At 33.5% G+C, this 69237-nt stretch overlaps 9 protein-coding genes, 1 long non-coding RNA gene and 1 pseudogene across 23 annotated transcripts in view; 5 read left to right on the top strand and 6 right to left on the bottom strand.

Moving 5' to 3' along the window:
* The window catches only part of LOC102631197 (uncharacterized), a 9142-nt gene extending 6681 nt beyond the window's left edge, over positions 1–2461 (bottom strand). For 4 of the 5 annotated variants that reach the window (XM_052431821.1, XM_052431824.1, XM_052431823.1 and 1 more), the window contains exons 1-5: positions 2292–2461; positions 1509–1608; positions 508–635; positions 236–392; positions 16–125 (exon numbers count right to left, since the gene is read on the bottom strand). In XM_052431821.1, coding sequence (XP_052287781.1) covers positions 16–125; positions 236–392; positions 508–635; positions 1509–1601 — 488 coding nt within the window. In that variant the 5' untranslated portion in view covers positions 1602–1608; positions 2292–2461. Of the gene's footprint in view, positions 1–15; positions 126–235; positions 393–507; positions 636–1508; positions 1609–2160 lie in introns of all 5 variants that reach the window. The other variant, XM_052431822.1, reaches the window with a different exon arrangement.
* A 4596-nt stretch (positions 2462–7057) lies between these two features.
* Positions 7058–15079, top strand: LOC107178354 (uncharacterized). Of its 5 annotated transcripts, XR_008051130.1 has the most exons (5): positions 7103–7219; positions 8709–8983; positions 9315–9377; positions 10073–12980; positions 14121–15079. It is a non-coding gene; the product is annotated as an uncharacterized LOC107178354 (long non-coding RNA). The 5 variants fall into 5 exon arrangements; XR_001509113.3 differs by lacking the exons at positions 8709–8983; positions 9315–9377 and having other exon boundaries at positions 7058–7219; positions 10073–11018; positions 12739–12980; XR_008051131.1 differs by lacking the exon at positions 9315–9377 and having other exon boundaries at positions 7104–7219; positions 8751–8983.
* A 4271-nt stretch (positions 15080–19350) lies between these two features.
* On the top strand, positions 19351–22214 carry LOC102629716 (L-ascorbate peroxidase, cytosolic). Of its 5 annotated transcripts, none has more exons than XM_006488135.4 (10): positions 19351–19517; positions 19651–19777; positions 19854–20028; positions 20139–20204; positions 21018–21066; positions 21151–21236; positions 21360–21379; positions 21583–21685; positions 21807–21865; positions 21985–22214. In XM_006488135.4, exons 2-10 carry the CDS (start codon positions 19659–19661, stop codon positions 21998–22000), a joined length of 693 nt encoding a protein of 230 aa, XP_006488198.1. In that variant the 5' UTR covers positions 19351–19517; positions 19651–19658; the 3' UTR covers positions 22001–22214. The 5 variants fall into 5 exon arrangements, with proteins under 5 accessions (XP_006488198.1, XP_015388867.1, XP_052288340.1 ...); XM_015533381.3 differs by having other exon boundaries at positions 21360–21469; XM_006488132.4 differs by having other exon boundaries at positions 19352–19517; positions 21360–21439.
* A 4544-nt stretch (positions 22215–26758) lies between these two features.
* On the top strand, positions 26759–29680 carry MAPK1 (mitogen-activated protein kinase 1). The gene is made up of 6 exons (NM_001288893.1): positions 26759–26976; positions 27090–27219; positions 27671–27808; positions 27915–28247; positions 28750–28933; positions 29320–29680. The coding sequence occupies exons 1-6, from the start codon at positions 26804–26806 to the stop codon at positions 29487–29489; spliced, it is 1128 nt and encodes a 375-aa protein (NP_001275822.1). The 5' UTR covers positions 26759–26803; the 3' UTR covers positions 29490–29680.
* A 2621-nt stretch (positions 29681–32301) lies between these two features.
* Positions 32302–34887, bottom strand: LOC102629131 (laccase-17-like). Its single transcript, XM_052432451.1, has 6 exons — positions 34717–34887; positions 34490–34641; positions 34168–34412; positions 33941–34069; positions 32873–33844; positions 32302–32785 (listed from the first exon to the last, which is right to left on the bottom strand). Exons 1-6 carry the CDS (start codon positions 34828–34830, stop codon positions 32655–32657), a joined length of 1743 nt encoding a protein of 580 aa, XP_052288411.1. The 5' UTR covers positions 34831–34887; the 3' UTR covers positions 32302–32654.
* A 2336-nt stretch (positions 34888–37223) lies between these two features.
* LOC102609913 (protein NRT1/ PTR FAMILY 2.6-like) lies at positions 37224–38874 on the top strand (annotated as a pseudogene).
* Positions 38875–40325: 1451 nt separating this feature from the next.
* Positions 40326–41542, bottom strand: LOC107178336 (uncharacterized). The gene is made up of 2 exons (XM_052432920.1): positions 40776–41542; positions 40326–40657 (listed from the first exon to the last, which is right to left on the bottom strand). The coding sequence occupies exons 1-2, from the start codon at positions 41444–41446 to the stop codon at positions 40441–40443; spliced, it is 888 nt and encodes a 295-aa protein (XP_052288880.1). The 5' UTR covers positions 41447–41542; the 3' UTR covers positions 40326–40440.
* A 594-nt stretch (positions 41543–42136) lies between these two features.
* On the top strand, positions 42137–43000 carry LOC102609609 (uncharacterized). The gene has a single exon (XM_006488587.1). It carries the CDS (start codon positions 42137–42139, stop codon positions 42998–43000), a length of 864 nt encoding a protein of 287 aa, XP_006488650.1.
* A 919-nt stretch (positions 43001–43919) lies between these two features.
* LOC102609341 (uncharacterized) lies at positions 43920–50431 on the bottom strand. Of its 2 annotated transcripts, none has more exons than XM_052431720.1 (11): positions 50080–50431; positions 49453–49653; positions 49127–49356; positions 48918–49002; positions 48629–48793; positions 48344–48480; positions 47963–48217; positions 45187–47846; positions 44944–45052; positions 44481–44561; positions 43920–44330 (listed from the first exon to the last, which is right to left on the bottom strand). In XM_052431720.1, exons 1-11 carry the CDS (start codon positions 50258–50260, stop codon positions 44241–44243), a joined length of 4194 nt encoding a protein of 1397 aa, XP_052287680.1. In that variant the 5' UTR covers positions 50261–50431; the 3' UTR covers positions 43920–44240. The 2 variants fall into 2 exon arrangements, with proteins under 2 accessions (XP_052287680.1, XP_052287681.1); XM_052431721.1 differs by having other exon boundaries at positions 48344–48477.
* Positions 50432–52148: 1717 nt separating this feature from the next.
* LOC102628870 (uncharacterized) lies at positions 52149–55114 on the bottom strand. Its single transcript, XM_006488129.4, has 5 exons — positions 54845–55114; positions 54012–54263; positions 53377–53520; positions 52601–53290; positions 52149–52517 (listed from the first exon to the last, which is right to left on the bottom strand). Exons 1-5 carry the CDS (start codon positions 54950–54952, stop codon positions 52278–52280), a joined length of 1434 nt encoding a protein of 477 aa, XP_006488192.1. The 5' UTR covers positions 54953–55114; the 3' UTR covers positions 52149–52277.
* Positions 55115–57282: 2168 nt separating this feature from the next.
* On the bottom strand, positions 57283–66984 carry LOC102628578 (V-type proton ATPase subunit a1). Its single transcript, XM_006488128.4, has 18 exons — positions 66528–66984; positions 65039–65083; positions 64448–64570; positions 64172–64279; positions 63375–63488; positions 63108–63281; positions 62807–62944; positions 62416–62523; positions 62169–62276; positions 61899–62047; positions 60978–61131; positions 60477–60637; positions 59641–59847; positions 59349–59532; positions 59172–59255; positions 58475–58668; positions 58332–58391; positions 57283–58072 (listed from the first exon to the last, which is right to left on the bottom strand). Exons 1-18 carry the CDS (start codon positions 66669–66671, stop codon positions 57868–57870), a joined length of 2460 nt encoding a protein of 819 aa, XP_006488191.1. The 5' UTR covers positions 66672–66984; the 3' UTR covers positions 57283–57867.
* Positions 66985–69237: the final 2253 nt, after the last annotated feature.

The following is a 69237-nucleotide window of genomic DNA, read 5'->3' as shown; positions in this document are numbered from 1 at the left end:
AACATTTGAGCTTACACACTACAAGTATTGTTTGGAAATTGCTGAATAACACCAGCCGCCGTACGAGACATAGACACTTTCAAAACCTTTCCATACTGGCCAAAATATTCTCTCCGCTGAAGAAGCTGCAAAACATTGTCATCACCGTATTCAGAACATGTACGGTAGAAGTGGGAAAAAACATACGGAGAGAGAGAGAGAGAGAGATGGAGAGAGAGAGAGAGAGAGAGAGTACATCTTCATCTCCCAAATTTAGAGGCAGCCCAACAATGTAGACAAGATTCCGTTGAATCACTCGAACACTACTAAGCTGTTGCTTCTTTCCTTCGGATGATTTAGTCTTCGACTTCTGTGATTTCATTTTTCTCTCCATACTGATTTCAGCCACCAATCTGAGGAGTTTAGAAACAAAAAGTATAATAAATGCGACAATTAACTTTGAATACAGTTGGAAAGATCATTTGTTGTGATCTCATATGCTGACAAACAATCTGAAGAAAAAACTACCTCTCACACTTTGCGGCCATCCCTACAATCTTTTCCTTGTCATAAGGAGAACGACATGCTGGACACCGACCCTCCGTCTCTTCCTTTTCAGCCATGTCCATTATGTGATGCCAACACCAAACACAAATCTACAACGAAGTTGAAAAGGTATTTATGAAATTGAAATGAAAAATATAATTTGGAGAAAATTTCTGTAAGGAATCAACAGTAACACAGGATCAAAAATAAGACATCTAGCATTCATAGTACATATATTTTTCCCCTATAGGTATTGGTCTGGATACATTAGAATATAAAGAAAAACAAGACAAATTATTAATAATATGCCATATAACATTGCAAATAATTATAGTTTTCTTATTAAGGCTTAATAAAAGTGCAGGATAAATAAAGATGACACCAGGCAACAGACCCAGGATTTTGCGAATGAAAGATTTTAGAGATCAAAGGTCAAATAAAAAACGATTTAACCTAAGAGAATGGTCAGTTTGTGTTTGACCATACAACTGGCACCAAACATTTGTTAAGCAGACTGGTAATACCAAGCACATTCTCAGTAAAGACACAAATAAAATATATTACAGTTGACTACGTAAAATCTAAATGAAAAGAAGCAAAGAAACCTTTTGTATAGCAATGATGCTATAGACAGACCAAAAAGAAAAAGGTGATCAGCAATTAGGCTGTAACGTGTTCAGGGAATAAATCATAGAGCTTAGCCGCTTAGCCAGAAAAATAACAGACAAATAGGACTATTGCCCTGACTGCAGCAAGGCAAAATATGGAAAAAAAAAAAATGGAAACAAGTCAAATAGGACATCCAAGTTAAGAACTACTTTTTCATCAAATGCCAGAGCACACTTTTTTCATAATACGACACATCCATTATCATATCATAATTATTAGATGACTACACAACATCTCCAGCCAACATATTCAAATTTCAATTAAGCAGAAACCTTATCGTTATCTAAAAGGTAATAAAGATAACTGAGGCAAACCTCATAGCCACATTTGCAAGGCTTCAATTGTTGATCTGTCAAATCCATCTCTTCAGCACAGAGAGGACAAGTCTTTTCTCCTTCATCACTCATGGTTGCCCTACCAAGATTTAAAAGCCTGGTTACTTTCAAGGGCACAAACAGAAACAAAGATACTAGAATTTGCAAATTAAAACACCACCTCAAGCAAATTCAAGGAAAAAAAAAAACACCTCCATCCAAGTAAACCACACACAATTCCACTTGCATAGAAAATGAGAACTTGCTAGGAGAATGCAGAAAGTAAAAGAAAGCAAACGAATTTGAATAATCTGATTAAAACATGAAAACTGAACGAAATATAATATCACTTCTACGAAAAATAAAGGTAACAATAGCCCATTACACGTTCACATTACTGTTAATTGGAACTGGACAACCATTTTAGCCTCAACTAAACACCCAGACAATGATAAAACCCTAGATAAGTCTCAATCAAATCAATACGCAGCTGCAATCACAGCTGACATGTGTACCAACAATCATAAATCAAACCCTAGCATTACCACTTCACTTTCATCATATCAAGGACACCAGTGACAAAAAGACTAAAAAAATTACTAAATCGCAGATCAAAACAACTAACTCATCAAACAAATCGCACGAAACTCACAATTGCGAAGCTAACCAATCAAAATCACTCGCATGCAACACAAGAACAAACACGAGAAATTAGGGATCTATATTGAAAATAGATAAAAGATCGAGGGGCATAATCGGAATATTAGGGTTAGATAGACATACAGTTGGGGGATCGATAAGAGGACGCGAATCTGAGAAGATGATGAGCGAGATAAAACGAAACGCACGATTCAGGAGAGAGAGAGAGAATACAAGGGCAGAGGCAGGGGCTTTGTTTGGATGGGATGAATGGCTTTATTGGCTGCTGCTGGCTTTAGCTTTCTCTTCTTCTGTCTGCGTCGTTGTCATTTAAATATTGTGGAAGGGTTTAACTGCCCTTGAATTGTCCATTTTATTACGGGATGTGCCATTTCCTCTTTGCTTTTCCGGTTTTGTCGAGATTTGGAACTGGGTTCTGTGGGTTTATTGGGGTATCTCTTGTGGTTGCTTCGATGAGTGCCACTTCATTGAGTTGCTCATCCGACGACTGATATTTGTCTTATCGTGGACCAGTGTTTTATAATTTTATATTATTCATAATAATTATGAAAATGTGTTTTTATTTAATTATTTTTTAAAATTAAAGAATTTTGAACTTATTTTCTCGAGTTTTTAATAAATTTAAATTATCTATAATTACTAAAAAGTAATGTTAGTAAAATGGTCCTATTTCTTTAGACTCAATGCCTGAAGTCAATGTGTTTGGTCCACTATAGAGAAAGTCGAGCATTTATTATTTAAGTTTATGTGACATTGTCTTGGGGAAAAAAAGAAAAAAAGAAAAATCCCACATTAATTAAAAGATTAATACGCCTGCGACACATATTATTTATTATTATATGTTCAAGCAACGGTTATGAAAGTCATTATTTCCTGTTAGAAAATAAGTTTGAGAAAGTTTGGCATAATCAAGAATTAAAAAGTTTTCTATTAAAACTCGAAGACTGATTAGATATTAGATAAATGTCTAAATAATAATAAGTCCAGTTAAGTTATTCATGTCAGTTTTAGAAATATAAATTTAGTATTTTTAAGAGTAATGTTGAGCATAATAATAGTGAAACAATTTAATGATTGAGATCCACAATGAAAAAAAAAAAGAATATTAACAATCGGCATGCTATAAATATTTAAAAGTTAGTTTAATATTAATAAACTTGTCTCGATTTACAGAAAAGCCATGGTTAATTATCTTACGTCAAATTAAATTTCACTTAATAAAATAACTTGTCATTTTCAAAGAAAACTTCAAACGATCAACGAATTAACATTTTACCATAAACCAATGCGTATTTGCACAAAATTAAATATAATAAATTAACTAGTTAATTACTTAATTATTGATTGAACTCGTATTATTGTAATATAAAAATGAAATGCAAAAATGTTAACCATGTTTCCAAGGTTTGATTATTAATCTACAAATTTATGTGCAATAGGATTTTTTTTTACCATCAATTATCATAAATCGACCTAAATTATTAAGAGTAAATTTAAATTAACAATATTTGGAAGGATATTAGATGATCAAAGTGTGACTAAAATATTTAGAGGGAAAAAAAAAAGAAAAAAAAAAAAGAGCCGTGTCAAAATCTGTAGATCTATGAATTAACATTTGATCAAGCTGCTCGTGTTGGATGCAAATAATCATGGATGAGGGGCATCCGTGCATGTATGATGTATGTATTTCTCATGTGATGGAACGTGGGCCCTCTTTGCTTTTTTTGTGAAAGGGTGGGCCCTCTATGTTAATTTCTCATGGAACGGATCATGGATGTGTCCGATGGATTGAGAGTTTATTTAATCACACACAATTTCGTTAATCAAGAGCAAAGAATCTATGATTTTATTTTTTTTCAAACATATACTATTATGCAAATTTATGCAAATGAAATATTGCTTTTCTGTTGGATCGATTCTCATGATCTTCAAAATTTGGAAACAAAATATTTTACCATTATATCTACTTTTTTCAACAGCCAAGCATCCTATTGTCCCAAAAAAATAACGAAGAAAAATATAACGCCTTCAATATGAAGTCTTTTTCTATGATCAAATATAATTTAATTTCGACATAAAATTACTAGTTGGTTACATAGGAGTTTTATAAAATAAATAATACGTAGAAATTATAATAGTTTAACATTAATATTTTAAGGGAAATTTACAACCGTCCACCTGTTTGTTTTGTCTTTTTCAAAAATACACAAACACTTTTTTTTTTTCAGCGCGCCACCTGAAGTTCACTTTTGGTTGCATTCTTCCACTTCCGTCTAATTTCCGTTAGCAAATTTAACGGAATGACCTTTTTACCCCTCAAAATTACAATTTAACCCAAAATAAATAGAAATTGGAGATAAATTGGATGGATTTAATTTTTTTTCAAAGGTGGATGCTAGAAATTGGAGGAAAATAATGTTTGTTGCTTGCTAAATTTAGAAAATTTGTATTTATTTTTTTGGAGGAAAATAGTGTTTATTACTTGCTAGATTTAGAAAATTTGTATTTATTTTTTCTCTTTCAAAAAAATAAATACAAATTTTCTAAATTTAGCAAGCAACAAACACTATTTTCCTCCAATTTCTAGCATCCACCTTTGAAAAAATTTAAATACATCCAATTTATCTCCAATTTCCATTTATTTTGAGTTAAATTGTAATTTTGAGGGGTAAAAAGGTCATTTCGTTAACATTCCGTTAAATCTACTAACGGAAATTAGACGGAAGTGGAAAAATGCAACAAAAAGCAAACTTCAGGTGGCGCACTGAAAAAAAAAAGTGTTTGTGTATTTTTGAAAAAGGCAAAACAAACAGGTGGACGAGTGTAAATTTCCCATATTTTAAAGAAAAAAAATTAAATATGTCTTTTTGTGTGATAAATTGATCCATAATGAAAATGAAATTTAACCAACCAAAGGACACTGACCTCTGTTTTAATTGTGTATCAACATGAATGAGAATGTCCATAGATTTACTCAAAAACAAGTACACAACGTTGTCCACCTGAGATTAACTTGCCAAACACGCCCTCGATTTTTGCCTTCCGATGCGTCAAAAATACTAAAATAGCGTCGGCAGAATTTTGTAATGACCATTGGCGAGAGTTGGGTGTTTGGTGGCACCTAGCAAAACAATATGGTCAAATTTGTTGAAAAGTGTCCCTTTGAGATATAAAGAATGACTTCATCTTGTACTCCTCCTCGTATCATGTGATTGGGTGCATAAGCTACAATGTTTGACCATATGCACACAGAGCTGTACCCGATTGATGGGTCCTAACTGCAAACACTCCACAGCTGATAACACCTCAAGGTACAAATTATGAATGCAAAAAGTGGGTATAAATTTTGTCTTTTAGTAACCTTGAGTGTAAAATATGAAATTGAAAATAGAAAATAGAAAATTAATTGTTGTTTGAAATTTCCAACGAATGTGATATAACTGTGCAATATGACTTTTTGCTCTTTTGTAAGAAAATTATTATAGAAGAGAATTTGGAAAGAGTTTTGAATGAGTTGGAAAATTTTAAGCTTCGTTACACATATACACTATTAGGCGGGGAATAATATTTAAGATTATTTTCTCCTATATTATATTTTTCCAACAACTAGTAAAAAATAAAAAATATATATATATTTAAAGTCTTGTAAAATCTCTTTTTGACACTTACAAAAAGATAAATTTCAATTTATCTCCTAAAATTATAGTTGTTAATTTACTTGGTAGGGTGTGAAAACATCAATTTACTCTCATTTAATGAATAAAAAAATTTTTCACCAATGCACCTTCTATTTGACCTAATCTTCTAAACCAAAATGAGGAAAAATTAAAGTTGTCATACTTTTTTGATAAATTGGAAATTATCATTTCTCTTGGAGATGAATTGAAGTTTACAAAACAGCAACATTTGTTAATTATTACCTAATAAGACAAATTCCCACCAAACAAAATGCATCCCGATCATTTTACTTTGTACACCAATTTATAGTGGTGGATCAAAAAAAGAAAATTACTATGACTAAGTGATATAATATATATATATATATATATATATATATATATATATAAATTAGAATCTTATGAATTTATGAGTTTACAAGAACTATTTTTTATAGACTTAACGGGTTAATTCAATAGATTTAACAGATTTAGTTAAAAATTCAAGTAATTTTATCTTTAGTTTTTAAAAAATATATTCTCTCCAACATAAGTTTAATCCTCTAATATTCATAAATAGGATCTTCCCCAACTGTTTGAGCCCCATATTTTTTTTATTTTTACTTTTCAAGAAAATAAGAACTAATAGTAGATTTCTTTACAATATTATTAATGTAAGTATATTTTTTAGCTACTCCCAATAAAATTTCTAATTGTACTGTAAATGAAGTTATAGTCCAATGGATTAGATGCAAGTCTTAATGTGGAAAAGGAAGGTTAGATCCAAATAAAATAAGGTTTCAAATAAAGTATCCAAGATGTAAAAGAGAAAATGGATTTATCATTGGAGAAATTATTAAAATATTAAAAGCAAACGCGTGAGTATGAGGTATAGAGTGTAGACCGTGTACGTGTGGGTAGGACTCCGTCTTTGTTTTCACGAGCAACTTTCAAAAGCATAAAATTCTCAGTAGTGATATTTGACTTGACCCTCAGTTTTTTTCTTTAGTCTTTTTTTACTTAATTTATTATATTTCCAAAATTACACTTATTAAGAAACAAAAATAAATGAATTTTTTTCCCCCTCTGTTACACGCACCCCCTTTTTCTTTTACTCCATAGAATAAAAATATTTGGATAGTGCAAAGTCCGTGGGCTTATTTAAAGCCTTAAAGGCTTCGGGCCTGAAGATTTAAAAAAAGAATTTATCTATGGTTATTTAGGTAATTTCACTTAAAGAGGAGGATTTATACGAAATTTAGAGGGATTTAAAAACTTCTCTTATCGTAGCTGAAATATTAAAACAACTGAATCATCGATCACTGTTCAAACTCAGCAGTCAGCATTGGAATGGATGCTTCATTTTAAGCCTAAAAATCTGCGATCTGCGGACCGGTAAGCTTAAAAATACATCACAGTTTTCATGCTACTAATTTTACGGCGACGTTTTATCTTTCTTTTGCCTTCATTTTCTGGATTTTAGTGTTAATGATTTTTATAGCGATTCGGTTGATAAAATTGTTAAAATCATACTCGATTCAATCTTACGTGCTTTAATTTTATATACCGGATTATGCATCACCTGTACATATTTTCTCGGCATACCTAACGACAACATCAAAACTAACACAATTTATTACTCTAATTCTGTCAACTTTAAGCTACAAATTTGGCAACAATTTGGCAAAGAAACTAATGGAATTCGAGGAATATAAATAATTTCCGGGATTCTAAGGTTGAGTTAGCTCTTGTGTTGTGCTTACAAGACTATCTTAGTGGAGTATTCAATAACAAAACCAACGCTATTGGTCTCTTGAAGTTGATTAAATGAGCTTCACTGTAGTGAACTTGAGCTTGGCTGATGATGAAGCTATGTACATTAGATAAGGGGTTGAGTACTTACTCTGTAGCTTGTGTGTGCCGTTTCGAGGACTATGAGATTTTGTTGTTATGTTAATGTGAAATTTTGAATGAAACTTGAAAGCACGGTTATTATTGGTGTTGAAATAAGGCAGGTTACAGACAAAGATCATTCTTAACTTGAATATGCCACATAATGTAGTTACTTGTGGAGGAGGAAGGGGTGAAGTACGAATCACAATTTGCAAAATTATGCAAGTTTTGTTGGCTTTGAGTCCTATCTTTCACGATATGCATGCTAGTGCTAATTGCTATTCATTCAAATGTAATTATACAAATATTTGACATTACTAAGATTCTTGAGATAAAACAACATGGGTGCACAGGAAAAGTTGTGAAAATCATTTTATTTTTTGATTGACATTTTCCAACTATGGAGTTGTTTGTAGTGAATCGGCGTTTGAAAGTAAGTTATTGGATAATATCTTGTGCATGCATTTTCCTTAAATATACTCTTTCCATATAATATGTCATCTATTTTCATTTACATCTCTTTCATTTTTATTTGGTTAGTGTAATCAGCGTTTACGTAAACTTAGTGGGATGTTCCATTCTTCTTATACAGCAGATAATTGCTCATATAATTCATATTGGTTTTAATTTTTCTGATATTTTACATGTTTAGTGCATGCATAAGCCTTGATTTTATTATTATTATTCTTATTATTATTTTTTTTTTGGATTTTTCATTGGTAAGCATTATGTTCTTATCTTGTCTTTTGATCTTGTGCTTTAACAGTATAAGTGTTACAATGAGTGAAATTAACTCAACGTATTGAATATTTGCCTTCTTATGATAAAGTTGAGTGTATGTGTAGTTTATAATGGTTTCACGCGTAACTTACCGGTGGCTTCAACTTTTTAGCATGGTTTACACGTCTTGCACATGCAAAGCTTCTAAATTTGAAAATTTTAGTTTTTCCATGGTAATTGACGTGTACTGTCTTATCTTCTTTTGCTTAAGCTCTTGTGCTTATCCATTCTTGCTATTCTACTCTATATAAAGTGGATCGCCAAACACAGATGAGATAACACATCTTAACATGCCATAAACTTCATCTGGCTTACCACCTTTAGCCTAAGTTAGAACTTCAGAAACTTGTCAAAATTCATTACTGATCTTGGAAATGGGAAGATGGGATAAAAATAAGTCCCAAAGGAGTACAAGGATCCCTATGGTTAAATGTCATTTTCTTGGGGACCTTTTCCATGAGAGTTGGCCTCTGTGGAAATTGAAAGGTAATATATAGTATCTTTGTTCTTTTATGTTTTGGTTTAATTTTGCTTTTGCGGTCATATTGTGAGTTCATGCTTCAAACCATGTCTTGACTAGGCAATTGTTGAAATCAAGTGATTTTACTTGATTTCAACTCTTTCTTTCATTTTAGCTCTCCTCTTTTTGATTTAGTAAAATTTTTTGCATTCATATTCCTGTTTTCTTCCCCACCTCACCACGCCTCCTCCTCCTCTTATCTTTTCGGTTTTCGTTTTTCTTATTTGGGGTGTGTGGGGTAATGTTCTGTAGCACTGTAGAGCAGATTGATTTGAGTTGCTTCTGTGCCCATTTCAGGTCTTAATTTGTCCGCCCTGGTCCTGCCAGCAATATCTTTCTTGTCTCAATTTAACAGAAAAGGTAGATATTGGCTGAGGAATTTGAGCGACTTAAAAGTTTTTCCTTTTCAAAATACGGTGGAATCAAATTATGCCATTAATTTGATTTAACGTAAGCCAAGATAGACATTTTTTTAATGCTTATTATGTATGTACTTTAATTTCCTTTGGAATATATAGTGAGATTTTCAAAAAAATAAAATTGAATTGTTCTTGTTGCTTGTCTTTCCCACTTTACTTTCTTCATTTACAAAATCCCCTAAAACATATTGAGAGTGGCTTGCTATTTTGAATACTAGCCAACACCAGAGTAAAAGAACATGGGAGAAATGGTCGCATGTTGAGGAAAAAGAAAACTGTCAAATGAATGTCATATAGGCTTAATTTTCAGGAGTTAATCCCATAATTATTTGCCTGCTATAGCGCTTATTTGCAGCTAACAGATTTTCAGGAAGCTTCTCTCATCCTGCAGTACTGCTTTCTGATATTTTGCAGGATTTCAGATGATAGACATCTAGACAATTTTACTGTACTGCTTTTATTTGGGTCTTAGCCACTGTTTTTTTAAATGTTGCAAGTGACCAGTTTCAGTGTAATTCAGTTATTAGCTTGTTATGCCTTGACTTTGTTGTGATCTTATTCACATTTTCGTGTCTTTAAACGATATTTGTTGTGCCTCCTATGTATAAACAACATTTTGCTTCTTGATTGAGCCAGGAAGGAGCGGGGTTGGACATGGGAGCTAGTGGAGGTTTGCCTATATGTTCATAGATCAAGATGACGTTTGCCTATATGTTCATAGATCATGTTAATTATGATGCTTTTGCAAACTTGCAACCTGGAGGACTGAAATAATGTATGACTGCAGCTAGTTCCGTTAGGGCTCGTGCTTTGAACAAGTTAATAGCCAGTCCTACATATTTTATGGCTGCTTGATTCAGGTTGTGATACGATAGCTTTATGGCTGGATCACGGCTTGCAGCTTGCAAATCCGTTGTCTGCCTAATTATGTCGCCTCACAAAATCATGTATCACGACATAAGCTGTTATTTCTACAAAATGTTATCGGTTTGTACAATCTTGTTTGATAAAATCACGTTGACGTAATTGTGACGTAGGTGAATGTGACAAATCACCACGCTGTTGTTACTGGATGGATGATTAAATAGCATCATGCAATGTAATCTAATGAATTATTTATTGCAATGTAATCTTTGGAATTATTTATTTGTAATGTATTTTATCTCTGTTGTGGGTTGAGCAAGGTTTACAGATACACTGATAGTGCATAGAGTTGAATAATATTGTTACAAGTAATACGTATTTTATTGTAAGTTTCGATTTCAAATCATAATTTACGCATTAAAAAAAATCAAGGATTAATTATCATTTTTTCCCTCTAAAAATTCTTTGTAATGATGATGGGTAGTTAAAAAAATATATCAAAATTTTTTTGGAGTTTCGTTTGCCATGGGCTTATGGCCCATGGACTCACTAATTTGTTTGGGCGCCCGAACCATCGATTACTTTTTTTTGGGGGCGTTTTTTTTTTTTTTAAATTTAAAATAACAAGGATTTCGAGCGCTATTCAAACTCCACTAAGTGGAAATTTGGAATGAATGCTTCAATTTACGCGGAAAAATCAGCAATCTTTCTGGACCAGGTGAGCTTTAATGCTTATCACAGTTCTCAAAGTACTCTATTAACAGAGACGGTTTATCTTTATTGCAATATATTTTCTGAAATTTAATATTCATGATTTTTTTTTTAATCTTTTTATAGCCTATTCGAATACGGAAAAAGAAAATCATATATCCGTAATTCTGGGATTATTGAAATTATGTCATCTTGATTTTTGAAGTTTGCGTGCACTGCGTTTAATTCTTTGTTATAACTGAGAGCTGCATCTTCTACCGAGAAACTACTTTGAAGTTATTCTCCTCAGTTTCCTTGTGTAGGAATAGCTTCGTTGATGTAGTTGGTGAAATTTTACTCAATTCAATTAATTAAGCTTTCATTTTATACAGGGCCAGCTGTATTGTCAATAAACTCTTTCTAATTGAGCAAGCTTTCGTCTCGAATGTTTTGTTTTAATCTTGCTTAAGCTAACAATTGCGTCAAATTAACAATTATTATTTTCTCTTATTTTGACAACCAAAGCTACAAATTTGGTAACAACATCAAAAGGAACTACTTGAATTGGAAACGTAGTTACTGTAATCAAAGAAATCTCATATGTTATTATATAAATATGTCACGTGATGTAGTTAATTTTGGAGGAAGAAGAGGGCAGAGTATAGATCCCAATTTGCAGAACTGTATCAAGTTTGTTTTGTGTATCAAGGAAAGTTTTGACATTTTATTTGTTTGATTTTTTCCTTCTATGGAGTTGTTCATGGTGAATATTGGATAAAGTCTTGAACAAACATTTTCCTTAAATGTAATCCTTCCATATACTATCTCATCTTTTATCATTTCCATCTCTTTCACTTTTATCTGGTTACTGTTACTAGCATTTAAGTAAACTGAGTGGTCAGTTCTATTCTTCTTACATAACAGTAATTAGCTTTGGTTTTAACTTCTGATTTTCTACATGTTGTGTCCAGGAATAAGCATTCAATTTTCTATTTGAATTTTTCATTGGTATTCTATGCGTTCCTGTCTCATCTTTATCATTTACATATCTTGTGCTTTAACTCTCTATAAAAGTTGCTATGACTGAATTAATTGAATAGATTCAATATCTGTCTTCTTAGTATTAATTTGAATATATGTGCTTAAAGTAGTTTCACCTTTTTGGCATGAACTACAAGTGTAGCTTACAAATATTTCACATTTTCAACGTGAATTACACGTTCTGTACATGCACAACGTCTAAATTTGTAAATTTTTCAGCAGTAATCAATGTGTACTTGTCTTAGTGAAGTTAGCTGAACGGATTGAACTTTTGTCTTCTTATGTTAAAGTTGAATGTATGTGTAATCTACAATGGTTTCTCCTTTTTGGCATGAATTTCAAGTGTATCTTACAGATAGTTTCACCTTTTCTGGATGAATTACACGTCTTGTACATGCATAGCCTCTGAATTTGTAAATTTTAAAGTGGTAATTGACTTGTACTTATCTTAGTGGAGTTCACTGAACAGATAGAATATTTATCTTATGACCAAGTTTAATGTATGTGCAATTCAAAATGTTTTCACCTTTTCGGCATGAATTACAAGTGTAGCTTACATTTGGCATGAATTACACATCTTGTACATGCATAGCCTCTAAATTTGTAAATTTTGAACTTTTCTGTGGTAATCGACGTGTACTTGTCTTTTCTTCTTTTGCTGATGTCCCTTGTGCTTATCCATTTTTGCTGTTCTACTCTATATAAAGTGAATGCCCAAAACAGATGAGATAACACCTCTTAACATGCCATAAACTTCAAACAGCTTTACTCCTTGAGCCCAATTTCGAACTTGGGAAACTTGTCTAAGTTCATTACCGTTCTTGGAAATGGGTGACATGGGAAAGTGGGATCACGGCGAGAGATCCCAGTGAAGTACAAGGATTCCCCAGTAAATGCGTTTCACTTGGGGACTTTTTCCAGGAGAGCTTGCGCCTTCTGGAATTGCAAGGTATATAGATCATTACTACTAACAGATTTTAAAATGTGCTACTTGGTTTGTTCCATGATCATTTCCCCTTTTCTAATTTTTTTTCTTGTAGTCATGTCTCAAGTTCTTCCAGATAAATCAACTTATTCAAGTCCAGAAATTTCAGTTTTAACAAGTTTCAGTTTTGGTCATCTTTCAAACCATGTATTCGCTTGCCAATTGCTGGAATCAAGTGTTTTTACTCCTTTTTTCTATTTTCAGTTTTCCCCAATTTAATTTTTTATTTTTTATTTATTATTATTTTTCATGTGTTCCTATCTTTTTTTTTATTTAGCTGACGTGGGTCATATAGTAATGCTTTGCAGCGCACTGTAACATATTGATGAGTTGCTTCCATTTACATTTTTATGTCTTAATCTTTTGATCCTTGACCTCTCAGCAATATCTCTCTCTTCCCAGTTTTATGGAAAAGGTACACATAAGGCTTAAAGCTGAGGAATCTTTGTGATTCAAATATTTGCCCTTTCAAAGAATAGTAGAATCATTATGCCTTTTATTTTGATTTAATGTCCCTGACTCCCAAGATAGTCATTACTTGCACGCTTGTTATATTTTTACTGAGGAGTTTCCTTTGGGAATAATGGTGGGATTTGTACATTATTTTTTATCTTCTCCACTTATACTTTCTTCTTATTTGAAAGATCTTTGTCCTTAAGATATATGGCCTTTTTACTGATTCTTAATCGCATGTGGCTTAGTATTTGAAATACAAGCCATCACCAAAATGAGGAGCACGGTGAGAAACAAAATCAGTCGTTGAGGGTGAGGAAAGAGTAAAAAACACTCAATTGACTATTGTATCGGCTTAATTTTCAGGAATTAGCCCCATATTTCAGAAAGGTTTATATATCCTGTTTTTTAATAGTTTGCAAGATTTCAGAGACAGGAATTTATACTGTACTACTACTATTTTTATCTTGGTCACTATTAATTATATGTTGCTAGGGACCTGTCTTTGAATAAATCAGTTATTAGTTTGGTGTGCTTGTTGACTTTGTTGTGATTTAGTTTACATTTCAGTTTTAGTTCAGATGAATTTTTTTTTTTTTTGGGTGCCTCTCTTATGTCTGAAAATGTTGTTTTCCCTCTTGATTTATCTAGGTAGGGACTCCGATGGACACAAGCATGGGTGGCCATTTCAGAATATGGGGTCTTACAGGAGCTCATCGAAGCTTGCCTATATGTTCATAGATCATGTTAGTTAGTGAACTTGCAATCTGGAGAACAGACATGATAGAGGACTGCGACTGTTCTGCTCTGAAGGCTGATGCTTATTAGCTGGTCCAGCGTATATCACTTGTTTTCCGGCAGATTGCTAGATTCACATTGTGGTAAAATCTTGGTGCTAACTTGCAGTCTGATGTAGAGTAGCTGCACATGGTGAGCTGCAAATTCTAGTTTTACTGTCAGCATGTGTAGTTCCAGGCTATCAATTAGTTATTTCTCATTATCCTGAAGCTTTGGTTCAGGAAAAGGAATGACTAATAAAAGTTCCGCTGCACCTCTGCTACAAGTACTAGTGGTGCCGGTGCAGCCACAGTCTACTCAACTGCTGCCTTATTGTTTTCAGCAGATGAATCAGCTGCAGGTTATGTACTAGGGTTTGCCAATTCAGCCTCAATTGAATTAGGGTTTTGCAGTTTGCCCTTGAATTCAAAAATATCTTTGCATTCAGCTAATGGGGTATAAGCTTCAAAAATTTTGAGGCCCGTTAGATGGTTTGTTATGCATTTGTGCGTTTTCAGATTGTCTCTGGCTACGCAATATCAACTGTTTGATTAAGCATCTGGATGGGCTAATTTTCTTGAGATTTACCCAGGATTAACAAGAGAAAAAGATATCCTTGAGGCTCACGATTGCCACACCACGCCACGCGTCTAGGCAGATGGCATAGAGAATTGCTTTGTAAAGATAGAATTTTGTGCTAATTTTTGTCATTACTGGTGTAAAAAGAGAAAAGAAGAAAACAAAAAGCGGTAAGAGCAATTGATTTTGTTAGTTTATTAGCTAGTTGTATGAAAATGCAATATAATCTAATGAATTGTTTTATTTAGAATGAATTTAGTCCACTTTCACGGGAAAAAAAAAATAGTAATGAGATTATTAGAGCTTTTTTTTTTTTGTCTTTTAGTTATTATGATTTCATATATTTAATGGTCCTAACTCCTATCCAATCCATTGATGTCCGACACCGACAGTGTATGATGCGTAATTGTGTGTTTAAGGGATCATTTTACGACAAACTAACAGTTTAAACGCATTAAAAGACACGGGACATTGATGTGAAATTCAATGTTACATCATCTTCATCGAATAAGGAGGCTTCTTTAAAAGGACCTGTCTATGTTACAGATTCTGTAACAAACATCTCCCGTCATCCCACCATCCGATTTTCTTTTGTTTAGTTTCTCACTCCACATCCAACCACATCCAACGGCTGATGCTGCAGTCTGTACCTTACAGATTCTGTAACGTAGTTTTGTCCTCTTTAAAAATATATATATATCTGAAATTTGAATATTTTATAGCCGAATAGATTTTTATGTTTTGAATTTGAATTGTATGTTTATTTTTTTTAATATTTAAAAATAAATATTAAGTTATTCATTTTTTTAATTTTAAAAACTAAAGACATTAAATTATTTGTTTTTTAACTTTAAAAATTAAAAACATGTATTTTCACATTTATATTTTTATTAAACTTGAATGTTAAATAAATAATATATATCTCAAAGAACATAAATATCATAATATTTTATCATTAATAAATAAAACCACATTTTAATAAATTTTTTATTATAAAAACATATTATATAATTATATAAAAAAGCGTAAGAATAATACCTTTGATTACCAATAATAGGAGATTTAAGAACTTGGTGAGAGAAGTAAAGTGAGAAGGGATTCCATGACAACTAAGGAAAAAAATAAATAAATATGAGATTATTAGTGGGTAAATGTGTGAGTTTTGTACAGACATGAAAAATAAATAATAAGACATTGATATTTTTAACATTAGAAATTAGTTGGCTGATTCACATTTCTCCATTAAGTAAAAAGTCAAAAAAATAACTTATTTTATTAAGTCAAAATTATCTACAAAGTCTCACTAAGTTATAAAAATAAATACTTCTAATTAACTTAACCAATTAAGTTAAGTCACTTTAAGTCATTATTTTAGAAAACAAATACCATCTAAGCTTTGATTATAATTCAGTGGTCCTTATAAGTTCCATTAATATATCTTCTTATGTTTATATAAAAAGAATAAGGATTTAGTGATGGGCTTTTTTCTAAACATTGAATTAAGGATTGTTAGATAAGAGAAACGAAAAATATGAAAAAATAAATAAATCTTGATCCTGAATTTAGTATTCAACCAAAATTTAATTCAGCATTGAATCTTAATTCATATAAAATCCTACTTTATATAGAAATATCTGTGTTGTTTAATTAATGGAAAAAATAATATTCACAAAAAAACTTAGTTTGTATCAATCAATTAGTTTTTAGCCATCAGAGTGATGGCAGGCCTAACTCGATATTTTAAATTTTGAAAAGCTTTACTTTTAATAAAGAATTAAAGATGTAATCCTAAACTAATACCAACTGCCTTAGACATGTCATTATTTGTTGTAAATAATAATAAATATTTTAAGCTTAAAGAATTTTCACATATCCTTAAGGTGCTTCGTGTGGATCCAATCTTGTCCACTTTTGAACCTTCTATGATAGTTGCATTTAGACAATGATAGCGTTAGCATTACTTTACAGACCAGCCACTGCAATTCCCCATATATTATAATCACTTGTATTAATAATTAAAAAAAAAAAAAGAACAATGGTCTGTATATAAATATATATGTCATACCCAATAAAATAACACAACGTCACAACCTGATCTTAAGAAGTCATGGACCGTCACGATTTTGGATAACTTTAAGAATACACCTTTTCAAATAATACAAACAAAAAAAAATGCGTTGTCGTGCGAAATTAATAAAAAAAAATTAATTGAATTATTAATTTCATCGATTCAAAGTGAACGCCGGCACTATCTATGCTGATACCCAAATGCTAAATGCACCCGTGTTAGTTGAAGTCGGGACCTCTGTTAACTTTTAATTCTTCATAAAATTTGGAATATCAAAAAACATGCGGCGGTAACATTGTGATTCATTTATTAATTATTTTTCTTTTCTCTTTCTTGATTATTAAGCTTTTTCTTTTCACATTTCACCATTTTTTTTAAGTGATTAACCTCAGATAGAATCAAATATATCAATAAAAATGCTCTGCAGAGTAAATAGCCCAAAGAAAAGATTCACTAAAATAATTTAGTGAGACATGCAAGTGGGACAAGTGTCTATCTCACTAAATTTCATATATGTTTCGAAAGTCAGAACTTGAGCTACATGTGTCCTTTTTAGGCGTATAATATACCGTTTCGAAGCTTATGACAAGACAAATCAAATCCAAAATTATGTACTCTATAAAATCAGTGAGTTTATGTGCGACAGGCAGTGGGACAGGTGCCTGTCGCACATAAATGCAGTGCGTTCGTGTGAGACATGCACCTGTCCCACTTGCCTGTCTCACTTGTTCTGAACTTCGTTTTTGCCCTTTATTTGTGTTTTCAATGATTTTTCTTCATTTCTCAACTCAAACTAAGTACTTTAACAAATCACATTGTTTTATAAATGAAAAATAACAACGTTTGCAGCAAAATCCCCTTTAATTTCGAACTTAGTTGATAAAATCAATAGATTAAAGGTTTACATTGTGTAAGAGTATAAACTAATTTTAAGAAGCTCTCCCATTGATGATTATATATTCAATTATGTCATTAATTTATCGAGAGTGTTGAAATTTGTTGAGAGTGATGAAAGTTTGTTAAGTTGTTGAGGAAGATCCGTATTTAGTTGTGCTGGAATTAAAAAAGTGGCATATCTTTGTAAATTTAATAAAAGTGATGAGGGTAATCTAGTCTAAAAATAGGGTGTTTGACTAGTCATGATAGAAAATACTTTGGGGGGTTAAAGTTGAAAAACGTAAAAATTTTATGGCCATTTTTATAAATTTCCCGGAGATCATTGGTCCTTGTTATTCGCGCAACCAAATCAGATGCACCGTATGCTTTTAAACAAGTGGGGCGCATGGGGTCTTCCGATGGCCAATAGCATTTCACGGGTGATAAAAGGTTCTGTGCACTAGCAGGTGATTTAATTATTCCTCATATGGAATCTTCTGAATTTGGATGCGTTCACACATGCGGATAGTTATACTTTTCATGCCTGAAGAGTTATGAACGTCATAAAGGCATCGAAATGACTTTAATAACCTTAAGGGGTGGTTTTTCACAGCGGCTATTTTCGTTTTAAAAAGGGAGGAAATTAATAATACGATCTTTATTTTGACTTTAATTATTTGCATAATTGCATTTATTTATGAACTTCGTGGTTTGGTTCATTGATTTTTATTTTTGAGGAAAAAAGAGCCAAATATTTTCATTTACAAACTGTATTAATACAATTTAAGCTATCATCAATAATTTCATTAAGTATACGAAGAGAATTAAAAACTATAATCTAAGTAAAAAATATAAGTTCCATATAATACAAGGTATTATTATTTGAGTAACAATAAGATAATAGTAAAATAAAAAAGTAGATATTGTTTATGTTGAATCATGCAAAATAACAGCATTACTTATTATAATGCTCTCGTTTCTGTCTTCCTGTTGTCTTAATGCTATTCAAATATTATTTTCTTTTTGTATAATAAATATTCACTCCAAACTTGAGTTTAATTTATATATTAATAAATAGGGTGAAATTTTAAATTATACAACAAAAATAATTATTTTTTATAAATCTTTTAATTTGACACAAAATACACATGTTTTCCACTATAATAAATGTAATATAATAATTAAATTTCACCCTTATGTATAAATTAATTGTGAATAAAATACACAATTAATTGGTTTATTTAATAATGTACGGAAAACATTTTACTCAAAATGATGTGTCAATTTTATCTCATCTTAACTTAAAAACGATTAAAATGAATTATTAGCCATTAATCTTTTTAAACAGTCAGCACTGCCAACTCATTCTTGTTCAAAAACTTTTCATTTTTAGCCACGTACATAAAGGTCATTTTACGTTTAAATCGGCCGGTCTATCTCTTTGCAAATAACCAAATAAAATAATTTGTTTCCTCCCGTAAACCTTGACTTCCTAATTTGTTTCCCCCACCTACCCAATGGCTGACCGTAGATCTAGAAATAGACCTTAGTCTCACCCGTCCATTGACTGACTAATTAACAGCCGCAAGATCAGGCATATCCAACGGCTAAGATCAATCTACTAGAACCTTCTCTTTCTCCTCCCCACTATATCTTCACCCTCCTCCTGGCCATAGCGAGCTTGTGCTCTGCTCGTGCCACTCTCGTTTGTTAAGGATTTGCGTCTCTCTTTCTCATTTCATTCAGCGGTCAGTGACGTTAACAGATCTGTTCCGTACGCCACCGTTTTGAAATGCCGATCGTCGTTTTAACGTAGAATGTGAAAGTGTTTTTGTTTTTGTTCTTGTTATTTCCTAAAACTGTTTTTTATTTTGAAAGCAGTTGAAAAGATGACGAAGAATTACCCCACTGTTAGCGAGGATTACAAGAAGGCCGTGGAGAAATGCAAGAGGAAGCTCAGAGGCTTCATCGCTGAGAAGAACTGCGCTCCACTCATGCTCCGTATCGCGTACGTGTACTCTCTCGTTATACGTATGTATTGAATATGTGTGGGTGTGAGATTGATTTTTTTTTTAATTGTTCAGGTGGCACTCAGCTGGTACATATGATGTGAAGACCAAGACCGGAGGTCCATTCGGAACCATGAGGCTCGCTGCTGAGCAGGCACACTCAGCCAACAACGGCCTCGATATTGCCGTTAGGCTTTTGGAGCCGTTCAAGGAGCAGTTCCCTACCATCTCCTACGCTGACCTTTATCAGGTACTGTATAAATCAATTTGTTAATATCAGACGGCGATCTTTGACTTTTCTGATGACCGATTTAAATTTGTTTAACCGATCTTTTTTGTTTATCATCGTGGATCATGTAGCTTGCTGGTGTTGTTGGCGTTGAGGTTACCGGTGGGCCCGATATCCCCTTCCACCCTGGAAGAGATGTAAGTTATTATTATTCGCTATTATTTAATTAAATTTGATTTAATATTTTTTCTGTTGTTTCGAGGATGAAATCGATTTGTGAAATTGATCTTAGTAGCTTGTTTAATTGTTTTGCTTGATTTATGTAAATTAATGTTGAAACATTTATAGCTCATTTACTGATAAAATTGGCCTTATTTACTGTTTATTTATTTATTTATTTTAGTGAGTGTTACTCTGTTTTCTGGTCTTTGGCTTTCATTGTTCTGTGTAAAACTTTATTTGGTCGTTGGGTGAAAATTGAAATTAAAGGAAGCAGTATAGGAATGTGCATGCGATACTTTTCTAGTTTTTTTTAGCGACTGCACTTGGCTTGGAAGATGTTGATGAATTTGTGGAACTTTTTAGAAATAAGAAAGTTGTTTCATAACATAAAACTTGTGGCTTTTGAAATTGTGTTGCACAATCAAATTGCTACGATTGTCTATGCGGACTACCACAAGTTTTGTGTGACTCTGTGGATGGCCCTCCGTGGTTAAGTGGCTGGGTAATGGATACTGAAGTTATTGCACTGTTGCTTTTTTCACTGTACTTTGGTTATCAAATAAAATATCAGCCACCCTTTTGATGTGACATTACACACGTCCAAGTTTACAACACTGTTTATTATAACATTGTATATTGAAATTATAACACTTAGCTAGTTTTTTTCCCCTTTTAGTTGTGATTTGCTCTATTTATCTATAAAATACTTATCTGTATGGTGTTTTTGATTACAAATCTTGTATTGTTGTGATTTTTTGCTACTGACAATGGCCGTCTCCTATTCTCAGGACAAGGCTGAGCCACCTCAAGAAGGCCGGCTTCCTGATGCTAAACAGGGTTTGTATTTTTTTTAAGGATCTTATTAAATGAGCTGTTTTGTTGCTTCATCTTGGATGGCTTCTTTACATTTAATTGCTGCAGGTAATGATCACTTGAGGCAAGTCTTTGGTGCTCAGATGGGCCTCAGCGACAAGGATATTGTTGCTCTCTCTGGTGGCCACACCCTGGTTAGTGCTAAACTGTGAAGATTTGTTGCTTTCCTCATGTGCTGAAATAATGTGGTTGTGAAGTGTTAAATTGGCTGCATTGTTTATAGTCTAATCAGCTTATTGGTTTGAATAACTTTGTAGGGAAGGTGCCACAAGGAGAGGTCTGGATTTGAGGGACCATGGACCCGCAACCCTCTCATTTTTGACAATTCCTACTTCACGTATGTGTCACTGGTCTCTTTGCCTGACATGTTCGGTTGTGTATTGTTTGAGTCTTTTTGCATGAATAGTAGTCTTACTTTAAAATGTTAAATGAGTCCGTAGTTTAGGGAGAAATTTGACCTTGAGTGTGCATGAAAAATAGGGAGCTCTTGACTGGTGAGAAGGATGGTCTTCTGCAATTGCCATCCGACAAGGCCCTTCTGGATGACCCTGTTTTCCGCCCTCTTGTTGAGAAATATGCTGCGGTGCGTATGCTTAATTTTTATACTTCCTCAATGGTATATTGTTATTCACTTTATGTTCTGTTGGTATTTTCAAATGAATGTACTCTGATGATTATTTTGGTTGCTTCTTATCACCTTTCAGGATGAGGACGCTTTCTTCGCTGATTATGCTGAGGCTCATCTCAAGCTCTCTGAGCTAGGGTAAGATTCTTTTCACCTTTGCTGATTATGCTTATTTCAATTTTATTGTTTTTCCCTCTCTTAAAAATCTTCCTAATGTTACAACTCAACTTATTGGGTGCGCCTGTTCTTTGTTGCAGATTTGCTGAAGCCTAAATTTACCTGAGTAAATAAATGGTTGGAATGATGCCAACAACAGTGTGCCTCTATTTTATGTTTTTTGAATTCTCAGAAAATTCGAATTTCAAGATGTTGTTGGTGGAATTTTGTGGTTTTGTTTTGTTGCACATGGTGGATTGTGAAAAGTTGGGTCGAATACTATGGTTACTATCATCCTTTAGAACTAATAATATCAACTGTTTTCAGACTAGATGTGAATTATCCACCAAGTTTGGTTTAGCTTTTTCGCCGTATATGTGTCTGGTCACAAAATGCAGTATCGGTAGCATGATGTTCAATGTTTGCTTGGTTTCTGTTGCGAAAGGCACGACACTTTCCACTTACAGCAAACAATTTGCTTTAGCGGTCCATTATATTGATGGGTTTCAAAATCAACGGCATTATCTTAAATCACGCACTTGCTATATCCGATCTTTCTTTTGGAGCTCTTTTAACTCCGTCTTGTGGGCAACGTTAGGTGACACTTAGGCCAATGCTAACATGGCCAAATGTTTCTGCCAAGATCATTTATGGCCGCTGCCTATTAGCCGGCATGTCCCAAAATGCCACCTCTAAGCCAGAGTGATGAACTGCTGAAGTAAACCATTCCTGAAGAAACGAACAATATAAAATTTACGCGCACCAGCGCTGACTACTTCATTGTCTTTTATGGGAGATGATATTCCAAAGTTCACAAAGAAACTCATTTTCAGGTCCTTGAAGTCGTTACTCATTAGCATCATGTCTCAGAAAAGAAATTGTCAAATTTCAACCATCTCCAGATTACAAGTTGAACAAGTAAACTGGGGGCTTAAATGGTACAGTTCTAGGATGGCGATATTTTTATCCCACGCTTTTTGTTAACGTACCCCCGTTAAGAAACTAATTACAAAAAAAAAAAAAAATCAAATAATTTTTTAAAATTTAGATAAAGAAGAATTTTGAAGAACTAATTAATTAAATTTATCTTAGTTTAAATTTTTGTGCCTTAGATTTTTTTAATTATATTTCTGTATTAAGACTGCTTTAGTCTAGGTTTAAATTAATTATTCTACCTTTATAAGATGAAAGTACCAAAAGTGTATTCTTTTGAATTTTTATACAAAAATCATAATTTCTAAATAATGTGTTAATACTACTTTTATTAATATGATTATTAATTTTTAATTAAAATTAACTTAATGTCTTTATGATATAGTATTCAGGTAAATTATTAAAGTGTCAAATTTATGTAATTTACTAGCAGGATATTGAAAATTATTAGAATTTTATTTAAAAATGTTAGATTATAATCAAAATTAAATAGTTTATGATACAAGGACATATATATTGGGCAATTTATTCATTTCATTTCATAAGGGTAAGATAGTCAAATAAACCTTATGGTAAAGTAATTTGAATGGTCAAAAAGATCTAATTAAAAAAAATTGATAAGAAGAATTTAATTGATTAATTGAAAAAAATTTATTGTTAATTTGTAGTTATTAAAAATTGAGTAATGATATAGCCACAAACTCTTGTACAAATTAATGCGGCGTTAATTCATTGGTTAAATTAAATATCTCTTGACCCACATGATTTATTTCTATTATTTAATATTTTCATTCAACCAATAAATTAATGCCACATCAGTTTGTATAAGATAAGTTTGCACAAGAGTTTGTGACTGTATTATCACTCTTAAAAATAATGTTAACTTATTATTAAAAAAAAGAAAATTATCAATCGCATATCCTTAGTTTACTCCGTTATCAAATTCACTACAACACTTTCAGAGTATATCAGTCGTCCACCATAAGTTTGACAAAATGTATCTGACATCCACTAAATTATTACTTGCCGTTTAAATATGATGATGTCATATGGGTAATCTAGCCTTTTCATATGATACAACTGATAAATTTAAAGGTATATAAGTGATAATAAGATATTTTAAGGATATACAAGTGATCATTTTTAAGGATAAAATCGTCAATTCACTACAGTTCCGTTAACTTTCAAACTGCAGTTAACGGTTAAGTGGTCGACAAATAACTTTTGTCAATTTAAGGTGGACAATTGATACACCCTTAAAGTATTGTAATATTTTTTTATAAAAGTGCAAATTTAAAGTATATTAATGATAATTTCCCTAAAAAAATTAAGAAATATCCCTATGTTATTAAAAATTTTAATAACTATTATTATTGTGATTTAAAAATTAAATTAATTTTGTTAGACGTCTATATAATAAAAAATTTATAATATTTTTATTAGTTTAAAGTTATACTCAACTCAAACTATCAACTTTATTTTCACAGTTGAAATTTTTTTTTTCTTTTTCACAATAATTGTAACTTATCAAACATGCCCCGAGTCATATGTTCTTGTTTGTCTTCTTATCAATCTGATTGCCGCTTGTAATATTTCAATTGTTTGAGGATAGAGATTACAAATTAAATTACTCGTGCCTCATGCTATAAATAATTGGTCCAAGGTTCCGAACGGTTGGAGAAAAATACAACCTGCAATCTTTGACTCGATGAAGTTTGAAATTGACATTTTAAGAGTAAACTTGACTTTCTTTCTTCTGCGGCCCAGAATTTTGCCAAGTTCAAGTCACCATTTGTTACGGTTGCGGAAGCATTATCTTCCACATTAAATTTTGATGCTTACTAAGAGAATTTAAATATTATTTTTATTTAACTACTTTAATAGCATTCGATGTATAGAAAGTTATGATAAACAAGATACCCTAGTGAAATAACACGTATGAGTTATTAAAAGAGATAAGTTGTAATTATCTTTTCAAATTATCTAAATTAAAAAAAAAACAGTAGCTAAGGTAATGTTCCTTGAAATATCTTCGGCAGTAGAGTCGTGCACTACTGAACACATTTAGGTAGTGTTTACTTGTTGGAGTGAAAGTGTGGAGTGTGGATTTCTCCCACTTCAGTGTTTACTTATCTTAAAAAAGAGGAGAGTGGGAGTGGGAGTGAGAATCAGTGGGTCCCACTCAATTTTGGAGTGGGGAGTGGGATTCCCACTCCCATGGGGGGAGGTGGGAGTGGGAATCCACTCCCCCTCTTCCTATTTTATCCTTATAATTAAAATTAAAATAAATAAATAATATTTAATAAAATAAATAATATCGTATTTATTAAAAATAATAATTATATCATATTTATTTTATTAAATTTAATAAAATAAAAATAAATAAATATTATATTTAAATTAATAATATTAAACATTAATTTTAATAAATATTAATTAATTATTTAATTAATAATAATAAATATTTTATTCTAAAAAAATATTAATTTTGTACTATATTATCAATAATAATATTTCATTTGTGTTGCTATTATTAATAATTTTTATTCACATAATTTAAATTAAAATTAATAAAAAATTATGATTTACATAATTAAGAATATTAGTAATTATTATTAATTTATAAATATAATAAAATATTTATTTTATTTTCTAAATATATTTTTTATTAATTTTTTAATTATAAATTATAATTCTGTACATAAGGATAAAATTATAATTTAAAATAATTTACTCCCAATCTAAGATAAAATAAACAAATAATTATGATTCTGATTGACAATCCATACTTTCATTTAGTCTAAATAAACACCATACTCCCACTCTCACTCCACACTCCTAATTCAAGAATTCACAATCCTCAAAATTCTCACTCCAATCTAAAAAGTAAACGCAGCATTAGTGTTGCTATTAGTAGCCACTTCGGCCTTGGTCGGAGTGGTGGGCTGCTACCCTCACAATACTTGTGAGGGCAGCGGTTCAAGCCCCCACAAAAGCATTTGTGGGGGCTAACGTGCTTATTTGTTTAATATTTCAAAAAATTTCCTCTCCCTCGAGCAATACGAGTGGAGTATGGACATCCCTCTTCTGTAAGGGATTATTTGTCTGGGCATGTAATTCACAGAATTCAATGTAATAATATAAGTCCTAATCATATATTTCTTATTGTAAATATCAGTATAATAATCTGCTATAATAACAGTTGTAAATATCTGTGTAATGCAGTAATATAATGATTAATCAGTATTCAAAAAAAAAAAACGCAGCATTAGTATCCATTATTCGTTCAATAATGGAGCCATCTCAAATTGTCGTATTTGACAAATGGCTAGCTAATTCAGCGTCACGTTTAGTAGACGCGTAGTTGGCTCATTCTCACAGTCAAAAGTTTAACCGTATCACACGTTCACATGAAACCTCAAAATCAATTAAATAAACACAGCCTGGCCTTCAATTCAACTCTAGACTCTAGAGTCCATATATTCACGTGGGACCCTCGATATCAGCGTTCACGTATAGACAAAATTATCCACCAAATTATGCCTAATAAATCAAAAGATAATAATATTATAAGTCATAATTTAATCCACATGTCTAATTATCAAGACGACGACGGTTCACGCAGTCTCATCATTTTTAAATTAAAAAAAATTATTATTATTTTTCTTTGCTTTCTACTGTATACGCAAAAAGCAGTTGGCCGTTGAAAAGGTCGAGGAAATACCAACCGTCGATCAGGGGCGGCTCTAATCTCAGCCCTTAATCCCGTTCTTCCAAACAAACGCGCCTCATTCCCTCGCGCGTTTTCCTTCCATCTTCCTGGCACGTGCGTTGAAACAAAACAAGATTCAAATAATTTACTTTTATTTATTTTTTATTAATTATATATGTGAGCACCAGCACATTCAAGCCCTCCATACTCGATAAAAACACAACCACAAACGAGAGCGTAGAAAATTAATTAGAGAGAAAAAGAGAGAGAGTAAAATGGCTGACGTGGCGCAGGTCAACGGCGTAGGTCAAACGGCTGATTTTCCTGCGGTACCGACGCACGGCGGTCAGTTTATACAGTACAATATATTTGGAAACTTGTTTGAAATCACGGCCAAGTATCGGCCTCCGATCATGCCGATTGGTCGCGGCGCGTACGGGATCGTTTGGTACTTGTTCTGATCGAGCTTATTTTGTTTTGTTTTGTTGATTCGATTTCGATACGATTCGGTTTTGTATGTTGAAATGAAATGGATTTTGGTTCTTGTTTTGAAATTTGAAGCTCGGTGTTGAATACGGAGACGAATGAGCTCGTTGCGATGAAGAAAATAGCGAACGCTTTTGATAATCACATGGATGCCAAGCGAACGCTTCGTGAGATTAAGCTTCTGCAACATTTCGATCATGAAAATGTGAGTTTTTTTTTTTCATTTTTTTCTCTTTAGCTGATTTTATTGATTTTTATTTGTATGCCATACAACAATCTGATTATTTCAGACATTGTACGAATTATGATTGGATTTGCATAGATTATGAGAAATTGCAACTTACAAAACTTGCTTTCTTGAAAGCACTTTTACGTTTGTAAAAGTAGCTCTTGAGGAAGCAAACACAAGATGTTTCTCACAAGTGACTTTAAACTTCAAAGTCCTTTTTGATGAAATCTATTTCATTTATGACTAAAAAATAGCCTAAGAGCACTCCTAATTATTCCTTCAGGTTTGAAACTGTCTTATAGTTCTATTCTAACTACTAAGAAAAGAAGAACGTTTAAACACTACATAAATGAATCTTGAACCTAAGATGTTATTATTTTTTAATGTATTCTAACTTGTACAAATTTATACTTGAAATGTAAAACAGGTGATAGCTGTAAAAGATGTGGTTCCCCCACCGTTACGAAGAGAATTCACTGATGTCTATATTGCTGCGGAACTCATGGACACTGACCTTTACCAAATTATTCGCTCAAATCAAAGTTTATCCGAGGAGCACTGCCAGGTATTACTTCAATGTTTCTTCCCTTTTTTTTCATACAAATAATTTAAAAACTCATCCATCACAATTATGAGATTGCCTTACCTTTTGTATTCTCTATCTACTGCAGTATTTCTTGTATCAACTTCTTCGAGGACTCAAGTATATCCATTCAGCAAATGTTATTCATCGGGATTTGAAGCCCAGCAATCTCTTGTTAAATGCAAATTGTGATTTAAAAATTTGTGATTTTGGTCTTGCTCGTCCAACCTCGGAGAATGAGTTCATGACAGAGTATGTTGTCACAAGATGGTACCGAGCCCCTGAGTTGTTATTGAACTCATCTGACTACACTGCTGCAATAGATGTGTGGTCTGTTGGCTGTATATTTATGGAGCTTATGAACAGAAGGCCTCTGTTCCCAGGAAACGATCACGTGCATCAGATGCGCTTATTGATAGAGGTGAGTTGAAATTTGGTACTTGGAGCTAGTTGTTTATGCATTAGCCATTGAATGAGTTGATTCTGATGATTTTCTTGCATGCATTAACCAATGTTCTGGATTTAAAATTTATAAGTTACAAGACTGTAACGAATTGTGTGTTTTGGGTTGGTCCTGCATTGATGAAATCAGTGTTGAAGCAATGATAAATGCTACTGAGTAATAAAACAGATTTTTAGGATTTTCAAAGTTGATTATGGCTTCTGTTTAATGTTTCAACATTAATAGCTTATAGTTTCACAATTTTTGTAAATGGTAAATGGTAATGAGTTTGACAGTCCTTTAAACCCTCCTTTAATTTTGCTCTATTTGTTGCAGTCCAAGCTCGTAATCAATTGCTGAAGTTGATTTAAGTTTATCTATATGAATTCTGTTTTCAGTTATATTAATATAGATTTAAGTTTTAAATATACCTAAAACTCTCTACTGAAGGAATCTTTATGCTTGGTTTTATGCATTTTAGCTTCTTGGAACACCAACAGATGCTGATCTGGGGTTTGTCCGTAATGAGGATGCAAAAAGATATATACGACAACTTCCCCAACATCCTCGTCAGTCGTTAGCCCAAGTTTTTCCACATGTTCATCCACTGGCTATTGATCTTGTAGACAGAATGCTTACATTTGATCCCATGAAGAGAATTACTGGTGAGTTTTTTGTTCCATATAAGCCATTTCAGTGTTGTTGTGGATGCATAGAATTTATTTTATTTCAGTCATGAAATTGAAATCTTCTCCTGTATGGTGTGTGTTGGTTCAACTTATAGACCTCTAGAGTGGTGCAAGAGGTTCGGATTTGAATTCCACATATAATACTAGAAGAAAATTTTATACCGAATTCCCTGCATTGAGCTTTTTTGAACATGATTTGAACTTGTCCTCAGACGATTATTATTTTGGCTCTGATTATGGATTAACACAATTCAAGGCACTTTAAACAAATTTTTTTCTCTTTTTTTTTTCCCCTTGATACATTATCTACAAGTTCCCTATCCTTGTAATTAATCATCAGTGAAAATTTTGTCTTTGAGCAGTTGACGAAGCACTAGCCCATCCTTATCTTGCAAGATTACATGATGAAGCCGATGAACCGGTCTGCCCAGAGCCATTTTCTTTTGATTTTGAGCAACAAAGCCTGGGAGAAGAGCAAATAAAGGACATGATTTATCAGGAGGCATTAGCACTCAATCCAGGATTTGCTTAATAAAATAAACAGCACTGGTGCTCCGTTTTAATATTCACTATTTGTTTGTAATTCCATTAATTCAAGTGTTGCTCGGATGAATAGATGACTTTGAAGCCTTGAAGCACTGCAGTTGGCCGACAAATGTTATTTTTTCCCTTGTTGTATTATTAATCTGTTGTAAAATAATAAAATTCAGAATTATATTTTTTTGTTCATCGTATCGAATTCCATTCAATAATCTCATGCGCCGTCGTTGATGAACCGATACAAAAATTGAAATTGTTTTAACCGCTCCTGTCTCTTCTAATGATCAATTTGCCATCAATTAGTCAATCTGTGTTGGTTATCGTCTTATAAATAAAGCGACGCTCTTGAAAAATCTGAAAATGAAAGGCTTGGAATTCTATGAGCTTTTGCCAAGTAAATTCTCTAGGTATTTTAACTTCTAAGATTGTTTGGTGTATTTTTCAAAGACTTTGTGTGCTATAACCTTTGACTTTTGGCTCAAAATGAGCCCAAGAAGTAAGATTTTCTTTAAAAGTAATAATGTTTTCTTCCACCAAAACCCTCTTTGGGTTATAAAAAGCTCTCTCAAACAGTTTCACACCATTCCAAAAAATTCTCCTAATTTTTTAGGATTTTCTTTGATTCTATAAAAAAAAAAAAAGATTGGAAATTCTACTCCCATTCTTTTCCTACGGTATTGTTTCACTTATGTTGACGTGCTTATAAAAAAGTAGCTCAAAGTTCCAAAATTATCCTTTAAGAGCGCAAGACTATATGCTATAGTCTTTAGTTTTGGGCCTAAGATATGCCTAAGAAAAAAAAAGTTGAGTTTTTCTTCCTAAACTAATTATGTTTTCTTCCACTAAAATCTTATTTGGGTCATAGAGAGCCTTCTTAAACAGTTTCATACCTTTCAAAACAGTTCTCTTAATTTCATTGGGATTTTCTTTGATTTTTTTAAAAGAGATAGAAAATTCCATATAAATTATTTTGGGGCTCGAAATCAATCCCAAGTTTTTCCCTGTGGTATAATTTTGCCAATATCTACACTAGTGCAAAAAATCAGCTTAAAGTTCCAAAATCATCCTTTAAAAAACAAAAAAAAGCATGCTATATAACCTTCGGTTTTTGGCCCAAAATGGGCTCTAGTAGAAAAGTTGGGTTTTCATCAAACCTGTTTTTTTTTTTCCCACCAAAATCTTTTTTAGGTCATAAATAGCACTCTCAAATAGTTACACATCTTTCCAAAAAAGTTCTTCTAATTTCTTTGGGATTTTCTTTGATTTTTCAGCAAAAGACCGAAAATTCTATAGAAATTATTATGGGCTCGAAATCCACGCTTGTTTTTTTTTTTTTCGGATGGTATAGTTTTGTTAATATTGACGTGTGTACAAAAAAAAAAACTCAAAGTTCCATAATCATCCCTTAAAAGCCTAAAACTGTGTGCTATAACCTTTAATTTTTGGCCCAAAATTAGCCTAAGAAGAAAAGTTGGGTTTTTATTTTAAAACTAATTCAATTGGGTTTTTCTTATAAAACTAATTCGATTTTCTTCCACGAAAATCTTCTTTAGGTCATAAAGAACCCTCTACAATAGTTTCCCATTATTCCTTTATTTTCTTTTATTTTTCAAAAAAGACCAAAAATTCTTAGAAATTATTTTAAGGCTCAAAATTGACTCCCTTTTCTCCTTATGGTTTAGTTTTGCCAATATTAACGTTGTGCAAAAAGTCAACTCAAAATTCTAAAATTGTCGTTTAAAAGCCCAAAAGCATATGTTATAGAGTAGTGCTAGAGAGAGAGAAGCACGAGAGAAAGACGAGAGAATTTTACTCTTTCTCTCTCTACCCACTCACTCTCTCTCTACTCATTTCTTCATTATTTCTCTCGTCTTTTTATCATTCTTCTTTACACCAAACATTTTCCTATGTTACAGCCTTCAATTTTTATCCCAAAATAGGCTAGGGAAGAAAAGTTGGATTTTTCCTTCCAAATTAATTCACTTTTCTTCAAATCTTCTTTGGGTTACGAAGAACCCTCTCAAACAGTTCACACCATTCCAAAAAGTTATCCTAATTTCTTTGGGAATTTCTTTGACTTAAAAAAAGACAGAAAATTCTCTAGAAATTATTTCTTTGACTTAAAAAAAGGAAATCAATTCCTTTTTTTTTTTTGTCGTCCTTTAAAAGTCGAAAATTATGTGTTATATAACCTTTAGTTTTTGGATTAAAAAGGGTCTGAGAAGAAAAGTTGAGTTTTTTCTTCAAAATTAATTTGGTTTAGCTCTGCATGTTAGTCAAGTCAATTAGTTAACTAACTCTAATGACGTGACTGCTGAGTAAGCAAGGTCGTTAGAAATTGTTTTCAGTTTATTAATCTTGAGCTAAATCTCAGCACATGCATTTGTTGTGTATACAAAGTTCTGAACATTAGTGTAAACGAGGCTTGTAAATCAGATTCAATGAGTAATGAAAATATCTTGAATTCATCAACTTTTCTCTTCAAGTCAAACTTTTCTCTGTACCCAAACAGAACAGATTACAAAATAAACTTTGATTCGTACAACAACAGCAAGTGACTATTTTCAACTTCAATAGAGTATTCAAGCTACAAGCTTTGAGTTAAAAGCAAAGGATAAATATGGCTCCTAAATCTAAAAGTACAACTTCCGTACGGCAAAACTATCTAATGAAGCTACGTTTCATTTTTAATTCATATCAGTATGCCAAAGAAAGTTGGAATCTTACAAAGCGACCCTATTGCAGCTGGTAGTCAGCTTCACAGACATTTACATGCTATCCGATTGACATTTTGGCGTCGTATCCCTCAGTTTAACTTATTTCTTCGATACACACAATGAAAAATTGTCCATTTCACTTAAGTTCAAAATGCATCTGTGTTTTTACTTGTCAAGTAGCAGAGCTTCCTCAGCAAACATGGACTCCGTCTCAAAGGGCAAAAAAAAAAAAAAGGAAAAAAGTTCCGTACTGTGATTATGTTATTGAAGATAAATGATACAAAAAGAAAAAAAATATATATCCACTCTTTTCTCAGATTCCACAGCGATAAAGAAAGCACAAATAATTTGATGCCGCCAAAGAATTGAATCAATAAAAAAAGGTGCCCAGAATGACCTGAGCAGTGAAATATACATATATATATAATATAAAATTATTGTCAGCACTGAGGAAGATCTGCTGGTGGAGGGGGTAGCTTCTGATTAGGATGCTTTCCATCTAAAACAATCCAAGCCATCTTCAGACCCCAGCTTGTATGCACTTCAAGGTGGCAATGCATAAACCATACTCCTGCGAAGAAATTTATATAATTATGATTAAATGGCATTCAAACAGTATGCATGCATATTATGGTGCCTATTGTTTTATCTCATTCACCTGGATTATCTGCAAGGAACCGAATTGCTACCCAGCCACCCGAGGGCACGCCAACTGTGTTCCTTTCAACGGGATCGACAAGGTTAAATTTTGTAGGGTCCTTATTTGGATCGAAATTTCCAAAACCTTGGCCGACAACGAAGAAATTGAAGCCATGCAAGTGAAGAGGGTGGCTCTCAGCTCCAAGAATGCTTGTATCCTGCATTATTAGCTCCACACTAGAGTTAAAAGGAAGCACCACTAGCTTTGTTCCATTGCTTACCATCGTGTTATTGGGTGGAGTGCCCGTATAATTAAATGCAATCAATGGACTGGTAGGAAAATCAGGGGTGTAAACACCATCTGATTTTCCAGTAAAGTGAGCTTGGAGTAGAGCTGTGGTTGGCATTACAAAAGAAATGTTATTGACTGAAGCTTGAAACATGGTTCCATTGGGACCTTGGCAGGTTTGGTTACTCTGGCAGGGGCTTGTTCCTAGGCCTACCGTGAAGAAAAATCGCCTATCAACATTCTGGGGCACATTGGCAGGAAACTGTGTGCTTGCTAAGCTACGAAGCTTATTTGTAAAACTTGTAGCAAAGGAAGTGTCATTGAGAGCAGGTAGAACTGGTTTGAAGAGGGGAAGATTTTTAATGGAGTTGCTTGAAAGATGGAAATTGAGTGGTTTTTCATACTCTAAGATACCAGCAACGGTTGAATTGTCGAAAGTGCCCTGGCCAGTTACATAAGGTCTAGCTTTCATGAAAAATGTGGCACTTGGGTAGTGAGGTTTTGTTTTGAGAAGAACATTCGTTGTCTGTCCAGGGGCAATGAGTAGTGTTTCAGTTTCAAAAGGTTTAACGTAAATAGCATCAGCTTCAACAACTGTAAGGGTGTGGTTTGCTATGCTGAAGAAGAGCTCGTCATTCAGTGCAGCATTGATTAACCGGAGAAGGTAAGTTTTTCCGGGCTTCACCTTCAGCTTGAATGTGTCTGGCAACACCAATTTAAGTATGAAAAAAAAAAGGAAAAAAAAATTGCATTTGAAAACAACATTGTCAATTAATGCCTGCATCCACAGTTTCACACCTTTGGCAGAGCAGTTATACAATGGCCCTGGGAGTCCATTGATGGTATATGCATCAGATACATTTGGGCCTCCACCTGTTTGTAGGGCCTGGCTAATGATAGTCTCAGGATCTGCTTTGAACCACTCTCCTGCAGTTTAAACCATTATTGTTATTTTTTAGTTGTTAATGTTAGAAAATTTTGACTACCAATTGACCAAAGAGGCGAAATAGGCAAGCTTCCACTACCAAAGATAATGGGAACTTCCTTGTAAGGCTTGGTAAATGGGTAAGGAATGCCACGCTTGGGAAGAATGATGATGGGACCATAGAGAGTTGATCGTAGCCACGATAAGTGAGCATGCCACCAGAGTGTTCCTCTTTGGCCAACAATGGTGAAGTTGTAAACGTAGCTCTGCCCTGTTTGAATGGGGCATTGAGTAATATAAGCTGGTCCGTCGGCCCATCCACTTCGAAGCTGTCTAATTCCATGCCTGTTCCAAACATATCATTACAGCTTGCAATTGAACAAGAGAACATATTATTTTCCTCCAAAAGGGAATGCTATTACCAATGGATGGAAATATTGTTCTGGACATGGTTCATAACTTTGATAAGAAGCTGGTCACCCTCCCTTGCTACAATGCGAGGCCCTGGAAACTTCCCATTTACTGATATAATGCTCTTGGTGTTACAAAGACGCGTCACATTTTGCAACTTGATCTACAATATGTCAATGAGTTATAAACTGTACCCTGAAAAATGAAAATAACTCGTCATATGAATTATTACACATACATCAAACTTGTAGTGCCTGGTGACACCGAGTGCAGGCTCAGCAAGCAGACACAAGTTGATAAATGAGCAAATGACTCCTAGAAATGCTGGTGATCGAAGAAGAGAAGCTCCCATTTCTTCTCTGTATCTCTTTTCTCTTTAGGTTAAGAGAGTCTAATTGCTCAAGCTGGAATTAGTCGTTGTGTATGTATTCATTGAAGCCTATACGGTCGTGTGTGTATATATATGGAGTAGATGCAGGGTATATAGCATGATTAGGTGATAGAAATTTGTGGTTTGAAGCTCAATTGAGAAGGACTGGTTGTTAGAACAACTTTAGAGTGAGGTCAAAGGCAATCAATTTTCTCTGACCTCCTTTCTGTTTAAGTCAAACGGTGATTATTTACAAATTTATAAACCTATATACATGCTCACGTGGTTTCCCAAGCAGGTTGATTTACCAATTTGGATAGTAATTAACCCATAAGAAAAAAGAAAATTGAGGAAACTTCAGCATTATCACAATTGCGCCCCAAAATGGCAATGACCTTGCCCCCATCAATTTTGTTGAAAAGTGCAAATCAAGTGTGACTTTCAATATCAGAATTAAACAGCTCATGGCACTGAATCAAGGATCATTACGTGAATTTCAGATCAATTGAGACATGAGACTATATGTTGCCTCATTTAGTAGGTTATTGCATGGAAGTCTTGTGCATGAATCTTTAGGGTTTCTACATCATTATCACCAGCCTACCAAAAAAAAGAAAACAGAAGGTAGGCTATATATGAAGGACTTGAATAAAAAATATTAAGAAACTAACAGCCTCAAGTTGCGGAACAACAGGGATCTTGTTCTCACACACGCGGTGATCAATAGATTAACATTCAACATTAAGGAAGAAAGGTAGAGAGAATAAAAGAGAAGACATAGAAATAAATATTTAACTCCGATATATCAATTTTCGAAAGGTGTAAATTGAAACTTACTAAAATATAAATTGTTTTAACATTCGATATCAGTTTGATATGACTTATATAATAATCATAAATACTTATTTAATCCCAAAAGTTATTTTTAAAATATTTTTATTGTTGTTTGGTTTATTTTGAGTAGGGATTTTGGATATTAAATTTTGAGTTTTTGGAAATAGAGGTGGGAGAGGTTTTTCAAAAGTTAAATTGTTTAAAATGTCTATTATTTATTTCACATTCTTATTTCATTCATTTCATTACATGATTTTAAAAATTTGTCTCTTAAAGTAATTTTATAATTTTTAATAAAAGTTATCATTAATAATCAAATAATTAAATTTTTTTTAGTAAAATTTCAACTTATAAAAAATTTATTAATAAAAATTCTACTCAAATAAGCTTTATGTGAAAAATTAAATCGAAGGGAACCTTATTATTATTTTTCTTTTACAAAGAGAATAATAATAATTGTATCACTTTTTACCCTAACTCCCTCTAGAATTAATTCTTAGGTCCCACCATTTACCAAAACCATCTACTACACATAATACTATAATGGACATGTTACAGAGATGTTTGCTTTTAGAGAAATTATCAATCGTATACTTTTAGTTTATTTCATTATCAAATTTATTACAATACTTTCAGGGTATATCAGTCGTCTACCCTAAGTTGACAAAATGTATCTGTCATCCATCAAATCGTTAGTTGCCATTTAAATATGATGACGTCAGACAGTCATAGAAAAAATTTGGTCTTTTCATATGATACAAGTAATAATTTAAGGATATATAAGTAATAATAAGAGATTTTAAGGGTATACAAGTGATAATTTTCAAGAGTAAAATCGTCAATTCATTATAGTTCTGTTAACTTTCAAATGTCAGCTAACGGTTTAGTGGTCGACAGATAACTTTTGTCAATTTAAGGTGAACGATTAATACACTCTTAAAGTATTATAATATTTTTGATAAAAGCGTAAACTTGAGGTATACGAATGATAATTTTCCTTACTTATATAAGGATGGGGAGTACCACTCATTATGCGCAATAAGTACTTCGTTATATAATCTAATGAAAGTGCATTACAGTAAATGACAGATGACAAGTCCATTGTTAAATGTTAATGGTTGTTAGACAATAGCTTTTTTTAGTTAGTTAAGATTCTGTTTGGAACAAAGGAGCGGTACAGATTTTGTAAAAAAAATTATAATTATAAAATAAAAATTAATCATATGTAGTAAATATAATTTTTAAATAATAATTTTAACAAAATTATTAAACATATAATAGATTTTTCATCATACAAGTAAAAAAATTATCAAAATATTTTTTAAAATACAATAGTTAATGTTTATCAAATACTTTACCACTGTAATTTAAAAAGTTATAGTTACCCAACTCCAAACACAAACACAAACACTTAAATGATTTTTTTTTTTTCATAAACGTGCAGCATGAGTAATTGCCTTGACAGCAGTAGCACTGCGTTGCTTCCATCCAAAGTCACGGTTTTATATAAATTAAGAACTTGCACATTTCAACAGAGAAAAATGGGAGCTGCCACTGACACTCACAGAGAAGCACAAATATCAAATGCTAAACGAGGAGGCCGGACCGCATTACTGTCTCATGCGTGTACGAACTCTGTAACTACTTTCACTGAAATTTAAACAATCTTGAATTGATGTGAATGGTTTCTGTAATTTCAATTAATCAGGAACTGTCACTTGCTTGACCCTTGGAGAAGGATGGGTAGCAAACCTAATGGTGTATATGATTCAAGAATTCCACATCACAAGCATTAACTCTACTCTGATTTCAAATATTGTTAATGGTTTCCTCAACTTGTTTCCTGTCCTCGGAGCAATCTCTGCTGACTCTTTCTTAGTCTCTTTCCAAGTCATCTGGATATCTTCTTTCATCTCTTTGCTGGTAATCTTCTTGCCATATATATGTGGGTCACCTGTACTAATTCTTTCAATATTCACAGCTAGTAATTAGCTACAGTTTACGAGATATATCATCATGTCTTAACTCTTGCAGGGAACCATTCTTTTAGCTTCAACTGCAACATTTGATTCCTTGAGGCCTCAAAGATGTGATGTTGGATTGAGCTTATGTAAAGCTCCATCAAATCTCCAATTTGCAGTTCTATATGCAGGCATAGCTCTGGCATGTCTAGGCTTGGGTGGCTTACACTTTACATTAGCAACAATGTGAGCCAATCAATTTGAAATCCCTCAGCATCAAGGCATTTTCTTCAACTGGTTCTTCATTCTTACTTACGCTTCAACTGTGATAAGCTCTGCTGCATTCGTCTATATTGAGGATAATGTGAGTTGGAGATTGGGATTTGGCTTGAATATTGCAACTAATTTAGCTGGTGTTGTCATTTACTTGTCGGGAAAACATTTCTATTTGTTTGACAAGCCGAATGGGAGCCCCTTTGTGGGCTGAGCCCGTGTCATTGTTGCTTCTGTTAAAAAATGGAAGCTTGTTCTCTCATCTAGAAGTGAGGATTACTATCAGGAGCAGAATGCAATAACTAGTCTCATGGCCGCAACACTTGAACAGAAGTTCAGGTTATTGCTAATATCGACCGTCACCTTGGTCGACATTTCAAAATCCCATCAGGATTCATTCTCATCTTCAATGATCGCTTGTTCTTTCCCGTTTGGCAGATGTTGACTCATCAGTTGCTGACTCCACTCAAACAAATGGAGTAGGCCACGTGTTAAACAGGATCGGCATGGTTGTCTCATCTGTAGTTGAGTCAAGGAGGCTCAAAATAGCCTATGCTCACCACCTCCAAGACCAACCTGGTTCTTTGGTGCCAATGTTGGCCTTATGGCTATTACAGCAACTAGTTTTGGTTGGCATTGGGGAAGCATTCATTTTCCAGGACAAGTTCAACTATATTATCAAGATTTTCCAGCCTCTCTACGAGGCACGGAAACTTCTATGATCACCCTTATTTTAGGGATTGGTCTCTGTTTGAGCACAGCATTGATAGATATCGTCCGAAAGGCAACTGGTTGGTTACCGGATAATATAAATAGCGGAAGACTAGACGAGATGTATTGGACTGTATTTGTGCTTTCTGTGTTGAACGTAGGTTATTATCTTGTTTGCTCCTGGAAGTACAGATACAGAAATGTCGAGAAAGAGTGGACAATGATTCTGGCTTTGTTAAGTGACTGAAATAGGGACAAAAAGCAAGAGGCTTAATGCATTTGACTCCTGTTACAATCTATTAGCACATATTTATAACACTTATTGTCTACATTGAAATTCTATATTAGTTCTCTAATCCCCTGAAGCTGATGCCATTTTCAAGTCTTAAAAGAAGATAAAGCACCAGTACTAAGGTAGAAAAAGGAGAAGTATTTGCTCCAATTGGAGAAACAGAAGCAGAGTTTCCAATTTTCATCTGTCAGTGAGGATTACCACCACCAGAACAACAAAACGGTACACCAGAAATGGGGCCCTGAATGCCCAAAATAAATAACTTCAGGTATGGCATTAACAGATTAGAAAAGTTATTATAATAAATGTGTTTCTATGTTTATTAATAGCCAAAAGAAACAATGCAACTTTTTATTTCTGAGAAATTAAATGAGCACCACTGAAGTAGAAAGGAGAAGCGTTAGTAGGGATAGTAGAAATTCCTATAGGGAAAGGTCTTCTCAAGAATTTATCCTATTTAGAAAGGGTACAAAAATAAATTTTTTACTCAATTTTTTATTCGGACAAGGGACAAAGATGATTTTTTACTTAATTTTTCTTTAGAAAAAAGGACGAGGATGAAATGGAATCTCCATCCCCTCCTCAATTCCCCATTTCTCCATTTTAATTTTAATTTTATTTTTTAGAATTATTAATGAATAAATAATAAAATTTAAATTATAAAATATTAAATATAAGTATAAATGATATTTTAATTTCACAGTATTTAAAAAATATTTATGTAAATGTACTATGAAACTTTCGGGCCTAATTTCATCTCTGCATTTTCTTTTTTCCGATAAATCAAATCCCAAGAGATACTCTTTCCAACAAACTGACGAATCTCACGAAGATTACCAGTAAATGGATGAATTTCTCCTTGATTCAAACTTTTCGGGCACGTTATGTCTCTAATGATAATCTTTGCAAAGTCTGATGATCCAGAGTTAATGTACTGAGCACAAAGTTTCTGAAGCCTTTTCTTTCAAGCCAATGCCAAAAAGCTGCACTTTTCTTGGACAACCCAGGCTTAAAACCAAGATTGAGAGTCAATCGAGCATACGCTTTTTGATCAATTTTCTGGAAGGCTTGGAGTTGTTGGAGAGGAATCCAATCAAAAGTCCAAGCACGAAAATGCAGAAGCAAGTATTTTTTAGTGGTGTTAACAAGTTCTTGGGATTTTTTGTTTGGGGTTCTGAATCTAAATTAGGTTTCTGTCACTAAATCTTCATCTGGGTTTTTTTTTTTATAGAGAAGGAAAACGGTCACTTGAGAGACTTCTGAAAGAAAGAACGGGAAAGATATCAATATTCAGTTTACTGTTTGATTTTGTTGCGAATTCTTGCAAGTAACTATATTCCAATTTTACTGTTTAATTAAAAGATAAAATTGAAACAGAAAAGGAAATTTTCATACAACAGCGCGTGACTGTTTTCATATTGAACAAGCTATTAAAGCTACAAGCTTTCAGTGTAAACAGAGGAAACACATACTTCAAATTCTGAAAGGGGAACTTCATAATTTTAGAACTATCCTAGTTTTTTAATTTCCTGAAGTTGAAGCTGATGCTACCGGTGCAGGTTTTGGGACGAATCTTCTCACTCTTATATCTTTGCCACGAATATCGAACTGCTTCAGTTCATTCTCTCCAAGAATTAATGTAATGTATGCAGGCGAGCGGACGATCACACGAGCATAAAGAGACTGATCACGGCAGCTGCCCATCTTAATATCCTCTACACAATCTTCTCCATATCTCCTGCATTCAATCAAAAGCAATAAAAAAAGGTTAACAGAAGTCGCAGTACTTGTTCTCGTTGTGCTAGTATTTGGACTCATTAATGTAATAAAGAAAGAACAAGAGAATGCAATACGACCTAATAAAGAACTCAAAAAGTTCTGCTCTTGAGATGGGGTGACCTTTAGAGAATGTGGCAAACAAAGTCCGATCAGTATCAGCATCATTAGCTTGTCCATTTGCCAAATGGTTTCCATTACCTTGTTGCCTAAGAATATTGACTTGGGGTTGAAGTAATTCAGCAGCAGGTTCCAAAACCTGAACTTGATGATTATGCAAATTATTTCCGAGGACCAAGTCATAGTCAATAAATGCTCTGTCACACACATCTCTTAAAAAGATATTAACATTTGCATTGGCACTCTGTTTGTTCCCCAAAACAAATGCTAGAGAGAGCTCTCTGTCACAAACTCTACTCATTAGTGGAAGATCACAATCAAGACCGGACTGTAAAAAAGATTCATTGGCTAAACAATCAAGGCACAGTATAGACTCGAGTGCTAATCCATAGAGCCGTGGGAGTGATGATTCTGTTAGTTGTAGTGACTTGTGCACAAAATGGCTATAGCCTTTAGTTTCAAGCCAATTCCAGAAGGCTACAATTTTCTTGGACGTGTCAGAATCTAAACCCAGTTGAATCACTAACTTTGCATATGCTTCACGATCAATGTTGTGAAAACTTTGGAAATCAGTGAGTGGGATAGCATTTTCTTCTTGAAGCTCAGGAACTGTGGAAGTAATCGTAGACATTGTGTAAAGGTTTCGCCTTTCTGGAAGGGGGGGTTTTTGCAGATGGGTATTTGAGAAGAAGCAAATCAAGAAAATGAAAAGAAAAGCGAAGTTAGTGTTTTGATGGTTTTTGTGGAATTGTAGCAAAGATTAAACTTGAGGCTAGTTATAGGATTGGTGAAGGTTTATTAGAATCCAATAAGGAGAAGAAGGGCAAGGAATGTAAATTTTAATATGATTGCTCTTACAATCTTTAATGTTTTCTCTTATCAATAACGGGAAAGAAAGACCATTCATTTTTTTTTTGGGGAGACTAAAAGACGTTTATTTATTATATAATATGTTTAATATTTGTAATTGTATGTAAAAATATATCAAAAATATTTTGCCACGTGTATATTATTACTCATATATAGTGATGATTTATTATTTATCTGAGTTCGTATTAGAGTTAGAGAGTGATTGGTTCAAGTTTATAGACAATTAGAAACTTAAAAATTACAAATAATTACACTTCTTCTCCTTGTTGGACTCTAACAAGAACCTTGGATACATTCGCTCGTTCCCGGAACTGCCTTCACTGATCCTATAAATGGCCTCTCAAGTTTCAACTCTTCGGCATTCCCAGAAACTCCACTGAAAGAGAAACTTAATTTTTATCTTTTTTTTTTTCCAAATACCCATCTGCAAAGGCCAGAACTTGTTTCTATAATGTCTTGGATTCCCATCAAAAACCTCAAAGAATATCACAATATCGATCGCGTAGCATACGCCAGGCTTTTGTATCCATATGGGTCAGATTGTCTGGCGTACAAGAAAATAATAGCCTTATGGAATTGGCTTGAAACTCAAGGCTACAGAAATTTTGTATACCACACGCTGACAGTCAGCGGCGCAGTGCTGTATTACTTAGAAATGGAGTCTAAGTTGTGCCTACAGTGTTTGAATGAACTAAAACTAACGTTTTTACAAGAGCTCTCTCTACAATTTGTTGATGAGAAGAACAAAGAGAGTGGCTGTGATAATCGTCTTCCAGTAATGAGTCAACTTTGTGGCAAAGAGCTCTCCCTAGAATTTATTTATGAGAATAAAGAGAGTGCCAAAGCAACGATTACTAAGTTTGTAAGAGATGTGTGTGACAGAGCCTTTACCGACATTGTTCCAAGAGAATGTTTGATAGATGAAATACAGTTTATGGAGTCGACTTTTGGGTTACTTCGACCCCAAGTCAACATTCTTGGGCAACAAGGTAATGAACAAGTTGACGAGGAGGTGGCTAATGGGGATTTCTGTAATGGGGAACAGAGGATCAGTGACAGGAGTTTGTTTGTAACTTTCTCAAAGGATCAGTCTATTACAAGAGAATTACTTCACTGCTTCTTCAATTGGAGATATGGGGACGATTGTGTGGAAGAGATTACGATGGATGATAATGATAGTGGCCGCGAGGAGTGTGCTGATGCTCGTGTGGTAGTGAGGTTACCCTCATACATTGCTAGGATTCTGGGCGAGAATGAAGTAACGCATATCAATTGCGATCCATTGTTTAGACTTACAGTTAGGAAGTTCGCCTAGGTTTAGAACTTCAATCTGAAATTTTAGTTTTAACTAGTTAGCATAAAATCTTGCTTGATGGATGATAATGACATAATGTTGCCTACTGTATGATTGGTGTCAATTTTAAAATTTCTACTTCTTATTATTATTTTTATTGCTGGGTCTGAAAAGGTATTCAGTTAGAATGTTTTTATCTGCCCTGTTAACCAACAGTAACTGATATTTACTGATTCAGTCATATCTATAAGAGTCATTAAATTCCTTAAAATAAACTTTCAAGAATTCCTTCTGGGTAGCATTGTTGATAATGGCTATTCTTACTCTTGAGTCTCCTAAATACAGAATTTTATTCTTCAGAGAAAAACAAGCTTATACTCATATACATCGACCACTGCACTCAAATTTACTTCATGAGTTAGCAGTGGGAACCTTCGCTTGCTTGAATAATTTGCATGATCATTATAAGATCACTACAGGCATAATGAAATCTCCAAATCCGCCATTCAAATGATTATATGGATAATGAAATCCCCAAATTACTATATTTGGAATTTGGGTCCTAATGCTAAGTTACATGCATGTACATTACAACCCTCTCACATGAATAGTGAGTGGACCCACATCATTCACTATTCATGTGAGAGAGTTGTAAAGTACATGCATGTAACTTAGCATTAGCCTTGGAATTTCGGATGAGAGGTCCAGGACGGACACATGAATCTCCAATATTCAGACACATGAATGTTAGATCCCTTCCCTCTCCATTGTCATCATCACAATATAGGTTTACTGGAGATTTACTGGAAAATAAGAATAAGTTGTAATCACAATTGCGTATAATTGAGGTTAGTTGATTTAGATTTTACAATTTTTAATAACAAATTTTAGATACAATTTTAATAAATAAAACTAAGTAGAAAAATGATAATTTTTTTTTTTTTATAAAAAAAAATATCGTAGATAGTATCAAAATTACATTCAAAATAATAAACTGTCTAGACCAACATCTTTACGCACCAGTGTTCGAGAACACCAGTTTGGCCATAGAACAACAATTTCAACACAACAAATGCGGAAGTGCACAAATGACGTTTTCTAGGTTAATAGGAACAAAAATTTACATTTCGTTAATTTCTTTAATACATCCTTCTGCACAAGCCATGGTCTTGTTTTCCCCATAATCTTGTGACAGATTTTGTGCTTCTACATCAGTCACGATGTTAGTGACAAAAGAATGATTAGGCAAACCTCAGCGTCCTTATGCGGAATTGGAAGGAGTGTTGATGTTGCAGTTGGTGAATTTTGTACAATCAAATGGCCCTATCCCCTGGTTATTCTTTCGTTTCACCTAAAAACATACAAAGTATACGCATCAGATCAAAATACTGCAAAAACGTACCTAGGAATCTGCAAGTTGCGTGTTCATTACAATGACTGACACAGTGGATCTAGGATGAAGAGAAAATTAATAAGAAAACCAAAATAATATGGATCATACCGGGGACCATGGACCAGGTTCAGGCAGAGATTTGTCTGGGGGTGAATGTTGTACAGCTCCGCCTTTCATGGTTAGAATTTCCTGCAGAAAATTTTGCATTAAATTGCTAGATAGTGATCGTTGATAATTTTTTTTTTAGTCCAATGAATCATCAATTATACCACTATTAAAATGAAAAAAACACTTGATATCAAGTTCAAGTTTTCAAGAATATATAAGACATGAACTCAAAATATGTTTTCTGTCAATGAATCACAAATTTACAACACTACTAAAAGGGAAAAAACACTTGTTTACAAGTTGAGTTTTCAAGGACTGCATTTAGGCTACAGTCACAAGTCATAACAGACAAGTGCAGATCAGAGACTAATCAGGATAGTGGTGTGATTCAACCTAGATCACCAAGTCAAATTCAAAAAATTGATTGGAAAGTTTTTCTTGTTATCAAACAAGTTTATATTACCTCTCCAGCGGTTTCAAATGCTGCTAACCATTCATCAGAAAAAGGAGCAGCATGTGGTGGAGGTTTTATCACAAGATTATCTTGCTTCTCATCAATCTCAGTTTTCCCTCTGACATAAGAAACAGGTAGAGTCAACATCATCTCTGAAAATTTAATAGCAATTTAAATAATTCTCGTGATGATAATTGGAATAAGTAGAAAATATCAATGCTAGCATAAATAAGATTTAGAATTATCACTCACAGGCTTTCTGCTCCATCCAGATCCTCTATGGGACGTATGGCATCTTCTAATTCACACAGCCTTTCACGGTTAGGATTACCATTCTTTTGAGAAATACTATTTTCAGCATCTCCAGACAAAACATCACTCTTTAATATATTTTTTGTATCCTGAAAAACACCTCCTAATGATGACATTGTTGAATCTTCTGTGGCTAAGATGGGACTTTTAAACTCATGCTTTATTTCACAATTAGAACTGCCATTATTTTGAGAAACACTAGCTTCCTCGGGCAAAACATCACTCTTCAATAGATTATTCCCCATATTTTGTACATCGACATCCTCCCCACATGGGCATTCAGCCTTCTCATCCTCATCAATACCATCTTCTCTCACTGCAGCTGCTACCTCAGTACAAATGATAAAACTGTTTGATTCATTTGCACAAGCATCTAGTTGTTCTAGAATATCATCCATCAGATTCCCACAATCATTGTTGTCCTCACATTCTTCAGAAGAACAGTTGTTTACAATCAACTTGTCATTCAAACAGGACTCATGGGTATCTAGGGAACCTCGGACAGCTACAGAATTCAAAGTATGAAGCTCAGAATGCACTCTAGATTGTTCATAAACGTCATCTGCAACCACAGGATTAAATTTACCGGCGCAGCTATCGGCTAATATACTCCCTTCTAAGACCTGCATCTGTTCATCTTCAACAAGTGATTTCTTCATTTTGTTGTCAAATGAACCAATTTCTTCATTTCCTTGCTCCACGTGCTCCTGTTGGAATTCATCATGATGGCTTTCCAGTCCTCTTCCACTACAACTTTTAACATCCAAACTGATATCAGCAACATTCCCCGCATAGGACTCTCTGGACTCTTCAAAAGGCATGCCATCCTTAGACAAAGTTTTATCAGACGCCTGTGGAATCCCCCCAATAGACTGTTGGCAGAACATGTGCATAGAACTCAACTGGTCATTGTGTGTTGTTGATGTACTACGCTGATGATAACTACTATCATCCTCAGAAAGAAGTTTATCAGACACCGTTGGGCTAGGATTATGCTCCATGGACTGTCGGCAGACTGTGTGCATAGCACTCAACTGGTCATTGTTCGTTGTTGATGCAGTATGTTGACAAAAACTAATGCCATCTGCTGGCTGTAGATCAGAGTTGGAACGGCAACTGTTTAGTTTGCTTTCTACACCTTTCTGCTTATTTGGATCATTTATCACATAACCACTCTGAACTTCAATTGCAGCAACTCTATCATTTACCCTAACGCCATTCCCAGTTTGCAGCATAGCACTAGGTTGGGTTTCAAAATGTTGAAGATCACATTCACATCCAATGAAATCTCCAGTGTTGAGACAAACATTAGATACCTCGACAATAGTGGTGGTTGCCATGTTTATTGATTGATCTTTGCCAATTATTTCAGACTCCCCAGAATTAGTTAGACCATGGAGCTTGATCTCATGGCTGAGTTGTGCATCAGTAAAACCTGAGATAGTGTCATCTCCATGTGGACAATCAGCTATTTCAGCCATATGGAAGCCACAATCTTTTGTTGCAGGTGGTATTAAACAAAGAGCACCAGAACTTGTCAATTCACTTCCATTAGCACCATTTACATTTTGAGTCACATCATCAACAACCATTTTATCCAATACATCACTACCTTGTGATTTTGTACAAATGTAGTCAATGCTGGGCACACAGTCTTTTGCTTCCACCGTGTCTTCAGGTTGACGCCAACCATGAGAACTTTCTGCTTCACCACCACTACAGAGTCTGACTTCTGGATTGCCATCTGCGGCCTTTGTAGTTTCACAATTATGGAATTCTGAAGATCTAATCACCTTGGATGAAACGTGTTTGATACAAGGCACCATCTCCTCATCCTGCTTCCTTGATTGTTCATTAACATCATGCACAGAGCCTAACCAATCATCTTGCTTCTTCAAAGTAGCATTAATACCGTCACTGATGACATCTTCGGACTGCAACTCTGAAGAGATGGCAGAATTCCTTACAAATGAGGTACATGCTTTCTCTTCCACACATTGGTTGTCAACCATATCCTTTGTCTTAAAAATACCTTCAATGTGCACCGTGGCTCGAAGATGGGATGAAAATTGAGGATTTTCCAATTCTTTCCCACTCAATTCCATATTTGTTGGGTAAATATCGGCAACACTCTTTTCATCATCATCATTGTCATTCTTCAATTGATCACTCAATGCTCTGTGAAAGAGCAATTTGTTATCATTACTCTTCGATTCATTATTCACCACTTGAGAAATTTTCTCATTTTCACTTGGCCCCACATTTGGCAGAGCTTCTTGGTCAATATCATAGCACAGACTAAATTTTTGCTGATTACTTAAATTGCCATTAGTGTTGGAGTTAAAAGGCACTTCCAATTCCACCTTTTGAACAGTTGTAAGACTAGTGGGGATAAAAGATCCTTTTATTGATTTTGGGATCCTTGTATCAGTTGCTGTCACACCATTGGCCATGTCATGCGCCTTTGCAGGAGCAGATTTGGGCGTCTCATGAGTTGTGTTTAAGGAATCAAACTTTCTAAAATTAGGTATATTGGATTCTAGAACATTGCAAGCTTGATTAATTCTCGGTAATGAAACATGTGATGTAGAAGCTTTTGACTGCAAGGATGTGAACATGTATAAATGAAAAATTCGATCAGACACTTAAATGAAGAATAGTTCATTCCGAGTGCACCATAAAAATAGTTGAAAGTAATCTATCCATGTATTTTTACCTGATTAAAGAATCCCAAAGATGGAGATGGCATCCGCAAACCTGATGGTTTTGGAGTTTGAGTTTTTGCATACTGCATGCTTCCATCACTTGGGAGAGAAATCTGAACTTTTCTGGAAGCACCATCATGGTTGTTTAACACATTTGCAGAAGTTAGAAGAGGAGGAGATGTATCAATCTTCAAGGTATTCTTAGTTTTGTTTATAATAGGATGCTGAGATTTGGCTGATGAATGCTTTTCCAACGATGAGTTAGTCTGTACAAATGAAAGAAAATCATGACTTAGAGAGCAAACTTTCCCTGGGGATAATAATAAAATGTTGGTGAAATATTATGTTGCAAAAACCGTGATTAGCCCCAGAATTTTGTAAAATGTTCTCACCACATTTCTTCTTGCTTGCTGAACGGAGGATTTCACAGCTATAAATCTGCCAGTTGAACCAGATCTTGCATCACTTCTTGCACTTTTAATACTGTTTGAGGCAGCCTTTGATCCAACATTTTTTTGAACGCTGACTGCTACATGAGAAAAGAGACACTAAAAATACAGATATGATTTGACTATCTCCAGCTATCAATGAAACATTAACTTATTAAGATAAAGATGATTCTGTGAACACAAATAATCAAACCCTTCCTGAAAGAAGAAAAACCATAATTAAATTACCTGGTTGAGAAATCTGATTTCTCTTCATGTTACTTGCAACAGGAATGTTGTTTTTGGCAGTTGCAGAATGCACAGAGGTATCCAGCTTACGAGCTGGTACCTTAGAAACTTTTGATTCCTTATTTGTTGATTTTGTGGTGTTTGCATTTGCAGGTCTTTTAAGAGTTCAAAGAAATTAAGGTCAACTGTTCAACAATTACAATGGGGGGAGAGAGAGAGAGTCAAAGTAAAAACAATTGGGAAAAACTAGCTTTCCCACTAAACCACAAAAGCTAAGCAAAAGGATATGAAGATGGAGCAACAGGGCGTGGGCAACCACTGCGTTTAGATCCACTCCTATTGATGTCATGGGCTGAAAGCACCTTCCGCTTGCCCTGAGAAGCATGTATTCAGAACAATTAGAATTAGTTCCTTTTTCCACAACTTTTGACTAATGGGGAAGAGGTCAAAATGATGGAAAGTTTTTGGGCACCCTAAAGCTATTTAAGAAACACTAACCACTGAAGCTGATGCAACACTAACTCTAGCTGGTGAACCATTCTTAGGCAAAAATGCACCACTGCTCTTTCCATCTTCACTAAGAAAATTTGCAGGTGATTCCTTGAACAAATTTTCTGAATTACCAGCCAAGGATTCACTCCCATCTTCTTCAATAACTGACAACATCGCACCACTAGAATTGCTAGAATTGCCACTGATCATGGACAACTCTATTGGATCCAAAACACCTGACCGGTCGAGAAACTGGTAAGTGCAATCAACTAAGAACTCCCATTTCAATCTTTAAGTACAATAAAACATTACAAAATCAAAAAGGGGATCACCTTCTTCAGTAAAGAAAGCTTTATTCCATGCTAAGCTTTTGCGCAAATTGTATCCTCCCTTTTTCTTCCTCTTCATTGATTGTGGCTCCATGTTGAGTTTTGGCACTTCTGGTTTGTTTAAACTTGCATTCTCATTGTTAACACTGTCTTTATTTGATGATAAATCTAGTTTTGCTGCATCCCAGTTGCCTGTGATACCCACTGCAACAGAATAATGCCATTCATTTTTACACTTTACACAAATGTATCTCAATTTTGGTATAAGTCATAATTAACAAAATATCTGTCCTGAAACCATTCTATGTAAAATTAATCAATGACGCATTTAAGAGCTTTTCTTTTTATAAAAAATAAAAAATATATAAATGATTTCTAAAGCATTTTCTAAAACTTCTTCCTAAATGCATTTTTATCAGTCTGTCAATACACATTCACCAAGAAAACAAATCATAGGGTAGAGCATAAATTTAGTAAAAGAGAAAGAAGACAAAATTCGCGAAGCAACATAAGAGCAATAACATTACTGTAAACCATAAATAATTAACAAAACACTAAGAGAGCAAATTGTTCAAAAAAAATAAATCGCAATTCAGGTGTCGATATTAATTGAGTGGTGGAAACTCTAACCTATTGGAGAGACAAGAGGAGAAGGATTAACGGCGCAGGCGGATCTGGGGATTTGGAGAGGTGAGCAAGCGAGATAAGTGTTGTTGAGACTCGAAACGCCGTCGTTCGAGATGTGCTGCAGCGGCAATAGCGAATCATCTTCGCCTGAGATCTCTATAAACGACAGATCGTCTGGTTCCATTTCTTTGGTCTTTCTTTTTCATCAGTTTGTGTTTTGTTACGAGAGGTGTCAATTGACTCAATTTCAAATTATTGGCAAGCGGGAAGTCTTAGAGAGTGGAGTGGAGTAAAGACAAAGATCACGTGATTGAGGTTGTTGAATTTACCTATTTCTCCCTTTGATTTGATTCCTTTTCGGTTTTGTTTGGGCTGGCAGCTGGCTGACTGAAGAGCTCTCTGTAATCAATCCAAATATTATTGATAAATCAATTTGAAAATGAAACATAAAAATTCTAAATAGAGGGTAAATTAAGTAAATTAATATAAAAGTGATAAATTAGTTTTTTTATTAATAAAAAAAATCAATAAATGTAACATAAAACTTATAAATCAGTATCAAGCATAAAATGAATTATAAATTTTGTAGGTTACACATAAAAGTTATGAATAGAAGGTAAAATAAATAAATTAATATTAGATTTTATTGCAAAAATGGAAAAAACTTACGACTGTAAAATAAAAACTCATTGTAATATTAATTATCTGATATATTCACTGATTTTGTATTTAAATTGAATAATAATAGTTTTGGGTTTATGTAATACATGTAGGACCCGTTTGGTTTTAGTTATATATCATGGGATTGGATAACTTTAGTGTAAAATAATTCTTATATCATGTTTGGTGTAAAAAAAGTAAAGGTATGATAACAATAATGGGTCCATCACTTAATCCTAATGGTGGCAAAATTTTATCCCAAGGGGACCCTTGGGATTACATTTTTTAAGATAAAACTTTATCCTCTACTATTCATGGGATTAAAAACTATAACATGTTAAATATTAAAAAAAAATAAGAAAAGATTTTGTATTTTTTTTTTATAAATTTACCAATAATTATTGATTTAAGTTTGATCATATTACATGTCATTTTAAAGAAATCTACGATGATTTTAATAAATTAAATATATAAGACATATTATTAGTTACTAACTAATCTCATGGCATACCAAACACAACATAATATTATATATAATTCAGTATTATCTAATCCAATCATATCTTATCTAATCTAATCCAATCCAATCCAGCATACCAAACGAGGCCGTAATGTTTTATTGAAGATAAAAGTCATTCTTAGAATCGGATTGCGAAAAACTATTCTTTTAATATTTCTCAAACTTGTTCCAAGATGAGACTATTTTTCATCCTTTTACACCTTCTCAACAACAACCATAAATGGTCTCTAAATATAAATAAAGAGAAAAGTTTAAAACTACTCGAAGTATGCATAAGATTCAAAATTAAATATAATATTATTGATATATCATATATGTGTCTAGTAATATAAGAATATCTTTTCTTTTTTTTACTTTGGCTTGATATACATCAAGATAAATGAATGCGCTTAATTAACTTGTGTAGTAAACAAATACTATTATATAAAAAACGAAAAAAAAAGTTTATAAATGTCAAGAATGAATATAGGATTTATTGTCTAATCAATTCAATAAAATTTTCCGCTTGTTTTAAAAAAATTGTTTTTAATTGACGAGTGATTTTTTTTTGTTTAATTAAACTAAATAAATAAAATATTTTTCACAAAAATTCTATAGAAACAATGTTAATTGTTCTAATTATTAGTAGTTTTATATTAATTTATTTACTTTACCTTTCATTTACTAACAATATGTACAATTTATAAAATTTATTTTTATTACAGCATTGATACCATAATTTTAATCACAACATTATATAATTTTCATCTAAATATTATTGATAAGTCAATTATTATTATTATTATTATTATTATTGTTGTTTGATCAATTACTTCTCCTAGTGCCACGTACACATAGGCGGACAAAAAATTTATTTTACCACACCTTTATCTATACAAAAGTACAAACTGACTGGCACAATTTTTAAAGATTATTTTAAGCTATTAAACCATTTATTCATATACAATCCATTTTTCAGTAAATGGAAATTCAAACCAAAATTTGGCTCTTATTAATAAATTACAAGCTCTAGGCTCTAGCTCTAGCTAATTATGCACTCTCTTTGGTTTCCACCTCCTTCCGAAGAGGCATCACTATCTGAAAATCCTAAAAGATAAGTCTCTCCTTCCTCTTCATCACTTTCAAAATCAGCTGCATTGTATCTCCTCTCCCTGTATGCCAATGTTTGCCGCCTTTGCAGCCGTAGAACATGCATGATAACGTCAGGAGTAAGTGTGATCCGCGAATGATCTTCTCTACCCTGTTTATTAGCTTTCATAATCTGTTCATAAACATAAAGGAAGCATTAGACCTTTAAATTCATGTCATGTCTGTAACTAATAAAAGACAGGAACAGAGCTTCACCTTTTCTGCATTGTCGGGCAATGGAGGAAAATCAGTAGGCATAGGAGCCCAGAGCTTTACAGTCTTCTCGATTCCACATGTAGCAAACATCGGAATGTGTGGATGGGGCTCTAGCTGATTTACTACATGTCGATCACCAACCATTAAACGCACAAGCTTACCTCCCTTCTTTTTCCAAATGAATAGGTGACCACAGTCAGAGCCACTCATAACATATTCATCATTGGGGCCAAAGAAGTTCACTCCTTTAACTGTTTGTGAATTCCTATGACCAGAATAAACCTGTGGCTCCTCACGTTTCTGCAAATCCTCAGGAGAGAGAGACAAGGGTGAAGGCCCCAATCCCATATTCTTCTCAAACAGATATACGAGCTCATCGTTGTAAGAGATAAGCAGTTCACTTGTGTTAGAATAGGCCAATCCAGTGATATGAATATTGTTTTTCCCAATCAGATGACGGGGGCAAAACGTGTCCACAGGCGTATCTGAACTAATTGGTGAATACCAATGGCATTTTCTTATGTCATAGACACGTGCATATTCATCGGAACCTCCCACGGCAAAGTAATTGGGATTTCTCGGGTCAATTACAATGGCATTCAACCTTATGCTGTTCATAGGCTGCTTGCTGTTTTCTGAAAATGAGGAGCAGTAGAAAAGCCGTGTTGCACTGTCACTTCGCAGATCAAACTGCCACATAAAAAGAAAAAGTAATTCTGTAACTAATATTAAAGAATGAGAGGCTTTACAAGATTCATATAACAAGATTGACCAACATGTTGAACAAAACCATCTTCGCCACAGCTATAGATAATGTAGGGACTTCCTGGCTCTACAGCTAGCTTGTACACACGGCCTTGGTGCTTTCCCAATCTTTTTGTATCCATCCGTCCATCCTCAAAGATTTGGCCAAGCCTCACCTAAAAGGAAGGAGAACAGCTCACATTGGTCAAAAAATGGAGTACACTATGGATAATCATCATAAAACAGGTTGGGATTAGATCTAAATCACCAGATGTTACATCAATTATAATCACTGTATGAAAAATTTACAAGTGAGATGGTATCAATAAAGTAGTTACATAAGTCTCAGTTTTATGTTTTCATGTAAACAACCTTCCGTTGTAAGCTTTATTTTATTGAAGGTTTCTTTTTTTTTTTTTTCAAGAAATGGCTGAAGAGTGATAGAATTTTACAAGAGTCAAAAGCAATTGAAGCACGTTGAATACAATTACCTATTACAATAAATCACACTGAGGAACCCAAAAATGGTTAAGAAAACATTAGAACTAATCATAAACCAAAGGCCAAAATGACAACAGAGAATCAGCAAATCCATTATGTCTAACATGTCAACAAAAAAAAGAAAGACATAATTAGGAAGTGTCAAAGCATCTGAAGTGACACTCACCTGGCCGTCGGCGGACGATGTTATTATTTTCCGATCATCAGTAAATGGCATAATTCGTGTTTGGAATATGTTATCAAGATGGCCAGATAGATATGAGAATTTCTCTCTCCTATCTTTCCAATCCCAAAATATGACAAGCTTGTCATCAGAACCCGAAACAAGAAAATCACCAGTGGAGTTGAATTCTACTGCATTCACACAACCCTTGTGACCATGTAACTTCCCACAAAGGTTGATTCGCTTCATAAGAACCTGCACCAACAAGAAAATATAAAATAAGGCCCCAACCATTTCCAACCTTGTTCATCCATAAAGCTGCAATTAACTAAATCAGAAATACAAAAATGTCCAAAATACATCCACACGGCCCACGGCAACTTCGTGGCCAAAGCAAAGCTCATTTCTCTACAACATCACATCTATGTTGTCTTTAAACTCGTATTCACTGAAAAGAATTCTCTTCGAGAAAGAAAACATCACAGAAATATCTACTCAATATTAACCGATGAAATCATTAGATACACAAAGCGAATAGTATGAAACCAATCTACGGTCTAATACTTGAGTTACAAATTGATCCTAGACCACATATTGATAACACCATCGGTTGCTCCGCTTTGTTAATCCAAACCATATAATTTGATCCAACCCATGATACTAAAGATTGGAAAAAGAACTAAAGTTGATTGAGCTCAACAAATTTATATACTGTCAATTTAATTTGATTCTATCTAAATTCAACCAAATCTATTATTTCTCGGAGTAAGAGCTCAGTAAAATTATGATAACTGCGAAATTCACAAAATTACGAAAAGAGAAAAAAGTATTGAAACCTCTGAAGCAGAGAATCTGCGAGCTACGCTTCTGGGCCGAAATAAACCCATCTCCCTCTTGTAAATATCCGTAAACCCATCTTTACTTCGCTTCAAATTCGTCCCCATTTTAGCAGAATTTCACTCTATCGACAGAGTGAGTGGTTTTTCTTTTTCTTTTTTTCTTTCTCCTTTCTTTTGTATTTTGAGTTTTTCACACGAGAGAGAGATAAGAGGTGGCCTTTCCTAGAAACAGTTGAAACGCATTTTTCTTTTTTTTGAAACAGTGGAAACGCATTTAGTCCAAGTGAAAACGAAAATAATAAGCACCATGTTGGCAATTGACAGCCGTCAGCCCGAGAAAACTTTTCAATTTCTATTAAATGGTTATCTAATGATTATAAGTACTTATTTAATTTTATAAATTTTTATTATAGTTTTTTTTGTTATTTAGTTTTTTTTAGTAGAACTTTTAGAGTTTAACTAAGTTATTTTGTCTTTACTAGTAAAAGTTCAAATTTTGAGCTTTCGAGAATAGAGGTTGAAATTTTTTTTAAATATTAAAATATTCAAAATATCTTCTACTTATTTGTCAAATTTATTTTATTTTTTTCATAACATAATTTTAAAAAAATTACCTATTAAAGTAATTTAATAGATTTTTAATAAAATTTTTTATTGACAACTAAATAACTAAAATTTTTTAGATAAAAGCTTTACTTAAATAAGTTCTACTTGAAAAGTTGTATCAAACATAGTCTAAGAAGAGTAGAAATCATTGATCTATTTACTTTTCAATTGCGAATCGGAATTCAAAATTAAAATTATTCACAATATTTATTTTATAAAATAATAGTAGAAATTAAAATTGCAATTGTGGAGTCCATCTAATGTAAGAATGGGAATGAGATACTGATTAGATGGGAATCAATCTATCATTCCCAATTGTTTCAATTCTACCCCCATTAACATTATAAAATTCTAAAAATGCCCTCCTATAAATAAATAAAAATAAAGCAAATTGCAACCAAGCTGTTGCCGCCAAATCACAACAACCAAATTGTTGCACCCAAATCGCGGTTGTCATTGTCATTGGTTGTAGAGCAATAGCTGGTCGCCGGTGTCTTCTCCGTTTGGACTGCCTTTGAGCAGTATCAGCAACCATCGTCGATGATGATGTCAATGATGTCGGCGATGATGATGATTATATCTCGATCCAGCAGTAACAACTTTTTCGATTATAAATAGTTATTGTCGTTGTTGTTGCCGCTGTTGTTTTTATTATCATTATTATTAATGATAAAAGGTATTATAATTAATTAATATTTTAATGTTAGCAATAATGTTAATATATTAACAATAATTAATAATAATAATAATTTTTTTAATTATAATAATTAAGTATTGAAATACAAAATAATAATTATAACAATAATTAATTAATAATTTTTTAGTAATTCGTAATAATCCAACCCTTTCCGATTTTAATTCCAAAACAAAGTAAATATATCAATAGCAATACAGTTCATTTTGATTTTAATTCCTACAGCTCAAACAAACAACTTATTATGATTTCGATTCCAACTCATTCTAATTCCTATTTAATTAACGCACTCATAGAAGAAATGTTATGTCTTTTAAAAAATACATTATACAAATGGTGTTAAAGGAAAGTTGGAATGAGAGTAATTAAATTTATCGAGAAAATATGGAGGGTAATTAAATTTGAAGGGAAAGATTTGATAAAAATAACATGAACTTGTTCCTTTTTTAAGATTCTTTTGAGGAAAAAACTTATTTTTTCACTTTTCTATTTAGCACTTAGGTAAACAAATAAATATTTAAAAAGTAAAATTTAAAAAACCTTTTGGTGATTCTCTTAGGCTTAGAGTCAACTAATAAGGTGAATTGAGGCTATTTGAATTTTTTTTATGTGACCAAAACAAAAGAAAAAAAAAATTACAGCCGTCCTAAGTTTGCGTCAAAAATAATTCTTCGACTCTATAAGCAAAACTCAAATCATCAGCTGAGATACAAAAGGTTATTGTTATGGTGTTTTTAACTTCAAGAACTATTCAGGAAAAAGAAATAAGTGAGAAATATGTAATGTGAATCATAAAGGGAATGATTGACCCGTGGACTGCGGAATCAAATACAGGAATTCTAATTCTATGGAGTAGGATACAGAAGGCCTCATGGCGGGACCATTTGCCATTATGTGATTGAAAATGTAGAATTGAATATGAATTCACCGATAAAGAGAAAATGTGTGGGAGTCGACTTGCACTAGTAGAAGTGGCCTTACTGTGGTCATGTTTGGCCACAATATCCAATTCTTCGTCTTTCTTCAATGCCCTGATGCACGACTACCTACTTGTGATACGAAGCAATTCTAACAGAATTGGGATATCCACAACAATCCCCACCAAGCATACAGTAGCAATATTAACAGATGAAGCTGAGAATGTAAATGAAATTATTATTCTTGAAGTTCTCTGTAAATAAGCTGTATAATTGACGAATCGATAGTTACATTAGAATAAGACAAAATTTTAAGTTTAAAATAAGGCTCAAATTCCGGTGAGTCCATGGCAGCAAGTGGGTTTGTGTAAAAACTATAGATCTAATTCCCAGTCCAACAAAAATGGCTACATGGTATAACGACTGCCAGTTCATCTTTACAGTAATAACTTCCCCTCCCTTTGCTCTTTTCTTTTTCTCATTTGTGCAAAATAATAATTAAAAATCAAAAAATACAAACTTCTATGATAATAGCTTAACATGACTGAAGCAGAAATTCTTTTTTACCAGAACCTCCAGAGAATGAGCCATGATTCCATGTTCCTAAGTCAAAGTGGTGCTAATATTAGAGCAAACGATCCTCAGCCAGCGACAGCTAATATTAGAGCAAACGATCCTCAGCCAGCGACAATGGCATTCTAATCGATGTCCATCTTAAGTGGCTTCCAAATTTGAACATATATCTGCCTCCGTTTCTTTCTCAAGAAAAAAAAAATCCAAAAACTGAAGGATATATGATAAACCTAATCTTCCTCATCATTTATTAAGGCAAACGAGAAAGGTCTGAACTTGTAGCCATCCCCATGGTAGAATTTGTTTTGGAATTCCACCCAATGAAGACGCAATGCATGTAAGAAAGCACTGAGAGTCTCCATCATGAGCAATATGAAAGCAGTGGCAAAGGCAAAAACTGCCAGCCCCACTAACCGGATAACAAGGTTATCATACCTGCAATAATTTCCTCTTGTATGTCAGCACTGACCAAAAAAAAGTTGTTCAGCACATTGATAAGAATATCATAACTGGGTGATTCCTATCTCGATCTTCCATAATTGGTAGAATGACAAGATCAACAAATATTTTTTTCATTTTCAAAAAAATATACGCTGTATCCAGAAACATACAAAGTGCAAGTCATAAAAAGAATGAGAGGGAAATCAAAAGGGCAGAAAAACAGTGTGGCACAAGGTAAAATATAAAAACTCACCCCCAGGCAAGGAGGAGCACTTTCTCATAGAAAACAGTTGATAATTCAGAGTGCGCCAAGCTGCAATAGCAGTAATAGATACCAATTAAACAGTTGCATTAAAACAGATCTAGGTTAAACTCAAGGATTATTCAAAGCTGTACCTCAAAGCCCAGAGTCGAAGGTATGATGCCGTGTTTGAGACAGCACCTAGAACAAACTCTATAGAGTGTATCATTTGGTGCACAAATATCTCACTGAAATTAAAGTCCTCATGATGTTGTCGTGCAGAATCGGGTTCTACCTCAAGATCCATCTCAGAGGTGCCAAGTATCCCATAGGTGCGACCTTGAAATCTCTAGAAAAAAAAAAAAAAAAGCCAAGGAAAAAACCAAGTTTAGAATTTGAAAGAGAGATAAAATGAATATGTAAAAGATAAAATCAAGAAATCTAAAGGAGAACCAAAAGGAATTTAGGTAATGGAGATGGATAGGCACCGAAACCAGTTCCTCAATTTCCTCACTATTTCATTTTACAATCGAAACAGAGATCACTAGAATGCTGACAAAATTGGAAGCAAACATGCACACTTAATAATCCATTTTAACAAGACAATCCAAGGGATCCATCAATTACACATAACAAGAAAGAATATATTATTATATATGGCCATTAAGTTGGACTCTGATGTTTTAACTTATAATAACATGGGAGAGGGTCGAGAAATTTTAAGGAAGAAAGAAGAAAAGACCCATTAACATTTGCAATAGTCATGAGATGAAAGTCATTTATGTTCAAAAATTAGCTAAAAGTTTTCGAGGAAACATGTAAAACAATTCCACAAGTGAAGATCCATAGTACCTCCGTGTGAAGTTTTCTTAAAATAAAAGGTTTTGGAAACAGCATCCATGGAACTGCAACTGTAGCCAAAAGCAACAATAAGATCTGCAAAATTCAAGAACGAATTGATTAGATCTGAAAGTAACGAAATTGTACATACGTACACTTTATAAATAGATGAAAGAATAGAAATCATGCCTGAAGTGGTCTCTGGCCCCAAAACAATTCATTCTCACCAAGATCATCAGTAGGACTCAAAAACATGTAGATCATTACATGGTAAAGGTCTGCCTGAGAACCAGTGCACCACTTGATGATAATGAGAAGCGATAGATAACCAAAGAGACTGTTAAGAAAGATCAACTGCGGCACAAACTGGTACCTAGCACCAAGATACAAAATAACTTCACTTTCTTGCCTAGGAATAAAGAACAGAAAAGAAGAAGCAGGGAATATAGTCAGAGGAATAGAGGTGGATAGAAAGACAAACCTAATATCCAGTGAGCTGCCAAAAAAGCGGGCATCAAAGTAACTTAATATAATTCCAAGGTTCATCTGAGTCACACCCAACAAAATAGACATTTTCATTTTGAGAGAGTTCAAAAATGGCAGTTCTGAACGGCTTCCACGCCAACTGGGATCAACACCAAATGGATATGGCTCTCGATATTTGACTAAACCAGCAGTGTAGGCATCACTTATAAGAGCAAACAAAACATAAAATAAGCAATCACAGAGCAAAACAAAGAAAATACTTTTCAGATATATCAAGACGTATCCAAGATAGGAAAAAGTATAATAAAATGGTGCAAAAACTCATCCTAACAAGTTAAAATTACTATGTTATTATTTAACTTCTACAAGGTTTAAATTATATTGCAGGGTATATGACTAATGTAGTTTCTTAATCTATAACAAATTAACTCTAGAATAATCCATATAAAAGTGCTGTACAACCATAGTTCCCTGTTGTTCAATCAAATACTAGTTAAGCAAAAATCATCTCTCAAGCCCAGAAAGAAGATGACAACAGTACAACCCTTAGGTCCTTTTTGTCCTTCTGATATATCAAATAACATATTAACATCAATCCATCCTAGGGGAGCAATTTTATGCCAAAAATCCTGAGCACAAAACCCAAGAAAAATAATCCTAAACAAATGCTACAGCTGCCCCAAAAAAGTAAATTGATCATTTTAGGCTAATCAGAGTCCTAGACAACATATCAACAAATAAAAGCTTCAGGTAAAGTATGTAAAGATTAAGCATGTTGTGAACTAGCATATGAGAATTCTACTTAAAATTAGAAGGTCCAATAGCACATACCTACAAGTAGTGTCCCGGCATCTATAAGCAGACCCACCAAATATGTGATAAGGAACGGAGAAAAATTCATTGTAAATCAGCCCACAGTAAATTGAGAAAAGTGACATCAAAAGTAGTACGTAGCGCCCACCAAATAGCATCTCCATAAAGCTTCCAAGTTTCTATGTACAAACTACCCAAAATCAACTTATTGATATGCAAGTATTTCATGTCAGAGTGAAATATATGCAACATAACTATGCAAATCACTATCAACTATCATATAAGTAACAATCACAACATTGTGATGATAAATTATTCCAAAATATAAAAGCAACAGCAAAATCAAAACAAATGATAACAATTAATCTTAAACACTGATGCATTAACTGGCTTGTAACATGAGTGAATAAATACTTTGAAGCAGGTTTTCCCCAACTGAGAACCATAACTCATATTACAAGCCAAATATACTTGACACATTCTTTCAAACTTCTAGTGCAAGAATTTGGCAGCAAATACCTGATTACCGAGCTTCCTTTCCCGTGCTATTAGGACTAATGCTCCCAATAACAAGCATATTCCATGACCCCAATCCCCAAACATCACCGCAAAAAGAAATGGAAATGTAATAACAGCGTAAACTGCAGGATTTGCCTCTTGATATCTAGCAACACTGCCAAATAAAAGTGTTACATTATTCATCTGATCTGTTACATTAGATGACATAAATAAATAAATAAGAAGTGCAGAACTCATCAGCTCAATAAATCAATACAATTATTTTAATTGATTCAGTTTACCAAAATTTAGCTACAGTGTAATATCATTAGATAGAATTTCTGATCCTATAGGATTTGTAAGATTTTTGGAATTAGGGACTTTTTGACATTTTCTTTGTGGACTTCTTGTCCCTCTTCTATGTACATTCCTTAAACTCGATATACTTATTTTGTCTCCGATCATGTTAAAAAAAAAAAATTGGTAACACCAAGTATGAGAGTGAAGATGGAGTCAGGCTTCATCAATTTGGTTAACCAATTCAGTCTAAACTGACATCAAGCAGTCAGCTATCACCACCAGCAACTGAATTATATTATCCATTGAATCAGTTCTTTTAGTTTGGAGACACAGAGAACCCGATTTCAAACAATAAGTTCTCCACAGAAACTGATAAACAACGAACAAGAAAATGCATTATCCTTGAGTTTGCTGGTCATCATGTAGACAAGACATCTCATACACCCGAAATCACATACCAGCAAAGAGCATTTGATAAAAATTATACCAGGAAATAACAGTGTCAGAGAAAAATATCGTACACAAAACTCATTATTCAAACTCACATTCATTCATTTTACAAGTCACATGGTGGTCCAGTTGAAAACAAATCTTTTTCCATATAAAAACCGGGGAAAAAGTAATAGCAGCATGGTAACTAACCCATATGCATCAACAATTTCTTGAAAAGCATTTGTGAAACGGTTTGTTCTAAAATACGTAGGAGGCGATTCCATAGAGTCCATTACGTGAAATATTGTACCAACTTGCGAGTTGCTATCAAATGTTGCACGTTGGAGAACCTCCTGAATCTGTTAAATCATAAACCAAATTCTAATTCATCTCTCTTCAGAAAATATGCAAAACAACAGAGAACCAACTAGCGTGTGTAAATCTATACAAAATTAAAATGGAAGAGGCACGCTAAATTACCTGAGCTTTTGCAAAAATAGGACACCAGCCCTCTCCAACAAGACATTTCTTAGTCACATCGAAATTCAGCATATTCAATGTATCATATACAGCCTTCTCTCTTCTTACCTGGTGGGGGAAAAAAGTAGTCAATAGGATTTTGTTATCACTGTTTCAAAACACCATAAACTATTGTCATGCAAACATCAAATGTGTTGACAGCTCAACTGAAGCCAAACAAAGGAAAAAAGATAGAGCTGCATCTCACCATATTCATCCATTTTGTTAGATGAAATCCAATGGAAGTAAGTGCCTTGTTTCTGTGGCGAATGCCAGCATCCAATGTGGCTTCCAATTCAGAAAGACGTGACAGAACCTGCAAATAAAAGCTTGTGTCAACAAAATAAATAAATAAATAAATGAACAAATATTCAGTGCACCTCTTTCGTTTTCTTTTAACATATAAGGTTGCAGTGTATGACTATGAATGTAAGCAAAATTAGATTAAAATTAGTTAAATTCTGAAAGGAATTCCAAATAATCCTGTACAAAAAAACCATTTACGGAACAATGAAATGAAAATAGAGATCAATTTGAGCAGAAAATATTTCTTCCATGCATGAAATGGAATCTGCCAGCTTTGCTAAGAACACGCTTACTTCTCTAATAATTTGCCTCTGTTTAGTTAAATCTTCAGAAACAGGATAGCAATTTGCCCCAAACGCTTCACAGATTTTCAAAATCTTTGTTCTTGCCTGCTCCCCTGAGAAAAATACTACAAATATAGTTTTCTCGACCTGCAACGTGAATACCAGAAGTCAATTAGCAGATAATTAATTAATCTTTATTGTAAATGACTAAATAAATCTTCTGATCACAAAAGGTGGGGCAAGTGCAATACAAGGTGAAAAAATATGCTAAAATTAATATGCAGTTAATATTAATAAGAGAGACTTAAACCATTTCAGCTGTTACAGGATCCATAATCTCTTCATCAGCTGGTGCCTGATTGAAAAGCATATTGCCTCTTGTAGCACGAAACAACATTCTCTCAAATCTAAGAACTTTGGATTTGCAAATAATCCCACTGATAAATCTCAGACCAGACTGATTTGATGGCCCAGCCCTAATATCCTGCATAATGAATAATATATAATAAATAAAACCATCTGATAAATGTCTGAAAAGAAAAGAATTCAAAGGCAACGTTGAAAAATCAGAAGATACCTGTTCAAGTAATGATGCTGTATCGGCATAGTCATTCATTGAGTACACATTCTCACTTAACTCTGTTTCCTCAGCAACTGCATGACCATTACTTGATACAAGAAAGCCACCAGCCTGAAATTGCCCCATAAGATAGAAAGGGCATAGAAAAGTATCAATTGTCAAAAGTTTAGAGCCAAGTTATAATTTTATCATTTTAAAATAGGTTAGCTTTGTTAGAGACATTTGAACTGGACTTTACAGAAATTTAATTAAGGATATATCATGACCAAGAATGAGAATTCCTTCATCAGCCAAACAGGTAAAAGACCATAAGTTGATCACTTATGTATTTGTGAACTGTCAAACAACTTTTGGCAACAGCAATGCAGAAGTAGATGCTAGAGCTTCTTCCTAAAATCCATCTGATCACAAAAGAAACCATTTCACAAAAGAAAGCATTCAAACACATCACCTGTCTGTGCTAATTTGAAAGGAAACAATATATTTCAGCAGCTAACCCCACAAAAGTACTTTGTTTTCTGGTTCAGCGTTTGTAATCAATACTAGAAGCAACAGATAGTCAACCAACCCAATAGCTTAGTGGTACTAATAGTGAAACCATTCTCTTCAGGTTAAATCAGATAAGCTTCATTGTGATAGTAGCGACAGTACATGCGGTGAGGGTAGTTTGAGACGAACAAAGATAAGAAAGATAAACATGTGTGCATACCTAGGATGCCAATTTAACCACAAAAGTAAATGACAATTATTCATAATATATTACCCTAACTCAAATAAGCAGCCTAAATGAATACCTTTTGCAGGACCATTTTGAACTCTAGGAGCTCATTATATGTTTGTCGAAGCTTCTCACTGTTCGAGTTTGTTTCAATTAGCTCATGCTCATGTTCAGCAAGTTGAATCTGAAATTGGGGAAAGAAAACACTGTAAGATTTCATAACCAAGATGAAGTGGTATCGGTAGATGCCTCCTCTAAACAAAAAGTTACAACTTCAAATGATTGATGGAGTAATAAACATGACCAAAACCTAAAACGTATCAACAACATGAGGGATGTTATATATATGAACCTCCAATTCCTCCAAGTCAAGATCAGGTCCTGAAACAGGATGCACAGAAGACTGAAGACCGGCTTTATTTATTTGTTCTTTGAAAAATCGTAACTTTCTTGACATCTCTCCGCATCGCTTTACCTGTCAAGAGTCATAAGACTTCAAACACCATAATACAAGGCAATACAATTTTCAAGTACAACATATCAAATTAACAACAAAGATTTGCAATAGTAAATGGTGATCGAATATTCTTGTCCAAAGGCAAACTGTTTTAAATACAAAAAAATTTACAAGTGGTTCTGATTCTGCAGCATTTTCAAAACATTCACGCTAAATGTTTATCCTATCTTTTGGCAATTACGAACAATAGAGCACAGATTATAAAAAATTATGATGACTGCACGTTACAACATGCGCTAGTTTACATTAACTAAAGGCATACATACACTGAAACAAATATAATCACTGAGAGACGGGAAACATCAAAAACTGCATATACAAAGATTTAAGAACAAATGGCTAATACAATACCAACTAACATCTTATAGTACGACAACATAAAAAATTTTGATAGCAACAATAGCTCTAATAGAGTTCAATACATACCTGATTAACAAATGTTCGCTGAAAGGGGCTTTTGTCAGAATTTAACTGCAAAAGGGGAAAAAAATCATAATGTATCTGATTCAAAACTACAAGAGCACAAAACTCAGTTTAACATACTAGTTTCAAGTTAAGACGAAAATGAAAATCCACAATTTGCCAACAATTAAAAGTAACCAAATAATTTTTTTAAAAAACAAAAGGAAAGCAGAAAGATCAGGCTCAGATGAGGTATACAAATGAACCTGCTAGGAGATACAATCTGAAATCAGAAAGAGAACATGAGTCAGGTACCCGAAAAGAACTTCCTTCAGATATATGAAACCCAGAAAAGAAGGGAGGAAAAAGGATAAGATAAAGAAAAACACTCATAGAGTCAGACTAAAACTTGTGTAAAGAAGATTTAATCCCGTCAAAACCATGCATAATTTATTCCTTTCAAACAGTCCATAAGAAACTTAAAAATGCTGTCTTCCAAGCTATCGATCTCTTTTCTGTTTCAAGCCTCAAATTCAAAACTCCAAGTTCCCGAAAACAGGGTCCAATAAGCAAACCGACCCAAATAGATTCACACTTTCCACTGATACGTATAAGGCGCAGTAAGTCTAAATGCGATTAAATTGCAGTTTACCAATTGAAAGATATCTACGTATCACAGTGCCTAATATATTGGCTCAAGAAGAGAGTGAAATTTTGTTTTGATTAATACAGAATACTCAAAGCAACCCTACATTTGCCCATTCTAGAGAAATTGCAGTCTTATTGCTTACAAAAGTATGGACTTTCAGCCATATTTAGTAAAGCATGCATCTGGATTCTGGAACCATACTTAACAATCAAATTTATGGATCGATCTACCCAAATTGGAAATGATCATTAACTTACATAATTAAATGCAACGACGAAATCCTGTTCCTTCACTTGAAACCTACACCTCTCATATCTTAACCATAACTGGCAAAGCTAACATGTCTGATATAAACCAGAATTCAGATAAAAACTAAGTCAAACCATGAAATAAAATCCTAACACTAAATAAACCATAAACCAAGAGTTCACCTATTAGTATTGAAAATGTGGCATTCAAATTCTAAATTCTTTCGCTCATATATACCTAACATATGTTTAATTAACAAGTAAATTCCAGTCCTGTCCTTAATTTCTCTCCATTTTCACAGCAAACAAACACGAAAAATACATTACTTCAGTTCAACTTAATCAACGCAACCTAGCCGGATCTGACTTAAGGCTAATGACAGAAAGAGCAAATAACAAAAATTAAATAATTAGCATTACTGACGCAGGCCGTTGAGCCAAAAACAATATCATTAAACTTCACACTCCAAAATTTTCCATTTCTCTCCTCCATTTTCTCATCAAACTAAACAAACTAAAATACTACCGAGAACAAGCAAACAGATAAACAATGCATAGATTCATTTCAACACAATTCAAGACAGCGACATCGAATCTGAGTCGACAGAACACTTACATCACGAAACTGCAAGAGACCGAGTTCGCCGAGATACGAAACGGCTCGTTGAGCAGACTCAACAGGAATGATGAGCTGAACAAACATCATCTTCTCCGACCGCATCAGATCCATAGGCGGTAAGTCGTCTATGAACCTGTCCATTTTTCTTTTTCTTTCTTGTTCTTCTTCTCGAGAACCAGGCAGAAAAAAACTTTACGTTCTTATTAGATCTAAGTGAGTTTTCTTTTCAGATCTAATAAGGAATGAAAGTGAGTTGCGTTTGGTGTGTGTGGGCTTAATTCTTTTTCAGTTTCTGTATTGCCATTTTGCAACTGTCAATTGAATCGAGAATTTCGCATCACTTCCATTTTTCAACGGGAGTTTTTCCGAACGGAGACTTAACGGAAGGGTTTTCTGTCATTTCACTACTTGTTGGGGACTGAAATGGAAGTTTGCGTATGAGACTACGGACATTAGACAAAGTCCAATGCGCAATAAAAATATATATTGTAGTAAAATACAGTCGGTGCGAACCAGCTCCGAACCACATATTCCATTACCAAAAGTTCAAAACTCTACCATTAAACTAATCCATCTTCGCATTTCACCCGTCTTATTAAAAAGTTTCAGTAACGCATACACACGCGAAACTTGTCTTTAATTTTTTTTTTTCCTGGTGAGTTTATTAAATAAGAATAAGAATAGACTGAAAGTGTAAAAATTAAAATTGACAAAAATCAGAATAAGGAATGCTAATCACAATTAAGTTGTTTATTTGAACTGATGTAATCGAAATCAAAATAAGATGGATTGCTATAAATATTTTTATTTTATATTGAAATTAGAACTGGAATGAATTCAATTATTATAAATTACTAAAAATCCTTTTAATTAACTTTATCATCATTAATATTTTTTATTTTAATTATTGTGATTATTTATTCAAAAATTATTATTATTATTAAGTATTGTTAATAATATATTAATATATTAATTAATGACAAAAAAATTTATCATCATTATTATTATATTAATCATAATATTTTTAATCATTAATAATAATAATAATGTTAACATTAATAGATTAATTAATTACACTTTATTATTATTATCATCATCATCATCGCCGACATCAATCATTGACACCGGCTGCTGCTACTTCATCATCACTGGTTGCTACTGCTGCTCAAAATGGGGCTGAACAACGACAACACTAGCGACCAATTGCTGCTCCACAATTGACGAAGACAATATTACTGGATCGCAATTGTTGCTGCTCGATTTGGTAGCGATGGTTTGGCTGCTGAGATTTGCTTAGTTTTTTGCTGCAATTTTATTTTTTATTTATAGAAGGGCATTTTAAAAATTTTGAAATTCTAATGGGACAAAATCGTCATTCTTGGGCATGGCAGACCAATTATCAACCCGGAATTTTTTTCCCATTCCTCATTATCAAATTGGAATAGGCCCCACAATTCTGATTTAGATTAATATCTCTATTTTATGAAATAAATATTATTAATAATTCAGATTTTAAAATAAATATTGTTAATGATTCGGATTCCGATTCACTAATCTACAAAATAAACACACCATCAGTGTTTTCAAATAATATGAGAATATAGATGGCCACGGCACGGCCCATTAATTGACCATATCAAGTCAATCATTTTGGGCCATACATCGTGCCAGGCTTAGGCACAACATGGCCATACCTAGGCACGTCAGGGTAATGGACATGCCCGAGCATAAGCCCATTAACAGCCCATCGTGCCAGCTCACATGCTCTTTTTTATTAATTTCTTGTGTTGTTTTGTTATAGAAAATAAAATACAAAGTTAAAAATTTGAAGTTCAAATTTAAAAAGTTAAGTTTGAAATTTTTCAGTGTCTTCTAGATTTCTAAATTTCATATTGATAAATCTATTATTAAGTGATTTAAGTTAACTTTAATTGAATGATCTAAATCATTATTAATAATTTAACTTTTAAAGAATAAACTGAATTATTACTCAATTAAATAAAAACTTGTTAGGGATTTTTAATCCCACCTAAGATCTCGCAAGTAAAAATATTAAACAAATAAAAAATAAAAAATATAGATCAAGAAAAAAGCCAGTCACATAGTAGAAGAGTTTACATAGTAAACTCTTATATTAGAGAAAAACCATGGCCAGTATAAACAACGAGAGAATAATTTACAGTGTGAAAATTTATTATAATAATTCTAGTATTTTCTAACACATAAAACTCCAATAACACTCAATCTTTTAATATATTTATCTTTTATCTTATACTATAAACAATTTACTTACATAGAAAAAAAAAACTAACTATTATACCATGTAAATTAGTAAACTCAACCTCCCTATATATAGGATGGACAAAAAAGTTTGAACCGGTCCTACCTAGGCTCCTGGGCACTAGGCTCGGCCCACATTATGAGGCTATGGACATGGGTAAAAAAATTTAAAGGCCCCTATGAATGAGTCTAGTTAATTTACAATTTATATATTTTGTAATTTTGTAAGCATTATTTATAGTTCATTATGTTGTGTTACTAGTATTTTATATATTAAACTGTTAGTTTATTATGTATTGGATAATCATCTTTAATTTTTTTTTTTTTTGCTTTTAACTTTATTTTAACATATAACGGAAGCACAAGGCCAACCTAGACACCTCTAGGATTGGCCCAATCTTAGCCCGTCTAATTTTGGATGGAATTT

Source organism: Citrus sinensis, chromosome 8, assembly GCF_022201045.2.
Source record: "Citrus sinensis cultivar Valencia sweet orange chromosome 8, DVS_A1.0, whole genome shotgun sequence".
Lineage (NCBI taxonomy): Eukaryota > Viridiplantae > Streptophyta > Magnoliopsida > Sapindales > Rutaceae > Citrus > Citrus sinensis.
Note: the sequence above shows the minus strand (reverse complement) of the source record. Positions and strands in the feature narration are given on the sequence as shown.

Excerpts from the sequence above, each read along its gene's own strand:
- LOC102629716 (XM_015533381.3), top strand. The coding sequence starts at position 19,659 with ATGACGAAGAATTACCCCACTGTTAGCGAGGATTACAAGAAGGCCGTG. Across the intron at positions 20,029-20,138 it reads CCTACGCTGACCTTTATCAG|CTTGCTGGTGTTGTTGGCGT; the intron begins GTACTGTATAAA and ends TGGATCATGTAG. Across the intron at positions 21,237-21,359 it reads TCTCTGGTGGCCACACCCTG|GGAAGGTGCCACAAGGAGAG; the intron begins GTTAGTGCTAAA and ends ATAACTTTGTAG.
- MAPK1 (NM_001288893.1), top strand. The coding sequence starts at position 26,804 with ATGGCTGACGTGGCGCAGGTCAACGGCGTAGGTCAAACGGCTGATTTT. Across the intron at positions 26,977-27,089 it reads GGCGCGTACGGGATCGTTTG|CTCGGTGTTGAATACGGAGA; the intron begins GTACTTGTTCTG and ends TGAAATTTGAAG. Across the intron at positions 28,248-28,749 it reads AGATGCGCTTATTGATAGAG|CTTCTTGGAACACCAACAGA; the intron begins GTGAGTTGAAAT and ends TATGCATTTTAG.
- LOC102629131 (XM_052432451.1), bottom strand. The coding sequence starts at position 34,830 with ATGGGAGCTTCTCTTCTTCGATCACCAGCATTTCTAGGAGTCATTTGC. Across the intron at positions 34,642-34,716 it reads CCAGGCACTACAAGTTTGAT|ATCAAGTTGCAAAATGTGAC; the intron begins GTATGTGTAATA and ends GACATATTGTAG. Across the intron at positions 32,786-32,872 it reads GTTCCTTGCAGATAATCCAG|GAGTATGGTTTATGCATTGC; the intron begins GTGAATGAGATA and ends ATTTCTTCGCAG.
- LOC107178336 (XM_052432920.1), bottom strand. The coding sequence starts at position 41,446 with ATGTCTACGATTACTTCCACAGTTCCTGAGCTTCAAGAAGAAAATGCT. Across the intron at positions 40,658-40,775 it reads CTTTTTGAGTTCTTTATTAG|GAGATATGGAGAAGATTGTG; the intron begins GTCGTATTGCAT and ends GATTGAATGCAG.
- LOC102609609 (XM_006488587.1), top strand. The coding sequence starts at position 42,137 with ATGTCTTGGATTCCCATCAAAAACCTCAAAGAATATCACAATATCGAT.
- LOC102609341 (XM_052431720.1), bottom strand. The coding sequence starts at position 50,260 with ATGGAACCAGACGATCTGTCGTTTATAGAGATCTCAGGCGAAGATGAT. Across the intron at positions 49,654-50,079 it reads TCCTCTTGTCTCTCCAATAG|TGGGTATCACAGGCAACTGG; the intron begins GTTAGAGTTTCC and ends ATTCTGTTGCAG. Across the intron at positions 44,562-44,943 it reads CATTTGAAACCGCTGGAGAG|GAAATTCTAACCATGAAAGG; the intron begins GTAATATAAACT and ends AATTTTCTGCAG.
- LOC102628870 (XM_006488129.4), bottom strand. The coding sequence starts at position 54,952 with ATGGGGACGAATTTGAAGCGAAGTAAAGATGGGTTTACGGATATTTAC. Across the intron at positions 54,264-54,844 it reads GCAGATTCTCTGCTTCAGAG|GTTCTTATGAAGCGAATCAA; the intron begins GTTTCAATACTT and ends TTGTTGGTGCAG. Across the intron at positions 53,291-53,376 it reads AAGATGGTTTTGTTCAACAT|TTTGATCTGCGAAGTGACAG; the intron begins GTTGGTCAATCT and ends TTTATGTGGCAG.
- LOC102628578 (XM_006488128.4), bottom strand. The coding sequence starts at position 66,671 with ATGGACAGGTTCATAGACGACTTACCGCCTATGGATCTGATGCGGTCG. Across the intron at positions 65,084-66,527 it reads GTCTCTTGCAGTTTCGTGAT|TTAAATTCTGACAAAAGCCC; the intron begins GTAAGTGTTCTG and ends CCCCTTTTGCAG. Across the intron at positions 58,669-59,171 it reads TAAGAAAACTTCACACGGAG|AGATTTCAAGGTCGCACCTA; the intron begins GTACTATGGATC and ends TTTTTTTTCTAG.